Below are 72,089 nucleotides of genomic sequence, written 5' to 3'. Positions count from 1 at the left end.
CCTTTGGTTCTGATTAGAAATCCAGAAACAGGACAAATAGAAGGTCCGTTCCCATTAATAACCTGGGGCAAAGGGTTTGCTTGTGTTTCTACAGGTACGGGACCTAGGTGGCTTCCTGCGAAGAATGTGAAACCATATCACACGCAGAAAGAAGCTGACAACTCTACGAGTACAGAAGAGAGTACGCAGACGCGAACTTCGCAGAGACTACAGCCCATACCTGCAATCTTTTGTTTTATTGTTAAAGCTGTAAATTTTAGGTTTTAGATTGATGTAAGCGTGTATAAGCAAATGTGTTGTAAAGATCTTTTGGCAAATAATCCTCATCATTAAATAAAGTGAAAGTAAAATTGGGAAATACAAAAATATTCTTACAAATTAGTTTAGAGATTGAGATTTGAGAAGGAGTCTTTTGCCAAGAGAACTTTCAAGAAACATGAAATCTAATCAAATGTTAAGTTTGTTTTTTGCTTTGTTTGTCTTGTTTACTTTCGGTGGAGTAGCTTTGCCGGTCGATCAACCTAAGACCAATGTTTGGGTGACTTTAGCTAATGCTTCAGGATTGGATACTCTATGTCTGTCTACCACAACTCCAGAAAATCCATTTTCAACTTGTCTAGTCAATGTTCCAATAGAGAATTGACCAATCCCAGAGAAAATTGACAGGGCCTTACGAGGTATCTTTGCAGGATCAGAAGTTTGGGAACACTATACTCCAGTAAATACATGGGAATGGTGGACTCCCTATCTTCCTAAAATCTCTGATGAACCTGAAGAATTGGAAATCCTTGGTTCTGTAAAAGTGAAATTCTGTGTTGAGTTCTATTCTACAAACATGAATCAATCACTGATGAGAGATGTTTCTCCATATCACCCTGTGTATAAGAACCACTCCTTTTGGTGTAATAATACTTTTGTAGTTTCATCTGCACCTAGCTCTATTCCTCTGCAATTACCAAGAGGAATGTTTTTTGTATGTGGAGACAGAGCATGGCCAGCTATCCCTTCAAACATTAAGGGTGGTCCGTGTACTTTGGGAGAGCTTACGTTATTTACTCCTAATATGAAGACAATTGCCAATGTGCGACACAGACAAAAAAGATCTACTCCGCATCAATATGGACCAGAGTGCAAAGATGATTTCACCCCATGGGGCTATGGAAAAAGGCTTGTAACATCTCTTCTTATACCACCAGTTGCCTCAGTAGTTGCGTTAAAGCAGTTGGATCGGTTGGGATGTTGGCTGAGCAAACAATCTAACGCTACATCCCTTGCATTAAGTGGCCTTTTAGCAGATGTCAAAAATGTGAGGCATGCCACTTTGCAAAATAGAGCAGCCATTGATTTTCTTTTACTAGCCCATGGACATGGATGCAAAGACTTTGAGGGGATGTGCTGTATGAATCTGTCTGACCACTCAGAGTCTATTTACAAGAGCATACAACAACTTAAAGAGGGTGTGTCGAAAATAAGAATCGATGATGGAACGTGGCTGGATAATTTGTTTAGTGGATGGGGTTTAGCATCGTGGGTAAAAAAGTGTCTTACAACAGGCCTATATATTTTGGCAGTTATAGTAATAGTTCTCATAATGGTGCCGTGTCTGTTTCAATGTGTACAGCGAATGATTGATAAATCCATCAAAGGAATTTTTTTGGTGCAGAAAGGAGGGGGAGATGTGGGAGACAGAGGAGTAGAGACTCCTGCAATTGAAGGAGGCTTTGATTTACAACCTTGGAAGAGACTAGGTCTGGCTTAATTGACAAAGATTTGTGGACTTTAAGCAAAAGGATTACAAACTTGTGTTCCTATCATTATAAGTAAAATTGTACACTGGGTGTTTTGGTGAAGGGTTTTAAAATATAATAGTGTGATTTTATATAGTTTAAGTTAAGAATTTAGATGGTATAAGAGAGACATCTGTGTGTACGTGACATGAGAAGTTATTGGTCAAAACATAAGCTGCATTGCAGTGAGAAGTGCCACAGGTGATAGGTCATTAATCTAAAACAAAGTGTCGTTTTAAGTATCTATTGGATTAGGAAGTTATAAATTACGATGTAACCCTAAATCTTGTGACTAGTCGCCATTACTCGGAGGTGTTGTAAAAGCTCACGCCTCGACTGATGCGTTTGTTATTTTAAACAATAAATTCGTGTAGTTGCACAGTCCCATCCCTGAAAAGTTATTTTCCTCCGACACGTGAAGCGCGAGAAACGGACGGGGGGTGACCCGGCAAGGGCCCCGACATATTATATCAAAGAGTTTCACTTACTGAGTTCATTGAAACAAACTGATGCAAACCAAGAACCTTCAGGAGGAATAAACATTAAACCCAGCTAAACACTAGATGTTAGAACAGTCTATGTCTTAGTTACAAAATGCTTATCTTAGGAAATAGGCTGAGAGCACAAGGGGTCCACAAAAAGAAAATCACTTAATTGTTTATTCAACTAGAACAGTATGAGCCTGCCCACTAAGATTTAAGACTGCATTTAAAGACTTTGTTTAACCAAAAACTAGGCATATATTAGTAAAGAAGACACTGGGGGGAAAAGTCATGCTTATATAAAAAATAAACAAACCAGCAAAACCCCCCATTTTACGTAATATTTTTTCAACTGTTTAGATCAAACAAAGTAGAAAACAGTTCTTCAAAGTACTTCAAAGTACTTTAATTTCAAAATACCTTGAAAGACCATGCCAAATGAACCACATCAGGCTTATTGCTATTACTTATTGCTTATTGAAATAAAAAATTGTGCCGCTCTACCTCTGAGAGAACTTACCTTTTGAAACACTCTATCCAGATCAAGTTACAGTGTAATTTTGTTATGACTGCTACATTTACAGCAACAGATCATAATCATGAGAAAAGAAAGCACAAAATAAAGGGTACAGCAATGTCACTTTGATTACCCCTTTCCAGTAACATACTAAACATGCTGATGCCATGAAGATTTTCTGCCTTTTCTTTTATACCCCTGTTATACCTTTTTACAACTTCTGTATTCCTAGTGCTTTTCGCCTACATTCTTGGACTTGTTTGTCAAGCTAAGAGACTAAACATTTCAGAAGCTTCGTAGTTAGGGATCAGTGTGCCCCAGATCCCAAGGTCCTCTCCAGAACACATCCTGTAAACTGAGATAGAACCATCCAGGGGAAGGCTCCTTGGGGAGGGGGGCTCACTCGAGCCTCTCATTGGGGAATCTTTGGTAGGTATGCTAATTAGTAAAACCTATAATGTTATACCCGATCTTTTGGGGCATATTGGGCGGGGTGCATCTCGATGCATGTGACCTGGACGTGTGCACCTAAGGATCCTTAAATAAATACCAAAGTAAAATCCTTTTTCCCCTTCTAACCGTGTATGACTCTTGATTTTAAGACCAGGAAAAGGCATCATGCAAGTATCTTAAGAGCAATCAAAAAGCATGTAATGAAGACAATCTGGTTACTTTTAACCAAGGAAAATCAAAGGCAAGAAAGAAAATACTTTTTCTTTAAGCTGTGAATGTCTTTAAGGTCCCTTCCAACCCAAACCATTCTGTGATTCTATGATTCTATATTTGATCACATCTGTTTAATGACCAAAAACAAAAAAACCCAACAAAAAAACCAAAAAACAATAAAACGAAATATAATGTATAGTTTAATTTTACTTACTATTGTCAGGTTTAAATTTGATACTGCATAGCACCACTATGAACATTCATACCTCATCTTTAGGTGAGAAATTGCTTTGTAAGTATGGCACAAAAGAGCAGTGCCAGCTTATAGTCATTTTCATAAGCTACAGACTCAACTGATGGAGTTTTATTAGGGATAAAGAATCAGCTCACATTATTTCTACTTCTACTAATTTTGTGGGTGGTAGTAATTAGCAGACAATTTGGCAGACAGCTGAGGGCAGAACAGTAACCTCTTAAGTGGCCTTACATGATTCTCCAAAGCTCATTTGTCAGAGTCATTAAGCTTGTCTGTGTAAAGACATCCATTAGCAGAGTCATGCCCTACTGATGCATCTTTTGAAGCATCTTTGTTAGAGATTTGCTGTCGTAGTTCACACAGAGATGCACAAATGAAATCTATTATGGTATTGACTAGGTCTAAAATTAAGAGAAGTAAAACCACATTCAGTGTTACATGTTGCTTATTCTTGTGTAATACTTGTTCTTTGGATTTGAAATACAAGTGTTTTAGAGCAGGAAATGGTTCTTCAGACTGTATTTATGAAGTACATAGTACAGAAATCGTTGAGGATGGCGATGGTTACCATCACATAACAACTGCACTTAAAGTTACCAGTATTTTGTAATGCGCATTTGCAGCAGAGAGGACCAAAGAAGGCCATCACCAGCTCATAAATCCAATATTAAAACATTCAGATGCCATTTCAGTCTATTCCAATATCTGAATCATCTGTTAGTGAAGAAGTGATGAGGGTAAGAGGCAATGGACAGAAACTGTTGCACAGGAAGTGCTGCCTGAACATAAGGAAGAACTTCTTCATGTTAGGAAATAGGCTGAGCACTGGAACTGGTTGCCCAGACAGGTTGTGGACTCTTCGTTGCTGAACATATTCAAGAATCTTTTGGATACAATCTTGACCCATGTGCTCAAGGACGACCCTGCTTAGGCAGGGAGGTTATACCTGTGCTATGTTAATTGCAAGGTCTAAATTCCAGCTACTGGAGAATCAGTGATGTGCCACAATGCTCCCAGGTCTAGCTGCCAGAGGCTGGAGGGACAGGGTGTGTGTTTGTACAGGCACTAAAAAGTATAAGCAACAATGCATGGAGGAGAAACTCTGCACTGCAGATCCCATGGGAAGCAACAGGAGAAACCAGGGTGTATGGGAGTCTAAGTGCAAGCAATGGGAGAAGCATCTTTGGCAGTGTTATACCTGGGGACATTGCTCCATCGCAACCTGTGTGTTCGGCTGTGTTGGTGGCCTCTGTGAGTGTGTGTGCTGGGAAGACGGGAATCTCAAGGTCCTGCTGAACTTGGAAATTCTCACGACATTCTTAATTAGGGTTAAATTTAGCTTTCCTTTTTTTTTTTCCTCCTGGAATCTCTTTCTAGTGAGAATATCAGCATAACATCATGTCATATAAAAATATATCCATAACGGAAATTTTCCTAAAGCAAGATACAAATCCAAAATGAAATCAGAGGTTACTTAAAACAAAATTACTTATTGCAAGGCTTCTTAAAGCAATATTAAAGATAAAGACACAGGTGCCAAATCTCTCTAAGTACAATTTAGCTTTCTTGGAATGTCAAATATTTCTATTTAATCTATCAACTATTATCAATCATTTTTATTTATTTAATCTTTATTCTATCATCCCAGTAAGCAAATACAGAAGAAAGCTCAAGATAAAGTCACTAACAAATTACTTCTGGAAGTAAAACTAATATTTTTTAAACTATATGAAAGTTTTTGCTTCCCGTTTCAAAGGGGCAGACTGAGTACTTTAGAGGAAAATCTGGTTGCCACTGATAAATATTGAATTATTGGACACTACTAGAGTACTCAAGGATTCAGAACACTTAATTTATATCTTAATGAATATCTGCAATGTCTAGTTGTTGTGGTTTTGAACTTTTAAAAATGGAACTTAAAAGGATTAAGTCTCTCAGCTGCAGAGTACTACTTCATAAAACTCCAGTAAATGTATTGAAATTAGAGGAATTTATCAAGGAGAGTAATTTCTAACTGATATTTTGAACATCTCATATTAATTGCAGGGCACTAGTTCAGATATCAACTGACAATAGTTTGATTAACTTTTTGAGAAACACAGTCATTTTATACAGCATATTAAATCAACTGTTTCACTGTGAGGAGGGACAAAATGTCATAATGAAACTATTAGGTGGTAAGTGATGAAATAAACGGATCAAGAATGTATTTGATCATAAAACATCATCTTTCATAATATATTGAAGAAATATTACCAGTGGAACTACCATTCATTATGGGCATGGTATTATTTTTGTTTTGGGAAGGACCATGATGTATCTTATCCTTAAAATTTTACATTTTTTCTAGAAAGAGGAAATTGATTGCAATGATTAATACTCCTCTGGCATTGTGCCTAGCATATTTGGAGTAATATGATTTATTTATTTGATTAATTTAGTCAAACAAAGCAGCTCCAATTTTACAAAAGAGGTTGGGACTTAATACTCATTAGCCTCAAGCATCAATCAATTATTTCAGAAACAACATTTTAAATTATCACTCTCTGATCTCAGAAGGTACCAGCATCTAAGGGTATGCATTAGACTAGCGAGTCTGTGTGGAGGTTGGATTTGGTACTATGACTTTTATGAACTAGTTTGTGATGTGCAAGGTCAGGTTGGATGGGGCTTTGAACAACCTATCTAATGAAAGATGTCCCTGCCAATGGCAGGGAGGTTGGAGTTTAAATGATCTTTAAAAGTTCCTTCTAATTCCAACCATTCTATGAGTCTATGATAGTGCTGGAGCCCTGGCTACAAATGAGCCTCCGTCTCTGAACAGCAAGTCATAGAATCTTACCCTGTCCTGACAAATCAGTGTCACCATACAAATCTTGTCAGGATGTTGTAGATATGCTATGGCATGCATTAGATGCTTGAAAAAGAGTCTTGTCTTTCTTCGGTAGTTTCTGTCTAGCCTAGCCTCCCTAGACAGCATAAAGAAGTAGTAGCTTAAAAGTAGTAATAGCTTTTAAAAGAAACAAAGCTGTAAGGGAAAATGAGTTTTCATATTTTTCCTGAACAGTTATTAGTTATTTAATATTAATGCCACATTCATCTTACTAGAATTTAGTCTGTTGACTAAAGCAGAATCAAAACAAAGCCATTTATATACATTAACCAGCAATATCATATTACAGTTTTCTAAGACTTACTGCAATGACACTTTCAACTTGCAGTTTTAATCCAAATGTCTCAAATGTCATTATGAAAAGCTATGTTTAGATGCAATGTTACCTTTTTGTTTTCTAAACTTAGAACTTGCAAGAGGAAAATGGAATAAGTTAACCGTTACTTTCCAAAATTCCTCCATCAGATGTGATGCCAGTGCCTATGTGCAGTGCTTAGAGTACAAGGATTCCTACAGCTTAAGGAATTGAATATTCCTGGCACTGAGCTGATGGACTCACATTACCCCAGAAGAATGTGAAATAATGATAAATCCAAATAATATTAAGTTTATTTTGTATTCCAGAACACGGGAGAATACAGAGATTATAGAACCATAAGAAGAAATGTGAAACAAACTCTGAATTTTAATAGAGACACTGAATACCATCCAAACAAGAATTTAGGGGCTATCTTCAACCAGTATGTGGTATCAGTTCATTCAATAGGAGTCTGAACCTGCATGACTCTCATCTCAAAAACTGTCTTGAACAATCAAAAGGATAGAAGCACATGATTCCAAAACATGCATAACCCTGCATTTTTCTTGTTATTGTTATCAGACACTAATGAGTGACCAGAGACAAATCAAAGTGTCCTACTGAAACACATGTTCCCACAACTGTAGCAGAGGAACAGAGGGAAGAAACCTGTGGTGGCACACCATTTCATTTATGAAAGACTCAGGCCAGAATTAGCATAGAATTATAAAGGTTATCAAGGCTCATATCCTACTATTGTAGTAACAGTGACCATGTTATACAATAATTTTCATAAACCAAGTTCCATCTTCAAAATACCTTAGCTTTTTCTATCACATATTCCTTATGGAAAAGTCTTTCCCACACTGAACATCTTTTTGCCAAATAAAAGCAAATAGTTTTTTAAATAAACTGTTTTCTGGACAAATTAGCATCTCTTTTTTCACACTTTTCAAGATCCTCTCTAATTAACCAGATTTAAATTTCCTCAAAAAAGTTAAACACTCACATTTAAGTTCAAGATGTTTTAAGTACCTGCCTATTTGCATTTTGATGTTTTATCGCTATAAATACCATTTAGAAATGGGTATCTCACATATAGTGGCCATCACCTTCCACTGGAACCCACCACCTAAAACCACATCCCTTCTATCACACTTCCGTTTACCACACCAAGCATTGCAACGTGATTTGTAGATTTCTGTGCAATTGTATGGCATTAGAGTTGGCAACTCCCGAAGAGGCAAAGGTGGGGAATACCTTAAACACATCTATAAAAATAATTAATATTTCTAGCTGACTAGAACAGAAGTTGTTTTAAAATTGCCACAATTTTGGAAGATTTAGATTGTCCAGGGGTGCTGTAGTTGTTAGTAGAGAAATTGTTCACAATGAGAAATCAGTAAGTTTGTAACAGTTTGCAGAGGTGTTTCTGCTGAGCAAACAGCAACTTAATAAATGTACATAGTAATAACATTTCATGTACTGCTATTCAGTTTTGCATCTTCCCTTCTAAGAGCCATTCCACATTCTAAATTATATTTGTGAGCATGAAACTTTGCCTTCTATTGTTACAGAAAATTGTATCAATTATACCATCCACAAGGAACTTGTTCAAGTTCATTGAAGAAAAAAGTCTAAACTATTCCTATAGGTACACATCTATACTGCACCCTCTAATCTAATGTAGGTGGCAGTACTGTTAATTTACTTCAAGAATAGAGAGAGATCACGTTAGTTAAAGAAAAACAGCAATGGGGCTTCATGTTACTGCTAACAGCCTCAGATATATTAAGATACAAAGACAGGTAATACAAAATCCTAAAAGGAGAATAAACCAATTAATTTAATTACAGAAGCCTGTAATTAGGAGGAAAAGAAGATATTTGTAACATATAAATATGTTCCAAAACCAGCCAGAAGAGACCAAGTGCTGAAAATGAACCATCATCCGTTGAAACAGAGGCCCACTCTTCCCTCAAGAGGTGTGGCACCATATGATGTGGAGAACCTGTAGCTCATTGGTGGAAAATATTTCCACTTCTTGCATGAATAACACCAAATCTGTCTCAGAAATATGGGTTAGCACCAAGATATAAACATGCCCTTGGAAGATACTGCTGACACAGAAATCCCAAGAAGCCTTTGTCAACTGTGTGTCCAAACAAAAGTAATTGGTATTTTAAACTTGTGAAGTTATCAGAAGGCCTGCTCATATTCCCTTAAATTCTTTCATAGCCATCTCTGTTCCTCATTGACTATCATGGTTTTGTAGGCTTCGAAGTTACTTTTCTCAATCAGCTGCTCATCCTTACTTGCCATTGTCCCAGCTATAGCATTTAGGACAATTAGGGCTATTTCACAGAGCAGTTCTGGTGACAATGTGTTTCATTATCATGAAAGCAGTGATGATGTCATAAGCATTGAAGTTGAACATTACTGAAAGAATCAGACAAAACACAGAGATATTTAATCAGCAATGAGGAGAAAAGTATTTCAGAAAAGGACACAATATCTTCAAATGAGGCTTGAAAATTGCACTTTATTTTCTAAAAAGTATACTGGAGTACAGAATTGCCCATTAAATACAAATCCAGGGGACACATCCCCTGCAGTTGATCTGAACAGACAAGTAAAAGCAGCCCAATCTGACAATGAATTTCTAATCAGTGACCTGACTGTTTGTTTCTTACTTGTGGCAGCTGTTTTTTGTAGCATTTTCTGCATATTCAAGATCAGCTGTGTCTATGATTTTGCATATATCAACAAAACAACTTTTGTCGACTGCACTTCAGAATGGAATTTACGAAGGAGTGAAGAAATGCAGCAGGGAAACTGGACATGTTTGTCTTGCCAAAGGTCTTTTCCTACATTGCTGATTAGGAATAAACCAAATCTCTTTTACACAGCTATATTTTATTCTTCTGTTATAGGACAAACTTTCAGTCAGGAGAATAAAGCTAAAATTCTATCTGCAGCGAACCAGTCCTCATTCTTGGTTTGTCATGGAAGCCCCTATGGGTTTACCTAACCCAAATCCAGACCTTTGGTTCCTGTTAAGCCTAAAATATTAAAAATCCTTCCAGCACACTTTCTAAAAGATATACCTGTCCCTGTAAGACTACAGAACGCAATGTGAGTTAAGAATCACACAGAAATAATTAGGTGGCACCATGAAATGTCCATCCAAGTACAAGCTGCACTTCAGCAACAGTCTGAGGTAAATTTTCTTGTTTCAGATTCTAAAAAGAGGCTGTGTCCAAAAGTGGCACAGTTTTGTTAGGCTACTCTCATTGTGTGAAAAGAAAAATATGTTCAGTCTCCCTACAAACCATACTCTCTGAATTTTTTATACCTCTGTGGGTACAATGCTACCTCTATTATAATATAAACTTTCAAACACTGGATTAGATTTACAGCAATGATTAATTAAACAGGTACAAGACCCCACCTGCTGCATCCAGCTCTGACATCCCCACCAAAGAAAGGACATAGATTTGTCAGAACGAGTCCAGAGGAGGCTCACCAAGATGGTTACAAGGATGGAGCACCTCTCCCATGAGGAAAGGCTGAGACAATCGGGATTGTTCAGCCTGGAGAAGAGAATTGGAGCAACCTAACTGAGGCCTTCCTGAGGACATATTGAGAGAGACTTTTTATGAGAGCATGAAGAGAGAGGACAAGGAGGAATGGATTAAAACTTAAAGAGAGTAGGTTTAGATTGTATATAAGGAAGAAATTCTTTACTGTGAGGGTGATGAGACACTGGAGCTGATTGCCCAGAGAGGCTGTGGATGCTGCATCCCTGGCAATATTGAAGGCCAGGTTGGATGGAGCTCTGAGCACTCTGGTCTTGTGGAAGGTGTCCCTGCCCATGGCAGTGGGATTGGAAGTGGATGATTTTTAAGGTTGCTTCCAATCCAAACCATTCTATGATTCTTTAAGTGAATAAATGTAATCACCTGAACGTAGTGCAATCTGCAAAAATCCAGACTGATCCTCAAACTGTCTGATGTCTATCTTTGTTTCACCTGAGAGCATCCCTAAGCATTTTACTTCCTTCTAGTGAAAATAAACACAATAATATTTTCATATTCACAGCTAGTTCATGCTTGCATCCCATTAAAATTCATGGCAATTTTTTGCTCTATCATGTACGACAAAAGCAGGCAGTTGTGCTGAAGGCACTAGTCAACATTTTAGAGAGTGGCAAAACGAAGTTGATATATAGAAGAAACAGTTGTGCTTAAGTACCTTTTTCCAACTATGTGATACCTCCTGGGAGAGTGCATATTATTCAGCAGATTATTTTCTACTGGTGAAAAATTTTTCTTGTATTTTTTTTGAAGATCGCTAAACTTCAGGGTGGTATTTATCAGTCCCAGGGAGAAATGGGAATCCCAAACAGTCAAGATTTAAATGCTCTAGGTCCTGTAAAGACAAAGACAACTATTGACCTTGGATTTCCAGTTCTTACTGCTTGATACTAAGCAGTTCCCTGCCTTTTTATTAGTTTTTGTAAAACATATTCCCTAGCCATAAAAAAAGAAAGGCAAGGCAAGGCAAGGCAAGGCAAGGCAAGGCAAGGCAAGGCACAAGACAAGGAGAATCAGTAAGCATAAATTCAAACTAACAAGTCTGGTTGGAGGCTCTATCCTGCAAGGAGTAGTTTTAGCATATACTGCAATCATCATAGGCCATTTAATCTGAAAATGTATTTACTTTAAAGGTATTTGCATTTTATGCTCATCTGATCCAATGCATTCTAGGTTCCCTCTACTGTTCTATGAGAGTAAGCTGTAATAGTGACTTGCATAGTACAGTTTTACAGTTCTCAAGGTCTATATTTCCAAAATGGGACTACCTTCATGTGAGACATGTACAGTGGTCCTGTCCCCAGGAATGATCAAGGTACTTAAAAACACAAGATGGATTGTCAAAAAATTATTGTTCATTATTTTAAGTTATGCTGAAACTGTCATTAATTTACCTTCAAATGCCGTTATGGTATCCCAAGGAATTTATAGTTTTGAACTAGACTCTGAATTCTACCTTGTAAGCAATCATCTGTTGCTTTATTCTCAATGTGTGTATGGCTTGGACCACACCTTTACCATCTGTATCAGCTGTGTTAAGCAGCTCCCCATGGATCCTTGACCAAGTGGTGCAGAAAGTTGATGGCCTTTATGATAAAGTCCATGCCCTTCAAGCTAGATTCCATTCATACTCAATATTGCAAGAGTGCTCCATGGAGTGAGCGCTACTCTCTCATTCTTTTTATTTAGAAGTAAATTAGTTTTAGAGAATTGCCACAAGTAAAAGGAGTAAAAGGAAAAAAATTCAGCATAGATCACAGTCATGCTGTATTTTGCACTGACATCATTCAAAGAAAATACTCTGGCCTAGGCTGAGATTCTCTGCCTTGAAACTGTTTTGATTATACTTGCAACAAAGCTTGGGTATTAAATAACACATGATGGGAACAAGTGGATGACCAAGACCACAAACCAGCTTATGAACAGAAAGTAAATGAGCCTGATAAAATAGGTTTTCCCTGATGAAACTAAGAAAGTGGCCTGAACTTTTGAGGCATGATTTGTACTTCTCAAAGTAAAAGGTGTTACCCTGTGCAGTTCTTTATTTTTATGGTGTTTATTATTTCCTCAAATCTTCCTTAAATGCCTCTGTCACTTCCAATTATATATTCCTTTTCAGATATGACTCTTACTCTGAGGTTTTCTACTTAATTTGAGTAGACGTAACATCAACTCTTTAGAGGCCATACTTGCTTAAATAGGGTCAATTTAGCCTGTTAAAAGTTTTCTTCGCTAGAATAAAACTGAACTTTGTTTATAATAAAAGAGGGAGCGTAATGTGAATTTCCCAACTTGGAGCAACCCTTTTAGTATTCTAAAAGGGTGATCTCAAACTGTCACAATTATGTTAATGGCTCATTTCTCTCTCTCCTTCGTCACATGCAGATTCCCCAGAAGCAGCCTGTGGACAGTCTGTGTAAGCAGGTTTGGCAGCAGAGTGACCTGCCCGGCATGTGGTGTCCTGCAGAGTCTGGAGGCAGTGCCCTGGCAGTGCCTGTGTCCTGTCCTGCAGCTGCTAATAGCAAAGCAAAGCAAACCCACCTCCTCCTGAGGGTCTCCTTCCCAGGCAGTCCAGATATAGCCAGTGGTATCCAAAAGGCAGCCGGCTTCACCCACATTTTTGAAAAATAATTAAGGCAGAAGAATTTTGTGAGTGAATTACCAGACCTGATCATAGCAAACAGTCTTTCTGTGCATAAGTCCTTTAACAGTCCTGCCTCCTAATTTTTGCCATTGTTTTTGAAGTTAATATGTGTATTTAAGTGTACCTTTGTAGATTTATTTAAGTCTGTTTTCTGTTACTGTGCATCGTTCAGAATGGTTCTCATATCCAAACCATACACTTCCACATTTTAGTCCTCTCAATGAATGGACAGAAATACACTTTAAGCTATAAATAAGGAGGTGATGCAGTGGTTAAATTAATTACTAGAGTAATGCTGCTAGTTCTCCCAGTTTCCTAAGATGACTGAATCTACTTATCTATGAGAAAATGAACTTTTTCCAGTGGCAACGGTATATGCAAATTAAATTACTACCTTACAGCAGTATGTGTCAAGTATCCATAAATTATATAGAAGTATCCAATATACCCTTGCATATGTCAAAGTACCCGACAGTATTTGAAGGTAGGACTCTTTGGTGATGCACAGGACTGGCAGTGTGACCAGCAAGAATAGATATTCTTTCAAATTAAATTACTGCTTAAATAGAATCAAACAGAGGAACTTGAGAGTTACTCAGTTGAGGCCCTTGATCTATAAGCAACAGTATTTCTTTCAGAACCTCATAAAGCAACACCTTAAAAAGTTAAAAAATGGGGGGTTTTTTTAGGTTATTACAGGACCTCACTACCCAGATAATTCTTAAAATCCAGATTAAAACTACTTTTCCAGCTACTTTTCTCAGGTAAACCTTAGTTAAAGGCTTGAAAAATAAGCCTATGTAAAACTTATTACTAAAACATATTGAATGTTAGAACGTGCTGTATTAAATTGTGTACTGCCATAGAAATACTGTTGATATACCATATGATGTTAGTGCACTATACTAATAACATTTCTACTTTAAATGTTATACTTATTTTGATATAAAAGCCTTTAAATATAATTAAAATGGAAAAATTAAAACATAACATTTCTGAAGTAAAAATTATATCTGGATAGGAAATCTGCAAGGCATTCTAGTCTCAAATTATTTTCTGTAAGAAATTCCAAATGTGTAATTCTGTTCTGACTTGGTATAAAAGTAAGTTCCGAACTGCTGAGCGGAAAATGTAAATATGAGTTTCAAATAGTTCTGAAGAAGAATAATTAATCTTTTTTTTCCCTCTTTTTCTCACAAAGCAAGACTCAAGAATCTGCTATGTCAAGGTTGCAGTGTAAGCAGCGATATAACTCAGTTACTGTTTTTCATGGGCAAGAAAGAACATAGATTTTGAGTAAGAAAAAAGACTGAATGTCCTTAGCCAAATTATTTTTTGCTATTCCATAAAACAAATGGATGCTAAGCTGAAATAGAATGGCTGATTCTAGACCTTGTCAATATAGATTTCATCATGGATTATTTTAAAATGATTTGGACAAAATACAAAGCATTTTTTTAAGTTGGTATTCTTGCTTTTGAAATAACCCTTACAGATCAGTAGCTCAGAAACTCCATATTTTAACACAGTGCACTGTAAAATCGTAATGTTCCTAAATCTCATCAGTGGAAAGTGTCACTGAAATCTCTGAATGCCTCAGGTCAAAGGAAAAAGTGATAAAAGCAGTAGAATGGAACAAGAAATAAACTTCATGCCTACATATAGCCAAGGTAATGGAACAAAATACTCAACAATAGAGAAAATCCCTGTGAGATAGCAGAAAAAAGCACAGCACCTTCACACTAACCAATGCATCTGGACAGAGATACGCTGGATAAAATTCTTGTCAATCTGTTGCAAAATATGAAGTCCTAATAAATAGCCATAAAATTGAACTATTTAGAAAGTTTTCTTATTGTGTACACCTTTTTCTATGTTAGCAGATTCTTTTAGTGTTAAAATACAACTATAGTTTTTATGGTACTTCAGAAAATCCTAATTTGATCTTTGCCAGCAAACTGCTGTTTAAAGAATCTTACCAAAAATCAGTAACAGATTTTGCTGTTAGTAGATTATGATCTAACTCTTGAAGGCATTCCTGGATTTTCAATCACATGAGTGATTCAAAAATTTTTAAACACAAGTATTTTAAACACAAATATATTTAATCACAAGTATATTTAAAAAGAGATTTAGGAATGTACTTTTCACTGGAACAGTACTATCCAATTTGTTCTAAAGGCCTGGGCTCAGTAGGGGTTTTAAGCACATGCCAGTCAGACCAGCTTAAAATAAGTAAATTCTTAAACATCTTGCTTAACTAACATTTCTACTACCACACATCAGGAAGCATTAGTGAACCAGCTGCTATATTTCGTTATAAAGCCAATCCCTTTCACTTTTAGGACAAAGAGATTTTTTTGGGAGGGTCCCATTGGGGTGTTGTACTGGGTCCAGCTAAGTAACCTCACCATGAGTCTAAGGCCTGAGCAGGCAAAGAAGGAAGAGCCATCTTTCAAGGCACACCAGCCTGGTACCTCCATTAATGGGATGGGAGTGGTCATTCACAATGTGTGCTTTAGTAGTGCAACTCTTTCTTCATCCCAATGCACCTTTTCCTCAAGACAGTATTGTAAGGGTGTGTGGAAAGAGAGAATCTGTTCATTTAAGGGTGTTTGGTCAAGGACTTTCTTCAGAGCAAGGAAGGACAATAATAAAGGGAAGAAGCCACAAGCATGAACATGCAGGGACACAGACCTGACAGGTGAATGGTAAAGGAGGAAGTGGCGAGACCCAAACCTGATGAGTTGTATTAAATTGATTACAGCTTGTGTGAGCAAGAGATGGCTTATTCTAGTGAGGCTGTATAATCAGATAACATGTCAATTGGGAAAAAGTGTAAAAGGGGGAGATCAGAACCAAAATACACAGAGACACAGACATCACAAAACAAACATGGAGACAATGACAAGAAACATACCTCACCAGTCCCTCTAATTGACCAGCTGTCAAGGAAGGCACCACTTCTAGGAAGATCAACCTGGACTTTGCGACTGATAAGACAAAAGATCCAGACTGGGAGCGGTGGGGGAATGGGATACGCAGGAGGAGTGAGTTTAGGGAGAAACAAAGCAAGGGGAAGGCAGAAAAGCATCAGTACAGCTGTCTGAGCCTTGCACCTGATCACCATGGTCTGTCCTATAATTTTACTAATTCTTTTCTCAATGGTCTCCCTGAATAACCTCCCTCTCTGTGTATGAGCACCACAGGGACTAAGGGCCAGCTACTGGTGTGACCTCTTTGTGTGTAAGTGAAAATTGGTGACAGCTATTGGAGTCAGAGCAAGGGATACAGGTGTCCCTGGACCAATATCCAGCAATGGGGGGGACTATCAGGAGTCAGGTGGGTGAGAGTCTTAGTGACAATGGCTGGAGCATGGCCACAGGTATGCCCGTATGCCAGATGTTGGATGGTGACTGTATCTTCTGCAATCCTGGGGTGTGCATCTGAACATGTTGGCAAACTTGAAGCTGGACCAGTCAGCAAGTAGCTGGGCATCAGGTCCAGGACAGAGTATCAGGAGGGTAGAAGGTTTGTGCCAGTATATCCAGGGGACTTGTAAATGTGCAGTGCAAGAGGGATGAGTGTCTGTGTGTGTGTTTGTGTGTGTGTCTGTTTCTGTGTCTGTGTGTGCACACTTGTGAGTGTTAAGCTGGACCAGCTGGCAACTGGGGACCTGTGGGAAGAGCTGGCAGCTAGGCAGGAGAGCCAGGCAAGCAGATGGATCATGCCAGTGATTTTGGGATCTGCAAATATGTGTGGGCGCTTGAGAACATGGAAAGTGTCCTGTGTGTACCTGCATTAGTGACCCACCTCTGACAGCTGAAGAGCAGGAGGACATGGCTGGCTGTGCTCGTGTTTTGTGAGAACCCTGTACATAGGCAGGATGAGGTGGCTTCTAACATTCCTCAACAAGAATCACCTTCTGTTGTCAGATCTATGCAAGCATGAGAGTATGGTGAGCTGAGATCCACCAGAGGAACCTGACCCACAGGCTGCTTTAATCCATGAAGGCAGATTTCGAGCTCTTCCATTATTCATGATGAACTCACAGACTTACGTCCCCCTAAGTCTTCTCACTCAGGCAAAAAAATGAGACATCAGATAATTATGTTTTCAAAGGTCCTGCAGAGAAAAAACAGACACCTAATATGAAATGAGGAATGGGTTCCCAGCTCTTAGGTGTTAAACACACAATATCTTAATGTTATCCATTAAACTAAGCTCCTCATACTTCTCTTGATGATCACACCTGTATCAATCTTCATAAGTGAGCATTCTAATGATTATTTACCATTTTTGGGGTCTGCTCTTTTTCTGCTAGTAACTTTGTATCATGAGAACATTGCTTGAATTTTACCATAATTAAGGTGACTAACAACTGAATAACATGGCAAACCATGACATTATTAAACAAGTGGTAACTTATAGAACAATATATTAAAAATGTGTCAAATTACGAATAATTATGCAGTTATTCACTTTGCTTTTTAAAAACTGTGTGAATAATTATTTGGTGAAAATGTCACATCACATAAATGATATTATTGTTCTGCTATAAATTCTCTTCTGCTCTTTCAGAAGGTGTGCACCATGTATTTGCACAGTGTTATTTCTAAAGGCTTTAGGAATAATAAAAAGCACAAAAAGGCAGACTTCTTAAAGTGAGGTTCAACTTGCTAGTGTACCCAGCTCCAAGGTTTCCTTGACAGCAAAGGAAACATTCTTGCTTGCAAAGAGGTTGTAACAGATTTCTACTATTTGACCTTACTGGAACAATAGCAAAATTGACAGACAGTAAAATGAATAATCCTTTTAAAGTGATCTCTCACTGCAACAGAAATGATATTAAGAATATTATATGTGAAATTTGCAGATGAGAATAGTATGGGGGTTTTTTTTGCACTAACAAAAATTGTCTGGCCTTTCTCAAAGTATTTGGATTCTACTTCTGCATAATGTGAGGTGTTCATCTTTAACACCCAATGGATGTTAAATATTTATATGAGGTATGAAAAGAGAGGTTGAAAAGTAAATACACTTTAAAAATTCTTTTTTAATCCAAGACAAAGAACTGGGCATAAAAAGCTCAGAATAAAGGATACTTTTACACTAGTACTGTGCAGAGTATATATCCCAATATCTAAGTATACATTCCTTGGACTTGATCTACCCTCTATTGTATTAAAGAACTTTAAGCAAAAGCTGCTGGGGAAAGGGAACCTCAATCCATCCCACTCCTACAACTTTGATACCAGAGACATCAAGAGATGTCCAGAGCCTGAAGAGGGATTGCAGGTCATCAGGAGAACATGTGAAGAGCAGCACAGAGGAATTCCGGTCACTCCAGACAGTAAAACAGATTCATCAGGGGCCCAAACCAAATGTTGTTATGGAAACACACTCAGCCTGTGGAGTAAACAAGAGGACTTAGAGATACATGCATGCCTGCAGGGCTGTCATCTTATTGACATTACGGAGCCATGATGGGATGGCTCCTATGACTAGAATGGATGCATACAAGCCTTTTAGGAAGGACAAGGCAGGGAAGATGAGGAAGCAGTGTTGCCCTCTGTATCAGTGCACATATGGAGAGCATGGAGCTCTACCTGGGGATGGATGAGGAGCTGACTGAGAGTTCAGGATTAAATGGATGTTCAGGATGTGTCAGGATTAAGTGGAGAACAGGGACAGGTGGCAACATTGAGGGTCTGCTGTGTGTTACCTAACCAGGAAGACTGAGCAGATGAGGCCCTCTGTATATGGATAGGAATGGCCTCATGTTCACAAGCCCTGGTCCTCAAGGGGGAATTCAACCACCCTGATATTTGTTGGAGGGACGATACAGTGGGGCACAAGCACTCCAGAAGGTGCTGAAATACTGAAATGTGTTGATGTTAACTTCCTTCCTGGTAGAGGAACCAATGAGAAGAGCTGCTATGCTGGAACTTTTTCCTATCAGCAAAAAGAGGCTGTGGGGAATGTGAAGCTCAAGGGAAGCCTGGGCTACAGTGTCCATGAAACGGTGGAGTTCAAGTTCCTCAGGGCAGCCAGGAAGATGCACAGCAAGCTTTCTGGCCTAGACTTCAGGAGAGCAGACTTTGGCTTCTTCAGGGATCTGCTTAGTAAACTACTGTGGAATAAAACCTTGTCAGGTAGAGGGGCCAAAGAAGGCAGATTAACATTCAAAGATCACCTCCAAGCTCAGGACCCATTCATCCCAACAAAGAAGAAGCTGAGCAAAAGTGCCAGCAGGCCTGCATGGATAAACTAGGAGCTTCTGGAAAAACTCAGATTAGGAATCCTACAGAGGTTGAACCAAACACAGGTAGGCTGGGAGGAATACAGAGAAATTTTCCAAGCAGACAGGGATAAATTTAGAAAAGTCAAAACCCTGGTAGAATTAAATCTACTCAGGGAAGTCAAGGGCAACAAGAAAGACTTCTATAGGTACATCAGTGATAAAAGGAAGACTAGGGAAAATATGGATCCTCTTTGGAAGGAATGGAAGACCTGGTTGCCCAGGATGTGGAGAAAGCTGAGGTACACAACCACTTTTGTGCCTTTGTCATACTGCCCAAAGCATTCAGTGGTTCTATGAAAGAAGAGACAATTAATTTCAATGAAATTTATACACATTCATATAATGTCAGATTATGTTTCAACTTGATATAAACCTACGATGATACAAGGCTAATAGTCATCACTAGCATTTTTTTTTTTGTCACGGAAATGTCAGAGGAAAGCTGGAGTTACTGATGTCTAAATAAGAAAAAGATGCAGATTCTGATGTTAGAGAAGAATGGGAAGCAGCTGAAATAATTGTCATTGATATATGTTTTTGCTAAAACAGTCATTAGTGCAATGAGAAGTGCCACTGGCAGTTTGTCATCATTATGTTTTCAACAACAGCTTAATAAAATAAATTTGGACAAACTTCTTTATTCCCAATTGTAATCATGTTTTCATACTTGCCTTCACAGCCTTTTCCTTTTATATCAAAGTTTAGATGTTACAATATTCAATTCTAGAAAAAATAAGATAGAATTCTGTGGCTAGAAATATTCTGAATTCTGAGCATAGGATTTCCACTTTCCAGTTCCTTCCTACATAATTATTTTAGTGATGACAGTAATTTAATTATTTATACCCTGTTGATGTCAAGAAAAAAACATCAGTAATTTCACAGTCATGGCTGTTAAGGTCAAGGTGTAACTTTACAGTAATGTTAAAAAAAAAAAAAAAAAATCCTAGGAGAACAAAAAAGTAAAAATTTTAAAGAAAAATAAAGAAAAATTGCGTGTAAAATTTTCTCATCAACGTGGTACCTGATCAGCTACAGGAGGAACACAAACTCAATCAAACAGTGCTGGATTTGACTCAGGGTCAGTGCAGGAGTTCCATCACTGCTCTGGGAACAGCACTGGGAGTATAAAGAAGGATCTGAGGACAGAGATCAGAAATTGCAGCTGAGAAAGATATATTCTTCACCTGAGGACAATGACACTGCAGGGTCCAACATAACAGATATCCTCACAGAAATGGTAAAGAGTGGTCAAGAATATCTGACAAGCTAATGCCTGGACAGAGGCTTCTGCAATCTCTTTTCCCAACTCCTCTTGCAACTGACTTTCTCTGCCTTCTCATGCCAGCACTTGATGTTCCCACCACTTCCCACCTTCCAGGCTGTAGCTTGTTACAGAGGATGACACCACAGGTGTACCTAAATAAGCTTTTTTTTGCCTAAATAGGCATCTAACAGATTAGTTCCCAATAGATATTTAATTTTTTACAACAAAGAAACTAGCTAGGCTGCATCTATTCTTGAGCCATTTGAAGAAGTTTCATACCCATGCCTTCACTGCTTGTACTGGCATATGTTTCCATCTTTCAGCATATAAATGGCAAATAAGAGCTTAGATATTTCCTATATTATGAATCTAATCATGTCACAAAATAATTCATATTCTTCTTCCCCCCTCTTCTTTCAAGACTCAAAGGTAGCAACAGGAAACCTTCATGGAGTTTTGCTATTATTTCTAATTTTCTTCCTACATTAAATTTCTTCCCACCTTAACTTTCCTTCTTTTTTACTCCTTCACACAAGTACATTATGATATCTGTGAATGCTCACAACTCACAATGACAGCAGTGACATATTTGTTGAAGTCCTAACTCCACTTGCAATTATGTGGCAGATTTTATCATTGCATCTGATTCAAAGCTCACTGAAAACAATACAGACTGCAAATTCTTGTTGTAGAATTGTGTTTCAGTTTATTTTTGCTTGCATACATTCAGAGCACTTTTCTATAATGAAAATTTATTGTGCTTTCCACTCAGAAGTGGATGCGCCTCATAAGAGAACTGTAGATGTTCCAATTAATTCCCTTAATAATATAAAAAAGTCAGAATAAGTTCATGACAGCTATAAAGCATAGCATGGAATAGGACACACTCTTAAGAATAGCTGAAAAGGAAGGTAGAGCAGGAATGGAACTGACTATTCAGTAATACTGATGGCATTGCAATTTACTATCCGCTCACAAAAAAGAAAGAATATCTTATGCATATAAAAATGTATAAGTTTTATATATCCATGTGTAAGTCTACAAGCAAATAAAAGTCTGTATACTACAAGAATAAAAAATTTCATTCTGAAGAACCTAGACACGTTTCTGGTACTTGTAGGATCTTAGGAAACTGAGAATGATAGTCCCTGGCTACTGTGACTTGAAACAGAGAATGCTTTCCACCTACGTGGCAGAGGAAACCACAACAAATATCTGAACTCAGGCTAGCAATATTCCCTTGAAATCTAGGGAGCCATTGTCATATACCCACAATCTTCATTGACTTTGGGTTAAAAATATTCAGCTTGTAGGCTTGAATGTTATTGGTAGGTTTAAGTTTTTTTCATCATATTAAATGGTGCTCTGGTATCTTCTCAGTGATGTTTTTTAATTTTGGTTTGGGATTTTTGTTAGGATTTTTTCCCTTTTTGTTTTTATAAATCAGCTCTTGAATCTGAAAAAAATATAAAGAAAAAATACTTTTAAAAATGTCTCAAATCACTTCCGTTTATAACAAATGATCAGCTTATTAAATAATTTCAAAGGAGACAACTGTCTTTCCTCAAAGCATTTTTACCACTTACAGCTTATAGAAGCAAGATTTGGAATCCCACTTCTGGGATTTATTCCTTTTTTAATGTTTCCCGAAGTATTTTATTTTCTATTTTCAGCAACTCAACATCACTGTCACTAAAATAACCTGGCTGTTATTTTAGAAGGGTTTTTTACACAAATAACTGTAATGTAAACACATATTCAGGGCCTTGCAAGGTTGCATGCTATCTGAATATTTTACAATAACATTTTTATTGGCCTAAATGGGTGAAAGCAAGTAAACTGAAAAACAGAGAAATTAAAACTACTATGTAAAATAGGTCTCAAACCAGATCTTTGTCTATTCTTTAGTTTTCCCGGTTCCAAGAGGTACTGTGACTTGCATGGTTGCTCTTTCTATGTGTACATTTATATTGTGAGCTTTTAACTTTATGGTCTCTGCTTGTTTCTCTAATGCAGAAATGAGAAGACAGCTCTTAGAGTATACTTAAAATATAAGAAAGGAGAAAAAGACTCACTATATGCAGATTAATTTCTTTCTATATTCCCAACACTTTTTCTCCATCAGACATTTTTTCTCCTGTGGGAGTGTGTTTGGTTTGGTTCGGTCCGGGTCTCCCCTGTAAGTTTTGTATGTTGGTATATCCCAATTGGCGCCCTCCCTGTTTTATGGAAATTTCCTTATGTATCAGTTTTGTCTCCTCCCAGGGCCCTGTCAGTCGCTCTGGCACCCCTCCCAGGCTTCTGGAAAGTTCTGGCCAGGGGGCCAGGTGACTGGTCCTGGGAAAGGAGTACCTCCCTTCCTCTCTTCCAGTTGGTCCCCCTGTGTGTCCTTCGTTTTGTTTGCCACACCCTTCCCTTCCCTGATTGGTTACTCTGTAATCCCTCCCTTGTCACCACCCCTCCATAAAACCCCTTGCACAGAGCCTCCAGGCTGCTCAGTGTTGGGCACCCCTGGTAGGCGAGGTCTTCTGTTTGGAGGTCCAATAAACCCACTGGATTTTACCTGATGCTAAGCCTGCCTCCTTTCTTCCACCACCTGCCTCAATCGCTACGGTCCTGTGGAAGGACCCACAAGCCAGACCTCTGGTCCCTTCGATACCGGAGGCTGGCCCCTGCAGCCTACTGCGTCCAGGGCTGACCGGGCTAAGTGGGAACTGCTCTGAGGGGACACAGAGGCATTCTCCTACTTCAGACATGCCTATTTAAACAGCAATTCCAGTTTTGACCAAAATAAGCACTTCAACTTCTTTTTTCTGTTGTGGCAGAGAAAAATAAAAATATCCCCAAGCTTGTCAATGCATGTCAAAACATGGGCTTCAAGCCAAGGGCTTGTACAAAAGCCTTCAAAGCAATAAGCATAGATAGAAAACAATGGTGACAGTTTCTAAACCTGTTCTTCCCATGCAGACTACTACTTATGTCAGCTGCACTGCTTCTGGCAGAACATACAGCTGTTAAAATGTGCACATCATTCTGCAAATAAAAAGCACCCACTATGAAAGCTGAAACAGGAAGTTTTAAGACTACCTACTTTTGAAAATGACCAGAATAAGACTTGATTTTTCATTTCCCTTATTAGATCACTACATGCATATGTATCTATATCTCTCTATCTATTTATCTACCTATTTAATTGTCCACATTTTGAAGGATGCAGGTTGTATAAGTTCATTCTTATTCAAAAGTTTACCAGAAATTTTAGTGGAAAGCTACTTTATGGTCAGGTGCTGATATGATTATAAATTTCAGCTGATGACAGTGTTGAATGTCTTAGACAAAAGAGGGACTGTGAGCCCATTATCAGAATTAAGATCAAGAGAGGAGTTCAGATAGACCTCAATTACATTGGAATAGCTTGGTTTTCTCAGATTCATCCAAAGCTAAACAAAATATGTTGTTCCTAGCAAAAGTAACATTTTTACAAATACTACAAAAATAAATTTGATTATCTGTCTTTTATCTCCTTTTCTAAATGATGTGTCTTTCCAGTAAATCACATCTGGGCATTGCATTGATGACCAAAAATAGGTAGGTCTTTATCATGTAGCAGACATCTTTTTTAGACTATGACCACCTTAGGAAGGTCTTTTGAAATTGGATTTAGAATGTTACACGAGTTTTTGATTGTACTGAATGCTGTTTTTTCTATTAATTTCAGGAGAAACTGGAATTGTTCAGCTGCACCAGTTACTAATAGGAGTTTAAGAAAGAAACTGGGATTCAGTGCTTAAAGAGAAGAATCCTAAACTTGAAATTGTTAGTCTGGACAGTGAATAAAGAATAAGTGTATTTTCTGTGCTTAGAACATCTGAAAGAGAGTTTAGGAAAACACATTTTGATTTCTGATTTCTGCACTGACATTTCTGACCTTAGCTATATCAAGGAAATAGTATTTCAATTCCATGTTGCAACATGAGAATTCCAATGCTTTCTATTCCTGATACTTATCCTCTTGAGATGACAAACTCTCCAGGGCAGAATAAAGCGGAAACACCAGGCTTGTGCATTGCCTATGTTTTTGCAAGGCAAATAATTAATTGGATTTGTACTAGGAGAAAGGGTGTAATCAGTTTATTGAGTACTTGAATTGCTGTCTTTTGGAAATATCAGATTTTGATGATCAGAATGGTTATTACAGTCTTCTCCCACACAGTCCTTATTGGTGTCCCAAACCACCTTGGTTTAAATAATTCTCAAATCTTTTACTCTCTTAACTTTAAGCATGTTTATTTCATTATAAAAGACTCCGTGCATATTAAACTTTTATCTCTAATATCGCAAATATGGTATCTAGATATAGCAATAGATTTATATTTATAGAAAAAATATATCACAAAGGAAGTATTTATCCATTCAGCAAACACAATGCTTTCAATAACATGTAAATTAAGCATCTTGCGTGGTGTCAAGAGTTTCACACTGATGAAATAGAAAATATATGTGTAACTGTGTAGAAAACCAGACCTTAGAATGTTTTGTCTCGAACATTCTGAGTATTGCTGCAGGAAAGGTGGTTGGCGGAGAGGATCCTGTGGAGGTGGGGCAGCGCTGTGCTGAGCCAGAGTCCTGCTCTGCCTTGAGCCTCATGCTCAGTCAGCAGCTTTGATTGTGTGTGATTGTAGATGCTAGCAAGGGCTAGCAGAGGAATTTTCCTGTGAAACTTTCCTTTCTCATAAGCAAGCAGTTAGAGAAATCCAGCTTCTCACAGCTTCTCTGTGAAAGCTTTCGTTCTCATGAGAACTGGATGGACAACAGTTTGTAAGAATGTAAACCATTTCTGCACCTGCAGGTTGTTGTGAGAACACTAGAACTGTTTTCAGTTTTGTGAGAATAATATTTGGAAATGGGTGTCTTACTGCTCAACCTATGACCTCTGGAGGTGGTGGGCCAATAGGCCAATCATGTAATTTCTCTTTTGCAAACCGTGCTATAAAGGTTATGGGTGATTAAACGAGGTCGCTTTGGCCATACCTTGCAACCTGGACTTGTGTTGTGATTTGCCATCCTCTGGGGAATAAAAGCGACATGTGATGGCTTGTGAGCCAGCACCTTTGAGGAGTTTGTTTTGGGAGTTGAGAACTTACTGAAATGTACTGAACAAAATTAAAGGCTTCTTAGCCAACACCTTTTGTGGAAGAGTTTTGTGAGATTTTTAGGGCTTGTTAATCAACACCTCTTGAGTCCAGGCAGTGGGCTGGTTCCTAGAGTTATAGAATACTGTATAATAAAACATAAAGAGCTCCCTGATACAGGTCCAGTGTCTTTTTTCAGCCTGACAAGAATTTACAATGAACATCACACCCCCTATTGATGGGTCGTGATAAACTGTAATAGAAGCTACCCCAGTAAACTGATAAACCTTCATGTGGAATAAACACAAATCATGCATGAGCGAAAAATATCTGCTGTTAGAAATAAGACTGTATTGAATACCTCACCTGGAGTTGGTTTATATACAAATCCAGTTAGATTGCACAGTTCACTTAAGTTATTCACACGACTAACCAGCTCAGATATGAAAATTATAAAATTACTTCCATTACATATGGAGGTCATTTTAAGAAGGCCTATGCCTGTCTTCTAATTATTTTCCCACATTCCCTCCCACTAGAAGAAGATTATAAAGCAAGATACAAAGATTTTAAAAAGCAAAAAGTATAAAATCTAGTCTGTTTTCCGTTGGCACTTGGGATATTCTCCTTCCATACTCCTGAAGAGAGCTTAGCCTCTGCTGCTGACCCTCTACTGACTCACACAAATCCTCTAACCACGGTAATCTATATATTGAAGTATTATGTCCGCTTGCCTGGCATCATTAATAAATGTCAGCCTTGCAAACCTAGACCTCTGACTGTGTCTCTGTATTCTATCACCTTCAAAAATTATTTCAAGCAAAAAACTATGCTCAGTAACTTCCAAATATGGGAAAATAAGGAGAATCAATAAATAATAATATTTTTTATCACAACAAAAGTCAATACTTCACATCTGAATAATTGAATTTTTTCATAAAATTCTTTTCAGCTGGTAGCAGCTGCTAAGTTTAAAGCTCTCTGTCCTCCAAAATGCTTCACTGATCTGAAGATCTCACAGACTACAGGTGACCACCAAAGGACAAATGTACAAAACACCTGCATGCTTTATTTCTAGTCTTAAAAGTATGGAGAAGTAAACTAAATTTTGCAGTGTATAATATACATATTTTCTTCGAATATAATAATATAAAAACTAAGGTTGTCTGTAAACTGATGTTACCAATATTAAAACCATGTCTTATGTACCAGCATATATAGACTGCACTATTAAAACTGCAAGCAGTAAGGTAATTAAAAAAATAGCGTTCTAGAACTTCATTAACAAAATTATGTAGTTTGTGTGAAGAAATTTCTGTTTTCCTTTTATTTAATGGAATGTGTAGATCTACTTTCCCCCCCACTGTCCATGGTGCATATAACAAGGTTTCATATACATTGCATTGTCTGTAAATTTGCCAACTCAGTGTGGGTTTTGATGCTTGCTCTTCCTACATTTCTTCAGTTTTTTCACGAAAGATTATTACATAAATATAGTTTCTATTAAGTACAAATCAAGAGGAATTACTCCTTGTAATACCATTTTAAGTGGATATAAACTTGTTATAGAGATAATAAAATAATACAAAATTAGTATAAGTAGGTTGGTACAGTTTTAATGGAACAGAACCAGAACTGCTCTTTCTCTTACTTGTAGCTTATTTTATTTAGAAATACATATGTGACCCACAGATATACAATTCTGTGTCCTATCAGTATTTATATTAAATTATCAGTTCCATAAAAATAACAACATAGCAACTCAATATAAATTGGTTGACAGTTTAAGCAAAATTCAGACATTAGTGCTTCATCAGCAATCCCTTTTTGGAATTCTGATTCCCACTGGATAAATCATTTGCAACGTGTATTGCTATGCAGAGTAAATATGTCCATATTCATAGTAAGAGTGAGGAAAACCAGACAACCATGTGCTCAAAAACAATTTTTAAGCAGTTAGTTCAGTCTCATAAATAGCTCCAGAGAACTACATCAAACACTTATTTTTCATAAAAAAGACCAATGTAATATCATATCAAAAAAATAGCTGAATAGCATTTATTTGTCTGAACAGTGAAAGATTCAATTGATGTTATTCATGAGTAATTAGTTTTTGAGTTCAACATTATGTAGAGCCAAATTCTGTGAAATACGGAAAGCAGCATATACCCCACAGGGGACAAAGTCTCCCATTTAATACTTGCCTGTATTTCTTGAAGGACTTTAAGCCTCCCCTGAAGTCATGCATTTTGCACAGCTGTGGAAGCTGAATAGCCCAGCTCTTTCAGGGACTGCAATGTGTATATGTTGTGTGTAACACCAACATACAGGCCTAGGAAGTGACACTATTCCAAACAGTAGCTGTATTTCTCTTGTTCTGGATGCTCTGCAATTTTTTGGAAGAAATCTTTCTATTGGCCCCAAGCAGTATATTAACGCAGTTCTTGGTGCTCGAGGCATGAGCTCTGGCGTGCCCCAGGTCAGAGCGAGTCCAGCTGCGATCTTCTGTGCGTTGCTGAAGCGACTTCGGCATCAGGAAAAGAGGTGCTGGCTGGGCTCGCTAGCTGGCTTCTCAGAAGAGGAAACACGGCAGGAGCCAATGGCATTGGCTCATGTTAGCTTGGAGACGAAGAGAGAGGCTGTTCTGGTCTGGCTTCTAACACGTTTATTGTTAGAAGCCTCGCAACCCGAACAAGCTCGGAAGGGATGGAATGTGAGGCTGGGAGGCTTCCCCGAGGCTGGTCCTCAGCTTTATAGGGAATTTGAAAACCGCGGTGAAAGAGGAAAACAACCAATGAGTTACAAGCCAGGGGGAGGATACAATGTAACAAGAGCCACTGGGGGGGGGGGGGAGGGGGGGAACCCAGAGGCAGGAGTTACAACAAAGAACCCAGGAACAACTGAGTAACCGGGAATTTTCCCGAACTGGGGGAGGCGGCTTCTACCCAGGCACTGCCGAGGGGGTGTGGCTTAGGCTTCTGAGCTGCCCACCAACCCACCCTCTGAGTCTGCCTCTTCTGGGAACTCGATCCAGGGGAGGGGCTGGGATTGATTGGCATCACACTGCCCCAGCCCCGCAGTGGGCTGGGTCACACCAACAGTGTAAGTGCCACCTCCATCCATCAGTGGAGAAAACCGCTGACCGTACTCTCTGTGCTTTGCAAACTATGTATACTGAACAGTCAGGGTAGGAGTTCCTCAGGTATGTTAATGTAAGATTAATAGTAAGTTCCTCAGCTTTATTTTTGTATGTGTTTGGGATTTCACCATTCTGTTAAATGTTCAGTATTACATAGTGACTGAGAGGATAAGGTAAAGATGACACTAGATTTATGAGGCTATGGTTTTGACCTATTTAGTCAGCTTGTCTGTAGTGTATATTTACATTTTTAGATAAATGAAATTCATAAACTCCCTTCTACAAACAGGCAAAATAAAATTATAGGTAAGCTACAGGTTTTTTCTATCCAACCAGTAAGTCCAATGTCTCTCGTGGTTTCAAATATTTTGTCTGTAAAAACTATGTTAACATCACCTTGTTGAGTCCTTAAAGCTATGTCAGAGGGTTTAATTTGCAATAAAGAAATATAATTGCTCTGTACTTAGCAAAGGTGAGATTTTTTTTCAAGCTAGTTATTGCTGTTGCTTTATTCGCCAGAGATTTCTTTACGCTTCTGTGGAAGCAAATGACAGGACCAATATTAAACTGCAACTCTGTGACAAAGAGAAGTAAACTGCTTCACCAGGAGCTCCTGACTTTTCCTTCCCCAGTCAAATTCTAGTCGCTTCAGCAGGGATCACCTATAATAAATCAGCTTTGTGCTCATTTCAGCAATGGCAAACAATAAATCACAATAATTCTCTTACTGTTCAGAGAGATTTCAATTCTTAGGAGATTTTTAATCACAGCAGAGAGGGAAGAGTGTTAATGAGGTCTATAAATTACCTCTAAGGAGGGTAATTATGTCCAGTGTTGTAATAAAGGCTGAGACAGCTAATATCATTAAGCAATTAAACACTTTTTTAGATTGTGAAGATAAATTTGAATTAAAATATTACTGTAAACAGGGGGCCCATTTATTATGGCGCAATTGATTAGATAGTGGACTCAGCTGATATTGCTCTGGCTTAAACAGGTTCTGTGAACTTCATTCAGATTTTGTAAGGTAACAAGGCTACATATCACAAGTAGATTGTTACTGCATTATCATCACATAAATCCATGAACAGCATCTTTACTTGCACTCTTAATTAGATTTTGTTGAATGCAATTATGATAATTTCTTCTTAACTAGCTTCTGCTCATCTTTTTTCTTGTCTAGATTTGTCCTTACCTTTCAGCTTTCTTTTTCTTTTCTGTGGTCTGCATTCCTAAAAAAAAAAAAAAAAAGAACCTCATCATGAAAATTAAATAACTGCTGAGTACCTAACCACCCCTGATTTTGTGCCCAAAACTGAAATAAAATACCTTTTACTTATCCTCTGCTTTTTCGGAATGATGCAGTGTGTTGCTTCCTTCAGCATAGTGGCAAAGTTCATTAGCAGAAGAGAGAAATATTCCTGTACTGATTTATCCTGTAGGTTTGTGATTAGGATGTTTTTAGAAGGGAAACAAAGACTTTGATTTTTATCAGACCAAAGATTATATAAAATATAATTTTCTGGGTGGCTGATTTAGTAACTTTAAGCTAATTATAAATTGCTTGATGGTGGGAAGAAAATACCTAGAAGATGCAAGAGACTGACAGCCCAGAGGAATGGCCGAGCCAGCAGACTGTGGGCTACTTAGGAAAAAAAATCAGGAGAAAAAATAAATCAAGGGGATCGGTGTGGTAGTGTTACAATATTTTATGGAAGATTTAAATATTAACACGGGGAGAGCAAACAAACACAGGTCCATTGGACTAGCCCAAGAACCAAGACATTCACTTATTAATGACAGACCAATGATTTATGAAATCCTTGTCTCTAGGAGCTGTTCCCCTCCTAAGGCAGTGCCCAGACCCAGTCCACAGCAGACTCTTGCTTTTCCAGGATCAATGAATATTTAACTAGAACAATGCACAAGGGTTCATTGCTGGAAGGAATGCACTGAAAGTCCTTCAGGCTGGGCAGAGGATTCATACTGTGTTCCTGCATAAAATGGAGAGGAAAGCAACATAATCTGCCAGTAGTGCTTTATTCCATATTTCTTCATTTTATTTACCTATATGTTTTGAAATGGTTTGGTAAATTAGTTCCGAAGAGTGTTTGTGGACATGAACACTGAGAGGCCCCTAAATCTGGAAAAAAATTTGGCATTTAATGCATATCTCTATTTCCAGTACTTTTTTTTTCTTTTAATCATATAGTGGTTTCCTGCTCTGACTTACTTTTTGAGGCCTTTAACTTCTCCTCTGTACTGTTTAGTGATCATAGGAACATACCCTTAGGCCTGACTATAAGGACCAAGAAGAGGATACACAAACTATGGAAGAATCTAGTGAATCTTAGAAAATACCTGTGATCCTGGTAAAATACTGGATATATTCTTTTGTCTCTTGTTTTTTGTCAGGTTACATCCAGCCATTGTCAACATACTGGAAGATTTAATATTTTTGCTCTTCTCAGCTCTTTTTTTATATGCCCAGGAAGCTGCTGGACTGTGGATTACTTTTCTGTCTTTTGTTTTCAAAATGTGCATTTTACTTGTACCATAAAACTAAATAAATTCCTTTTCAATATGAGATGAACATTTCAGTCCACATCAGGGTTTAATAGCTCTCGTACATTCTGCAACAGCAGGATTATAGAAACAACACTGTAGGTGTTTTCAAGTCAATTTATCCATGCATGTGTGTTATGTATGAACACAGCTTTAGCTTTTAGTTTTAAATGGTTGCCAGAGGATATAATTAAGGGAGAAGTGGCAGATATATCTCAAATATATAATCTTAATAGCTGTAACTGTTAATCAAAGCACAGGTTGAATACAAAGGTCTACCCATATCTCACCTAATGTTAGGCATATCAGTGAAGTACCTAAGGGAGAAATCTGGGATCTGGCTACAGACAATGTAAAGAAAGGCACATATGAGCAGAAAAGGTCCTAACAGAGTAAACTGCTTGCTCTATTTATTATCTACAAAACTGCATAATGCCATGGGCATAGAATTTCAGTTAAACAGGAAACAAGTTTTTTCTCAGGAAAAAAATTGAAAGGATACTAAATTCAACATTGAATTATCCTCTTAATAGCAAAGAAAAACAGGTGAGAGGAAATTAGTGGGGAAATATAATTAAATTTGTTTAAAAAAAGTGTGCATTTTATGCAAATTTCCAAAATTGCAATTAAAAATAGATAAATTGTGTGAAGGCTGAATTTTTTAAAAGCATTTATTCCTTCTTATGTGTAACAGAAACATACATTCTTTTTTCTCTGTAGCAAAGGAAAAATACTTCTCTGATATTACATGATTAGCAAGGCAGACTAGCAACTACTACAATATTTCTTTGTTACACAGAGAAATATTCACAATTTTGAAACTGATGTTTATTTTTAGTTCCATTACGTGTGTAGTCAAAGGGTGTCAAGCACTCTTACCCAAATCTCCATGAATATTTTTTTTCCATTTCACATAGCTCAACAGGCATTTGAGCATGTCTCCTCTCAGAGTGAAGTTGTGGGAGGCTGCTCAACATATCTAATAATTCAGGAGTAGTTGCCCATACTTTTTAAACTTTCTCCACCTCTTGGCCAGCAGTTTCAATCCTGTTTTTTGTATATGTTCAGGCATCCCCATTCATTACACCCACCTGCAGGCTCATAAAGCCTTAACAACTCATTGGAACTTTAAAACATTAGTTTGTACAGGTTTTTTTTATAGACTAGCGAGTTATGTGTTCAAGTGGTGGAGGATAAAGCTGGGAGTAGAGAGAAAATGTTGGGATGCTCAGGTGTAGCACCAAACTATTACACAGTCTAAAACTGACTCACTTAACTTTACCCACAGCATAGCCATTACTGGAAGAAACCCAGGCATTCACCTTCAATTTACTTGTGAAAAATCCAGAAAATAGACCAGTAATTGAAACATAGAGTATGGGCAATCAAATATTTAAATTTGTTGATGTAATACATGCAAACCAATGTAAGACATAATTTTTATTCTTCTTCAGTCTCATCAGGTTGATGAGTAAAGGGAAATCTTTAGTCAAGGAATGAACGATGATGTCTCACAACAAGAAACTGTGCTATGCTTGAGTGCTGTTTAGTTAGAAATTTGTGAAAAATAAATACTGTGTGAAACAGAATGTAACTGTAGGGCTTTTTTTCTGGTAGTAGCTATCAGACAATTGACTTTCTCAGGGTTATAAAAAATATAGCTCCAGCTGACTTACCATGTAACCCTCCATGGTCCTGCTCTTACTGGTACATATATTTATCTCACTTAAATGTCAAGAGATTTCAAGATTTCACTGCAAGAGTAAATGAAAGTTTACTTACTCAAATTAGTAAAGTTATGAAGGAAATCATATACACAGGTTGTCAACAAATCAAGAAGTCTGGACTCAGTATGTATATCCCATATATGTATTTTTTAGACCAAAGTTATTGATGTTCATTTCTATACAGGAACTGGACATGAAAATGAACACTGGCTATTTCAGAAGAAGCAATCTGGAATATGTCAGCACACATTCTTCCTAGTCACTAAAGTCAGAATGATCCATGCTCTGAAACTTGAAGCTTCAGGTGGTGTTGAAAAGGAAGAGGGACTGATTGCTATGCAGGATTTTCCAAACTAAATCTGGCAATTCATTAATCTTGTTCTGTAACCTGCCTGAAGTAGTTACTAGTATCCTGTTGAATACCCCTAGGGAAAGAAAGAAAGAAAAAAAACCCGAGGGCACAATCCATCAGCCAGTGATGTACATTCAGTCACACCCAGGGTTATGTTTTGCAAGCTTCATTTGCTATTAAGGTGCATCTCATTTTTAGTTTACCTAAAACGTGCAAATAAATTTAAAGTAATTTATAGACTGTAAAATTTAGGTTAATCAAACAATGAAGACTATTTCCATTTAAGATAAATTTTTAAAGGCAGTCTTGCTTGGGTTTCATTTCAGTAGATGCCTGCTATCAGTCATGGATCTAGTTTAACACTCACCCTGCCCAACCTAATGTTCAGCAGTAGGTTTCTGGTTATTAATTACAACTCCACAATATAACAGGTGCCCCATGCATCTCACCCCATTTATATTCTGGCAGGCTGGTACACCTCATTCTTATAAGCACACAGCACCAAAGCAATTACTGCTAAAAGCAGGTGTATTATTCATTGTGCTATGAAAAGTTCTCTTTCTGGTAGAAAGGTAATGAGTGCTTGAAAAGACTAATGTTTAATAATATTCTGTTAACAGATCATCTGTTAGAAATACTGATTAAAGGAAGGAGTCGATGCCAGATTCACATTTGGTGTTCATTTGCACAGCTCTGCTGAAATCAATAGCTCTCCATAAGTGTCTAAATATCCAAGTAAAAAGTGCTGACCTTAACATTGATCTCTGATCATTGAGACATTTGTGTGAGTTTTTAGCTATCTCTGAAAATACATTTGAATTTCCCCAAATGATAGTTAAGGACATTTTTGAAAAGCATTAATTCTGAGAATGTGCCTGAATTACAGAGCTGAGATTTGGATACAGATACAAAACTTCTAGAATAATCACCAATCTTTGTATACCACACTTTGAATGAACAAGTCTTACAGGAAAAAAATGGATGACTAATATATAGATTATCTTATCCTAGATGAGACTTCAAAGTGCAGGTAAAGTTACATAGACAGCTTGATTTTCATCTATTTCTGTATCTGTAATGTAACACTGAAAACCTAGACAGATTTAATTCATATCCTTATTTAGACCACAAGTTTCAGTAAGGTCCTCTGAGATGCAAGGATCTGACATTGCTCTATCAGTGCTCTGACTTTCATTTAAACAGTGTGGAGCAGGATGTACAGGTCAAAACTGGACTACAGTTCAGGAGCATCATTGCCTGTACTCCAAAAGACCTATTTTCAGACTATTAAAATAGAGCACATATTTTGTGAGAGGCCTCCCTTCTGATAGCTGAGAGGTTAGAGCCTCTTGCTAATATCCCTCTGGAAACTGGAAAAAAAAGTGAAAGAAGTAAAACCAATAATAGAATAACACATAAAAAGAAAATTATGGAAAATTTGTTACCAGCAAGCAGAAAGATAATTCAAAGAATTCCAGGAATCATCACAAGATCATAAACCAGCTAAAAATGGATAATTTGAAATACTGTTTCAATTCCTAATGGACTGTATTTAAATAATTAGCTACATTCATAGCTTTACTTTTTACTAGTGTATTCTAATGTGGCTCTAGATTAAAACAAAACAAAACACTGGACAGGTTCCCAGATTTACTATACTCAATTCCAAATTGTGAGTTCCTTGGAGACAATTTCAGAAATTTAAGACTGCACAAATATTTCACGAAGGAAGTTTTTTTCTGTGTTTTAGATTAAGGTGAGGAGGAAATTATAAGTCTGTAAAAGGTTGATATATGGTTACTTTTCTTTACCTCCAAACTTGCACTGATGTATATGATAGCTATGGAGATGAGTAAAATTTGATTACCAGAAGTAACTGAAATCCTTATAATTAAAGCAGGTGTCCATAGGAAAGTGAAATTCATTCTCTAATTTAAACCAGAAGCATTTTCAAAGGTGACCATGTTCCTTCCTGCCCTAGTGGAAATTTACACTCAAGGGGAAGTGCCTCAATTTTCCATTTTTCCTTCTTACTCTCTTACCAGGGGAATTTAAGAGACATAAATAATTTTTGTGTGCCTTTATGCAGCCTATTGGTCAATGCCATGAGACCTTAAGATGGCATAAATCGTTTTGTGGGTATTTATTCTGTTTATTGTTGAAAGTCCAGAATTTTGTACTAGTTCTACTAGTGACCTTCAAATAGAATAGATTTTCTTGTCAGATTTTAAGGGAAATACGAAGTAGCTGACAATGTTTCTTCATGCAGGAAATAAAAACAGATACCCAGTGAAATCCAGAGGATGCAAATGTTTTATAACACTGAATGGAATTATATGTTTGAGCGAAGTTATGGACATGCTGAAATGGCTTAGGATGGCTAATTTCTCAAGCCCTTATTTTTGCTGCAGTTGTGCCAACATAAGAGCAATTCAGTTATTTCCTCATCCATCTGTGGAAAGGAAGCTCCCCACCTTGTTCAGTGGGAGAAAGACAATTCCTAAGAATAGTCTTTTGGCATAACTGAAAGTATACTGTTTTCATTAACAGACATGAAAAAGAGTTTATACAGGAAATACTTCCAACAATTTTAGCATATTCATCTGTGGACTTACACATTTTCTTCTAACATAAAGCTTCTCATTTGCTTCAAACATACCAACAAGGTAACATGGCCTCTAGGAATAGGAAGATAGAGAAAAAAACATTTATAAGTGCATTTCTCCGAATTATCTTCAGTTTTAAGTTGCCATTATTGAGGGTTAGAGCATGGTGCTAATAACACCAAGGTTGTGGTTTTGAGCCCGTAGGGGCCACTCACTCAAGAGTTGGTCTCAAGGATCCTTGTGGGTCCCTTCCAACTCAAAATGTTCTTTGATAACATATGGTGAAAATGTACATCTCACTTTGCCAAATGATCAGTATTTTAAGGGGTTTCACCATGTTAAAATTTTTTTAAACACCAGGAAATTTTGTCAAAAAGTAATTCAAAAGTTTTCAAAAGTTTTTTGGGATGGTCACCCCTTAAATATACCATGGGCAACATCTGAGTTTGTATCAATGATGGAAATTTGGAAACAATTTAAACAACTATTTTTAAATCAATATAAACTCATTTCATAAATTTTTGTGGCTCTCATAATTTTTCACAAGTATTGTTAATGGTTCATAATACTTTACAAAAATTTGGAAGAGGAACATCTGCCAACAACAATCAGATGTGCATTATTTGATGATTATAATTGAATTTCCTTCCATCAAATCCACATAAAATTAGCCTTCAGATGAGTATGTACACCTAGGCATTTTTTGCCTGGGAAGCTGATTTTACTGCATTCATTACTACTGGATTCAGTCTGTCATCTATTAAAAGTTCCTCAGTTCTTCATTGATAAACAAAGGCTCAGATGTCCAGTATTTCTACAAAGAAGGATCTTCCCTACCTTGTTTCCAGCCTGTGGGACCAATGTGAAAAAATATCAGAAGTGTTTTAAAAAGAGAGAAAGCTGTCATAAGTGACAGAGGAGAGAAAACTGCAATGTTTTGAAGGGAAAGGAAGAAAGCATAATAAATAGTTTATAAGAAAATGTGATGGAGAACAGAAAATAGTAACACAGGAGAAAAAACGAAGCAAGCTATAACACAGGAATAGTTCATCTTCTTAGTTGTCCTTTATATTTAAACTAAAAAATCCAATTGTAAGAACCTGAGTCAAGATTGAGCCCCAAGGTGTGGATACCTCTGAGTCACATGTAATAATAGTTTGATACTGCATCGAAAAAAAAGTTCAGGTGGTTTAGCAAGGTCATTGTGGTTTTCAGTTCGTTGCAACTCAGAACACTGAGGAAGTGAGATTATTAATTTGCACATCAACAAATGACGCTATTACTGTTCTTATGAATCTTGGACAATTATTTTTCTTCATTGCAAACAAATCTTCATACTTAAGGATGGCTGACACTACTAACCTTCTTGCATTTCTGTCTATTCTTTACCAAACTTTGATTATGCTTTAGTGAGTCCCATGTGCAGTCCTTAAGGAGACCTCTTCTGCATTCAGCAGGCAATTTTGCCAAAAACCTTATTTAACTTTCTAGCAACTGAGAGCAGCCTTCATCTGTGGAAAACAGCAGATGGCAAGTAAGTTGGCTGCCAGTAGCCAGGGAGAGTTAAAGAGATATATAGATCCTAAGTGTAATTTACTGAGGACAGCTCTTAATGGTTTACACTAAAATTCTTTGTTTAAGCACAATTAATGCCAGTACCACTGCTTTCACATTACTGGGTTCTGCAGCAGCTATTAACATTATTATTCCAAAACACCAAGGGAGTAACACAGTGCTCTGTGAGGAATGATGCATCTTTCTTATAGTCTGTAATTCTAGCATTTCAAGATATTAAAGATCCCTTTCAAGTACCTTAATGGTGTGAGCAGATTTTCAACAGCTCTCGGTGGCAGTTGCAGGTTGCTGACAGAGCCACTGAAAATCCAGCAAACTTTGTGTAGGTACTCAGCAGAAAATTAGCTGTTCTGAAAAGTGGTCATCAATTTTGAAATCCTGAATTTGTCCAAAAATTTGGACTCATTTTACAAGGAATGAAATTGAAAATTCAAGGCAGAGTACAATCATAAGTTTTGCCTGCCCTGAATCTGAGATGGTTTAAGAGTATCCAAGCTTGACCTTTCTCTGTCATGATTCAAATACCAGGTTCAGACACACAGTGGCTGGAGGATTGCTAGAAAGAAGGGATGCCGAGAACTTTGCTCAAGGCTACAGAGGAAAACTCAGTGCAAGAATCTGAAACAAGAAGTGTTTATCTAAAAAATCCCAAAAATAACTCTCCCTTAGCCTGTCCATTTCTGTGTCAGCAGAGGTCATCTGCAACATAAAACAGATGCTTTTAAACCCATTTAGAAGGCCAAATGCAGAAAGATAATGAATGTTACATTGTTTTATAAAGATTCATACTTGACCAAAGCATTTAGAAAGACTTTTTGACTCATGTAAATAAGAGCCCTGTAGACAACAATGTAGTACCATGATCATTACTTGACATGTGCTCTGTGCCACAGTGGAAAAGACTGTATAGAATTAGGGGTAAAAAACTGTGTCTTCTCCACTTTTTCTAGTCTTCTATTCAGCTCAGTAGGTGAAGCAATGCTAAATTTTCATGTGCTTAAACTTTGTAAACATCAGACAACAGAACTAATCCAAATCTATCCTGAGTACTCAAACAGAAATGAACATTAAAAGCAAAGAATCCTTGCAATGACTTGTAAAGACTCTGGATTGAGCTCTTTCAGAGGACTGTTCACCACAGCAGCTAAGATTATGACCACATAGTGTAGCCTAACAAGCAACACAAACCAGTAAGCGCAAGACAGCTGCAGATAAAGGGAAGGGATTTCTCCTTTGTACACTCCCTTTGCAGGGCACTTTCTTTCCAACATCAGAAATTTCTTAAAGATCTCAGACAGGGATTTTTTTTCTTTTTTTTTTCCTTTACCACAGATGATGACTTCTAATACCACTGCAATAAAACGTTCTTCTTTTACAATTTGTCTTTCAAAGCTTTGTCTTCTCTAGCCCCCTTGGTGTATGTTTCATTACACCTTTTTGTACCAAAATCAAGCAATGATGGGTCACAGAAAGTTAATAAAATGCTCTATTCCCTGCTTTTTACGAGGTGTGATGTGAGGCATATCCAGGAGCAACACAAGTATTAAATGTCAGCATTGACTGTTGTAAGAAATAGGTTTCAATGGTGGTGAAGATTTTTTTTCAGAGGAGGATTGCTTTTTCCTCTTTTCCATACCAGTTCATGGCACTGTTTCCTTTACAATGACCGACTTTTTGACTGTCTTCAGGAACTGGGAGCAGTTCACATTTGAAGCATTTATATTAGAGAGAGTTGAAACAATGTAGCTAAAATAGCAAGGACTGCCCAGGTACCTAATTTCTCACCTTTTGTGCTTTTATTATTTTTCATTTCTGAAATGTTGGTGCACATACAAGGTCAGACTGCTGGCATTATTATAAGAAAAAACTGTGCATGCAGCCTGGAAACTAACATTATTTCTAGTGCTATTTTCCAGTTGCTCTGGAAAGACAAAATTTTCACAGCAAGACTTATTCCTGTAATATGCCCAGCTCAATACTGGACACCTATGTTGCTCCCAAAGGTCATATAAACATTCTTGCTGTTGATACATCTTCATAAAAATACTAATTTTTAATAAACACAATGATATTGTGAGGTGTAAAGGAAAATTTAATCAAGTAATATTAGTAAATCATATTAGTGGCTAAAAACGTAAAAACAAATTATTCACATTACTAGCAACCATACCATAAAACATTCCCTAAAATGTCATCAAAAGTCCAGTCAGGTCATAGCTACGGGCATTAAAAGGCACCAATTGAGCAATAGAGTTTAAAATTCAAGATGTATAATTTCAAAATGTGAAGTGAAAAGGGGATGGAGATTTGACCTCTTTGATGTTTCCATGAGTGTCCCTGCACAGTATAGTGTAGCAATGCTTGCACTATCTCCAAATGAACAAACTAGTTGACTGGGTTACAATCAATAGATTTTATTTCCCCAAACTTGAGCTAAAAGGATGAGAATACTTTCTTCACATTAGGACATTATACAGAAAGGAACTTATGCACAGCCTTTAACTGCAAATCACAAATCTTCTCTTTAGAGGTTCTTTGTCCCTACAAAACTCAATCACGTCTTCAAGAGCGCATGTCAGCAAGCATACAGATCCAGTATAAGAAGATCCCTTTGCAACAGTTCCCAAACTTAAATCACAGGGGAAAGCTACTAGCAAGGAGAAACTAATGAAAAGCCTTTCTCAGCTTTCATTTCTTTCTGAGCTCTTGAATCTCTTCAGATTAGGTTAGAGTCCACTGGAGAAGGATAGTTGTGTCAGATCAATCTGTACTTCAGTGAGAAACAATTAGCACCTCATCACAGCACAAACTCACAGCCTAAATGGTGCTTTGTGCCCAATCTGGGGATGTGTGCACACGTTGCTGTCAGCCTGTACTTCACCATCAGAAACTCTGCTCTGAAAATGTCAAGACATTCTGTTACAAGATACGGCTTTATGTCTGAAGTGTAATATCCATTAGTCCTAACTCATTCTGCCTCTATGCTACAGGAGGAAAAAAAGAGTTTTATCTCTTCAAGCCATCTGGATCTGCAAGCCAAAATTATAGTTCCCTTTCCTTAGTCCATATAGATCTGCATGCATTAATGGAAAATGTTTCTGTGCTTCTGTAGGGATGCTTCTGTACTTGGAGTTCCCAGGTGAATGATTCTAAAGCTAAGATTCCAGAGAGGAATATCTCAACTGTTACTCAAATTTTGGTCACAATTTGAGAGCTATGGAAGGGCTTAGAGGAAGTAAAGAGTTTTTATGTTAAGCAATGTCAGGAGCAAATAAATATTTCAGCTGGAAATTAGTTGTTCACTGGTTCTAAACAAACACATGCATCCAGCAATTATATGTTTAAGAGTTCAGGATCAATAATGAGCTGCAGTGAACTCTTTCCTGATTGCCACACACTGCTGTAGCAATGAAAGGAGTAGTTATGGACCCCCAAAGAGGTTATGTTATGACTATAGCAACAAAAAAAAGGAAAAGAAGGAAGAAGAGGAAGAAGAGGAAGAAGAAAAAAGGAAGAAATAATAAAGACAATTTTTTTCTTGTACTTGTTGCTATGCAAAGAAGAAATTATATTACATTACCTGCTGGTATTTAAACAAGTAGTAATTAAAGAACAATATCAAATATAAACAAGCCTTGGGCACCATCATATCCACATACACAAGTCAGTTCTGTGAGAACTCATCAGACATTCAGATTTCTGTATAAAAGAAATAGAAAATAGAACTAAGAAGCAGAAGGAAACCACTTAATATTCAACACTGAGATCCTTTGTGGAGCAAATCCCTGCAACCTGTATGTATTTGTGCATCAAACTGGTAAACTTGCCACCCATTCTGTGATACATTAATTCATTCCTCGTTGCCATATGAGATGCAAAATTATGATAAATGTCTTCATCGGATATATTAAGTGTATAATTCTATTTCTGCAATTCTTTTGTATTTCCATTTTTATTCCTCCATTCTGTTTGGACAACTTTTTTTTTTTTTTTTTTTTCAGAGGTGGAGAAAGTTGGACAGGTTTAAAAGAATGGAACTTAAACAATACTATCTCTGTCATATTTGTTTCCTGCTTAAGTGAAAGGGTGTGGATTCAAGAACACTCATTGTTTTTATCTCTCTGTTTAACACATATAGAAAACCAAGAAATCTTCACCATGTTTTTTACAAGTAAGTTTCTAGGACTGATATAAATTTGAAACTTTATGACAACATGAATTTTCCTGCTTCAACTCACACTTTCGTAGATACAATAAGGGCAATTTTACTCAAACTCAGGAATTATTTTGATCATGATTTCTAGGAAGGTTCACACAAAGAATCATGAATAAGAAGGGGGAAAAAATATTGTGAAATTGGGTTATAAACCCTAGGATAAAGCCACATATGGACAAAAAGGATTCTTTGTCCTCACTGTTTTCTGAGATCTGTAAGCGTGCGGACTTTACTGTAACAATGAAAAATAGAAATTCTTTAAAGAAGAATGAAATTTTCCTTTTATCATAGAAGTTCTACAACCTGCATAATCAGGCAAAGCAAACAAGACTTTCACAGTACACCTGGATTAGTCAATACTTTAATTCTAAATACATCATCAGATGAGAAAGAAATTAAAAATCTATAGTTTCAGTTATTTTTTAAAAATTTCTGACACATTTTTATTCTCTCTTACCTCATCCCACATCAAAACCTTTCAGTATTTGACCATTTCAATGAGTGTCATAGAGAGAATTGAATATCCTGACTGTCAGAGACTGAAATATTCTATTTTATGACTTAAACATTTTCTTAAAGGACTTTTAAAACTGTATTACAAAAGCTGCAGTGTAGACTACCACACCCTGAATGGGGCCCTGACTGAGGCCTTACACTGCTCCCTGATGAAGATAAAGTAAAAAAAAAGTAACAGGGCTGCGGACATTCACTGAACACAGACTTAACACCTCCAAGATGAGGACCACAGCCCCAGGGCTATCAGCTGCCAGGCTCGAACAGACCCTCCACCAAAGGGCGGGGGGAGGAGAGGCTTTGAGTATCTTGAAAAAGCCTCTGATCAGAAGCGCAGTGACTGCCCATCCTCCACTGTGCAGAGGAGCCCAGTTGAGGGGTCCTCACTGGGGGGGGGCGGGAAGCTTATCCACAGCAGAAGGGGGTGACATGGCCCATCACAGGGGCCCCCCAAAGGGGTCACCAGACCCTGCACCAGAGCACCAGAGATGATGCAAGAGACCCTCAGTGTTGCAAGGGACAGTGTGTCAAGCTAGCCCCTGCAAGAGAGACGTGGGCATTCCCACCTGGCCCACAGCGTATATTAATCCATGGAATTCTGCACTCTTTGGCGTGTGGCGGTGCGTGGTCTGGCAGCATGTAGCGGCATGGCCACAGCGGCGATGGGGGACCCTCACCACCAGCAGACCAGATGGAGGGGAGCAACGAGACGTTGTTGGGACCATCGGATGGGTGATATGCTTCCACCTAACCCCTGTCACCTCTCCCTGTTCCCCCACCCCCCAAGCACACTTCTTTTTCTTTCTCTCTTTCTTTTCTTTTCCCTTCTCTTTGCCTCTTTTACTATTAAATAAAATACATCCATTTTTTGGCAACAACATCTAACCTCATTTGGTTTTAATCTCATTTCTGGGAATATTTTGAACCTTCTAAGTTCTTTCCGGTTTATGCTGAGAGACTTAGCTTGCTTTGCTTTCCTGGGTCTAAACCAGATTGTAACATTGACTCATAGAAGTATACATTGCTTATGAAAATTACTTCATTATAAACATTTAATTTCTCAGGGATTGTGTCTTTTCAAGATGTATTTGCACATCATTTTGGGAAAAAACGTTCACTATTTTTACTTGTGTTACAATGAATGATTTATATTTCATAATCTTGGAGAACTACACAGCAACAATATATTAGACACTGGCTTTGACCTAAAAGTCAGATCTTTGATCTAAAAGTAAAAGTTTCAGGAATCTGTCAGCATCTATATTAATCTTTGCCTTGAAATGTCTGTATATGTAAATATATACCTTTACAGTACTGTTATTGATGGGAAAAAGAATCAAATGTTATGAAATTGTTCTTCCCAGAACTGAAACCTTCTAATTCATTCCCAATTCTACCTAACTCTCTCAGATAAACTATTTTCAAAAAGAATATTCTTTTCTCTCCAAAAGGGAAATAAATATACCAGGGATTTGATAACTGCCTTTAAAAACAATGTTCTAGCTATACATTATATAACATATATATTATCTAACATATATATATTGTGATAGAGAGATAAGAATTAATTATATGTCATTTCATATAAACGGGGGAAATCTGCTTCTGTAGCATAATGAAGTGTCAAATTTCTAACATCAAAAATAAAAACCAAAACATCACTTTTGCTGTCACAGAACCATCATAATGAGTTCACCTGACTCCAAAATATTTTGCAATTTTTTTTTTTTTTAAAAATAAACATTTACCAGACAAAGCAGTATTTGGTAATAGTTACAAAAGCAGCCTCCACTTTCCCAAAACAAACCAACTGAAATATCAAATAACTCTTAACAACATCTTTAAAGTAAGTGTTGCAGTTCACCCACTAAGTAATAACTATCACTGTGATTTTATTCTGGTCTTCTGGAAAGAGAAACGTGACAAAACCAGTGTGACACCAAGATGGAGGCAGAGCCATACAACAGTCCCAATAGCCAGTGGTGAATAATGACACAATATCCAGTTGGTGGCTGGCCACTAGTGGGGTTCCCCAGGGTTCAGTACTGGGGCAGGTCCAGTTCAAGATTTTTATTGATGATCTGGATGAGGGGATCGAGTGTACCCTCAGTAAATTTGTGGATAACACTAGGTTGGAGTGTTGTTCTGCTGGAGGTAAGAAAGGCTCTGCAGAGAGATTGGGACAGGCTGAATCAATGGGGCTGAGGCCAATTGTATGAGGTTAAACAAGATCGAGTGCCATGTCCTGCCCTTGGGTCACAACAACTCCATTCAGCACTACAAATCGGCAGCAGAGTGGCTGGAAAGCGGCCCAGCAGAAAAGGACCTGGGAGTGTTGATCAACAGTGGCTGAGCAGAAGTGAGAGTGTGCCCACTCAAGGTCCATCTTGCTTGTATCAGGAATAGCGTGGCCAGCAGGATCAGGGCAGCATTTGTACTCAGCACTGGTAAAGTTGCCCCTCAAATCCTGTGTCCAGTTCTGGGCCCGTCACTGCCAGAAAGACATTAATGTGCTGGACCGTGTCCAGAGAAGGGCAATGGAGGTGATGAAAGGTCTGGAGAGTGAGTCATATGAGACTGAGGGAGCTGGAGTTATTTAGCCTGGAGAGAAGGAAGCTCACGGGTGACCTTATCACTCACTACAACTGCCTGAAAGGAGGTTGTAGCCAGGGAGGGTCAGCCTCTTCTCCCAGGCAGCTGCTGAGAGGACAAGAAGAAATGGCCTCAAGCTGTGGCAATGGAGGTAGATGTTGGACATCAGGAAGAATTTCTTCAATGAAAGAATTGCCAAGCATTGGAAAGGACTGCCCAGGGAAGTAGTGGAGTCACCACCCTAGGTGTGTTCAAGAAATGAATGGACACAGCACGTAATGGTCTGGTTGACAAGGTAGTGGTCAGTCGAAGGCTGAACATTATGATCTTGGAGGACTTTTCCAGTCTAAATAATTCTGTGATTCTGTAATTTCTTTTTTCATGTCAAAAGAAAAGCTTCCTAATAGAGAAAATGATAACCATAAAGGAAATCATTACTGAAAAATAATATCTGGTGAAGAAATTCAACTCAATTGTGAAGGCAGAAGTTTGAAAAAAATTCTTTCCAAGTAGAATTAAATTATTCAAAGTTAAAGGTTGCTATTTCTTCTATTATACAGTTTAAAATCAGTAATAAACTCAAATTAATCAGTACAGCTACCTTATTTGACTTTGGAAGATCATGAAATTAAATTTACCATGATATATTTATGGAAATTAATATGAAAGTAGCTACCAATTTTGAACTGTTATAGTTGTTTGAAAACCTTAGATGACAACTGGTACTATGAGTGTTAAAAATAGTTAATCCACAGATTAGCAGTTTCTTGCCTCGACCTTTCCCCCTCTTCGTCTCTTACCTTTTTTTGCCTCCTTGCATACTCCTCTCCCAAAAACCTGTGTATTTCCCACCTTTAAATTTTCCTGAGTCCCACTGAGTGCAAGAAAAACCAAAAATAATATTTTTTTCCTTTTAAGATTTCCCTTTTCTAATTTTCCTGTACAGGGGGATGCGTTTTAGCTCTTAGTTTTGTGAAAGATCACGTAAAGTACTTTTCATTAAAATAAATTATTCTCTTTTACTGAAAATTTAGTTCCCATGAAATCACACTGCTTCTGTGGCTTAAAAATATTCAAGAATGAGCATCAATAAACTGCACATGAAACTTTATGAAAATGATGTTAAGACTAAGCCTTTTTTTGCATATTTAATTTGTACTAGCTGAATAAAATAAATGTGTTTAAGTTTTGATATCTTCATTTTCTTCTGGTGGAACAACTGGGATCTACACGAAAGCAGGTTCCAAAGTGCAGATATCTATAAATCAAGTATTTTCTGGTGTTTTAAATCTGGTTCATGATTTCCTCTTAGTTTTTACTTGCCTCTCATTAAACAATTATGTTTCCTGACTCATACATTCTCTTATACATGGCAGGATTTTATAAGTAATCTCTGTAGTGAACTACTTTTGCTAAAAAGCTCTGGAGTGATTAGCAGGGAACAGACTCTTCCTATTCAACACAGAACATATTCAAGGTGTGAGACACAAGCCCAAATCAAGCTTTTAAAACCAATCCAGTGATACCAACCCCTCCTGTGTCTAATTTAGTGTCACTCCACCATGGTTCCTTAGTGACAGCCATCTCACTATTTATCACCACAGCCAAATCCAGATCCAGGGGTAGATAACATGAGTGTTCTTTGTGCAGTGCATGTAGTCACGGTTAAGATTGATCCACATCACCTTTTGAAATATCCTAGATAAAACAGCCAAGGCAAAATGACAGAATATCCCAGGCCATGTGTCCAAGAATTTGCTAACACCACCCTTCCAATACATCTGCTACAGGACTCTATTATACGCATTTCCATTAACTTTCCACACTTTTCCCCTACTCTTATTTTTGAATGATAAAAACAGAAAGAAAGAGAACTCGTTTGGCCTGAGCGCCCTGAAAAAATTAATTTGAAAAAATAATTATAAATACCTGCCTACTCTTTCAAATAAATGAATTGTCAAATGTAAGACAATTGGATGTGTTCACAGTATGCACATCTTTAACTCCCTTACCTTTTATTCCTATTTTCAGAATTTTTTCTCTCAAAAAAAAAATCAGCTAGCCAGGAAAGCAAATTCTTCTCTGCTGCCATCAAAGAATCCTGCATAATTTCACTCAGAAATCCACAATCTTCTTTTTTTTCCCCTCACCAAGGTCTTTTGAGATTCCAGATGAACAGCTTTTCCTTCAAGCTCCCTGAAATAAATGGATTATTGAAATAAAATGTTCAGTCAGCCAGAAAAAGAAATATTTCTGTTTGGAAACAAAAATTTGTGCAGTCTGTCTTTGTGTGTTTCTTTTAGTTTTGTTAAACGTAACTCTGAAAAACACTTTCAGCAGGCATAAAGTACAGAATACAATAAATCAAGAGTGTAACAGTGGTCTCACATCTTGAACATGGAAAATTATGTCTTCTACATAATGTAAATAGATTCAAAATAGCACCAGACACAAGGAAGATTGCTGTGGAATGGTAGTTATAATTTTGGAAGGACAGAGATGTATCATTTCTGCTAGAGGCAAGAACCTGAAAGTGATTTATCAATACCAAAGGACTCGTATGAAAGATTGTTATTTCTTCCCTCCATCAAAAAGCTAGTTAAAACAATTTTCAGTGAACTGGTAATGACTTGCCTTGCAGAGACATGTCACAGTGGGGTTTGGTCTTCATATCTCTCCTCCAAAATATATCAGATTTTAATTGCTGATGATAAAAATTCTGTGGGTAAAACTGAAGAGGCCCTTGCTACATTTTCCTTCTTTCTTACCCAATCTTTCTTACTCTTACAGGAGTATGTAGCATCTAAACCTATACTTAAACTTTTCTAATACCAAGAAATTAGCATTTTAATAGTACCAAAATGAAACTTTTTTTCCTGATAAAAATCTGTTAAAATCACTCAAATTATTATATTCTCATCAGTTCCCCCAGGACACACACACATGGAAAACTTCTTCAAACATCTCTTTGGTGGAGCAGCTATTCACAATAAAAAGGTTTCCTCAGAATGAATGGGACTATTTGCATTTATTAAATAGTCTAGAATCTTCCAGCTGCTAATCTATAACAGGTAAGAGAAATCAGTGATTTTAAATAGAGCAATAAGACAGGTTTTTATAAGGAATATGTGACATATTGACATGGTTTAACCCCGGCCAACAACTGAGTACCACACAGCCACTTGCTCACTCCCCCACCAGTGTGACTGGGGAGAGAATCAGAAGAGTAAAAGCCAGAAAACTCGTGGGTTGAAATAAAGACAGTTTAGTAGAGAAATCAGAAGCCATGCTCCCAAGCAAAGCAAAACAAGGAATTAAGTCACTGCATGCAGGTGTTCAGCCTTTTCCAGGAGAGCACAGTCCCATCAGGTGTAACAGCTGCTTGGGAAGACCAAACCATCACTCCAAACATTTCCACTTCTTCTTTCTTTCCCCCATCTTTGTATAGTGAGCCTGATGTCATACGGTCTGGAATACCCCTTTGGTCCTGGCTGTGTCTCCTTCCAACCTCCCATGGATCCCCAGCCCTCTCAGCAGTGTAGAAGTACAAAAAGCAGAAAAGGCCTTGGCTCTGTATAATCCGTGCTCAGCAATAACAAAAACATCTCTACATTTTCAACCCTGTGTTCAGCACAAATCCTTATGGGATTACTTCAAAAATGAAAGTGAGATCTGCACTATAATTAGAAAACAAAAGTATAATTGAAAATGGGAAAGTAAAGAAGGAAAAGTATAATTGGACACTTCTGTCTGTGTGGTCACAGTAGGACAATAGGTTTCCTTTGTGCATGAAAAGATGTTTCTTTTAAGACAAATAATAATTGTATACTATGCTCAGTCAGAGAAATCTTGTGCCACATATGCTAGGTATCCCAGATAATTTAGACCACTGTTTCAAAGGATGTTAAATTTTTCTTCTTAAGGTGATATGACATGTGGTGAGTCATTCCAGCATCTATAGAGACAATCACACATGTAAAATGTTTCTCACATGGACATCTCTTTTAAAATCAAAAACTACATTTGGATGCATTGAATTTAAGTCCATGTAATTCTGTTAACATATTCTGCTCACTCATTTAAAAACAGGTACTTAGGAAAAAAAAAAGGAAAATGGCTGTTTTGGTCTGGATTGGGGTTTTTTTATTACAGGTGTTTGGGAAGCACGATTTGTAACTAATAGATCAAACACTTTAAAAAATCCTATAAATGCAAGCAGCAACATATAGCTCTGAGCAAAAGAACTGGGAGGAGAAGAGTCTGAATAAAAGAAGGAACTAAAACCTAATGACTTGTGGAAAAGCCCTCTGCTCTGGCCTCTACTTTTTCAGCCAATATTAAGAAGTATTGACAATATAGTCTTTTTATATGTGGTTATCAGAGACCTGCCCTAATGTCCATTGAATTTTTCCTCCATTAATTCTGATCATCTAAAATGTGACCTAGCTGTCCAAAAACTGTTTGTTTGCCATGGATAAACAGCAAAACATATACAAAATCCTTTTAAAAACAAAAAATAATGCTTCAAAAAAGACAAAGCTTAAAACACCCAGGAAAGGTAACAAACAAAAAATGCAGATAATGTAGTTAATATTTATGTGAGCAGCTGCAGTGTTCATCCTAGCATACCACAGAAATTATTTAACTCCTAAATTATATTTCTGTCTAAAACCACATTTGGGAGTATTTATATATAAAAATAAAATATAAAAAGTCAGTTTATTAAAACTACTGGGTGATTTATGATAAAATATTCATAAATTGATTAAGCACAATTAGCATTAAAATATAGACATCATTTAGATGTTAATTAATTTTGTTTCTCTTATCTTACAAGAGCACATGTGGCATGTCTTGCAGCAAAAAGATGTTATACCAAAATGTTCTCTGGAAAGCAATATATTTTAAAAACCACAGAGATGCTCAGAAATGCTTTCTAAATACATTTGCCATACTAAGAGCTCCACAAGCATGTAATTGTCATTATATTTGAAACAAAGATGTGTATACAGAAAAGGATATGAACCTCTGACTCCAAGTGATCAAAGAAAACTTGTCTATTAATCTATCTATTCAGTCCCCAGACACCAGTTACCCAGATGTATCCTGACATTGCTTTTGTCTTAAATCTTTTTCAAAAGCTATTTCTATTGCTGCCCTTTGTGCTGTCAGTTGCTGGAATTGTAAAAGGGAGAAAGGCCCGGCGGGGGGAGAAAGTTGCAGTCCAAAACCAATTTGGTTGATAAGCGCAAAACTCCGTTTATTAGCAATCCAAAGGCACTTATATAGTATACCAGCTTGTTAACTCCTAAGTGGCTTAAAGCTTATCAAAGCGCATTTCTACTTCTACCTAATTGGACTTACCTTGGCAAGTTTCTATTAGTTATGTTATGATTAAAAGAATTCAATGTTTACCTCCCTTCTCTGGGTCTTATCTGGACAGCTGCAAGTCTTCAACCTCCCTCTTTGTTCCCCAGGCCTTTTCTCACACAAGAATTTTCTCATGGAGAGTTTTTCTCACACAGGCCTTTTGCTTGCAGGCTCTTGCTACAGTTCTTTTATTTATCCCAATAATTCTATTTCCCAACAGTCAGTCATGATGGAATAATGCTCACTAGAAAGTCAGGTGTTCTGAAGTGTTTATATATTCTCCACTAAGAAATTTGAAATAAACATTTCTCAGACTGGAGCTTAGAAAGACATTTCAAGAATTAATTGAAACTGGGATCTGTAAATAAACCAAATAATTTTGAAACTCCTTAGTCTTTCAATATTTAATTTAAAATAACAAGCTAAGGCCAACAATATTTTCAATTATCAGCCCTTTTCTTCTCCAGCAAAAAAGCTTTCCTGAAGGTATCTAATGGGCCTAAACTTCCTGAAAGTAATTGGAACATATTCTGACAGTTCTCAATTCAGATTACCTGTTAATAGACAAAAATAGTATTGCAGATTTATATGTACAGGAGAGATGGTCAGAAAATAGACAATTTTTCCATTTCATGTACTCCAAACTGTCAGGTTGAAGAAAGGAAGGTTTAAATAAGTTCAAAAGGAAAAAATCCATTATATGTAGGTAAATTTTACTTATGCATTTTCTCTAAGAGTCATCAGGGCTTTGACTACTCCTTGATCACATCCTTAGTTCAGACAAGATTCTTTTGAGAAATTCACTTTTGTTTGATGTCAATGGTTCCATTATTATTCTTATGGCTCATTATGTGCTCAAATACTTTATTTCCATAAGAATAAGAAGCATTTATTTCATGGACATTTTTAATTCAATATCTAACCAGAATTATGCACAGGAGAAAACACTTAAATAAAATAATCTTTAAAAGTAGCATAATCCAGGGTATTTTTATACGAGTTCTAAGAAGTGAGCTATCCACCAGGAGTAGAGTAACATTAAATGCAGAATGTATCACTGTCCATAAAAATAATTAAACTTTAGAAATGGCAAAGTCATGGATGTATGCAGTAGCACTGTAATGTATTTTATACTCATGCAGATTCAAAACATGAAATATGGTCAGAGGAAATATTTCTTTTTAACCTTGAGGTCTGACAAATGATAATTCAACTTGATAACCATTTCACTGCACACCGTATTAGGCTACAAGCCAGATATTTTATATTAAATAAGGCCATATTTGCATTAAGTTATCAGGATTGGGGTTTTTTTTTAGGGGGGGGTTGGAGGAACATGCTCTTAGGAAATATTGTGTGTACAGAAAGAAAGAAACATACTTAACATTTTTAAAGTTGATTTGTGTTTACAATATGTAAAGTACCCCAAAAAATGTCCTTTCTTAACTTCAGTTTTCATACCTGAAAAATTTGAAAGCGCATTTTTTGGTGACCATTCTGGTGGAACAAAAAAACTCAGTGTTAAATGACACTTCTTCATTTCCAGCTATTCCATAATGATTTTTTCTTATCAATCAGTGTTTCCAAAAAATTGCAATTTGATAGCAAGGAGAGCTCAGAAAGTCATTTTAGATAAACTACCAAAGACAGAGAGTTATAAAGCACCACAGAATGAGCAGAACATCTGAACACAAAGGTGGTCTTTCTGATATAATTTATTACAGAGCACTTAGGAAAGTTAGCATGAGGGAACATAAAGATTACTGCAATTGAACAAACTAGTGAACCAGTAAATATAACATTTTGTCTCTGATAGTAATGAGAAACAAAGCCTTTTAACTATTTTCTTTCTATTTCCTTCTCCTTCTTCTCCTCCTTCCTTTTCCCTTTCCCACCCCTCTCTTCTCACTGGGGAAAGTATAAGAACAACTCAAGGGGATTTAAGTCTCGTTTATTTACAAAATAAAAAAACTTACAAGACTTGTTTATACAGATTATGAGTGGCTAAAATTGAAAAAAAAAACCCCTATATTTAAAATCACCGGGTTTAACTGACCAGAAATATATTTAATTTTTCTTTTCCATTTTATTAAAAAAAAAATTTAATTGAATATTCTGAAGTATCAGGAAAAAATTGTTTTTGAAATTGCCAAATATTTGAGAAAAGTTGAAAAATTGGTCCCTTTTGAAGTGTTGTTAAAATTCAAACTGAGTACTTAAAATGGTTAAGAATTTGCAACTTAATTTATAGTTGATAAATATTTCTTTACTATGTGAAAATTTAACAATTTCTAGCACAATTATGAATTTATAGCAAATATGTACTTGATAAGATGCATCATTAAAATAATAAATTGCTTGATGTACTGACATTGTTAGATCATGGAAGATAGGGATGAACTAATTCTAAAAAACAGATTTGAAAATTACAGCTGAAAGGGGAAAAGTCCTGACTACTTAAGGCTACAGAAAACATCTTGAAGAGATTTTATTTTTTATTAGAAAATGATGAAAATTCAGTTAGCCAGAATGAGCTGTTTTTTCAAGTACTACTTGTGACTCTTTTGACTGAGCTTTAATCTTAATACTCTCAGGTCTGAAAAGAGAACTGTGTTCCAGATTCTCCTGCTTTCTGCATTTAGATCTGTCTTTCCTGTAAGTTTACTTAGTGGGACACCTGGATCATTGTCAAAATATACTATTCTTTCTTTAAGTCTGTACTCCGCAATTTTTTTTTTTTTTTGTGAGGGGCGAACTAAACTATTCAGTACCCATATTTTGAATACTATTGTTTTTTTCTTGAGCAGAATGTAGCATCAGATCCCTACCAATTTATCCTGTATTTCGGATACCTAAAAATGTATTTTAAAGTTTTGTCTTTATGCTTCTCAATCTGTTTTGTTCTGTGATGACTTTCTCTTCCGATTCTGAGTTGTTAGTGACTTCCAACAGCAGTAGGCAGTTCTATGTTCTTTCCCTACCCAACTTGGTATAATTCGTGTTGTTTCAGACATAAAACTTTCATTTTCCCTTTGCTTATGACCATCTTTAAAGATTTTGCATGTCTTTACCATTTTAGGAAGTGGTATTTCTCTTAGGAAAATTTACAGATAAGGTTAAAAAAAGAGATGAGGTTGCAGCCCTCTGGAAGACACTGTACACAAACAAAGAGTGGGCTGAGACCAGGTACCAAGATAACTTAAAGCAGATATACCACCTTAAAACTTACCTCCCATCACTGTGTACAGCTGACTGTCCTGTCTTTCCAAATTGTCTTTTTGCAGATTATCTACAAATGTATTTAGTTGCATCTTTATTGCTTCTAAATCTTGCTGCCTTTTCTTAAATCAATTTTTGTGCTGCTCTTCTCCTTTGCCAAAAGAAAATGCCAATTGTTTAGATATTTTTCACTTTGCCCCTTCATTGCTGTTTTGCACCTATTTGTTAAAAAAAAATATTGCCATGATTTATGGGAATCACCTTAGAAAATAGTATTTCATCTATCACCAGACGATCCTATAAGATAATGAATAGTACGGAAGAAATAAAAAGGAACTGCTGTTTCTTTGGGTTTTCCCAGAAGCCCAGAAAAAGACTTAAATCAATAAGCTGCGCTGAAAATATTTATGCCTTCCAGGGTAGAATTATGATATTATAGCAAGTACAGAACTACTACCATGGATAAACACAGAGATTAATAAACTTCCCAAGTCAGTAACTCTTTCTGCTGTGGAAAAATTTGGCATAGCACTAGCGGTGATTAAAGCTAAAAGGACTAAACCCTTGATTTCTGAACATCTGATGCAGGAACGCTGAAGATAACCTGATTTTCACAGGGTGAGATAATCACTTCCTGAATATCATTTCCAAGAGTGCCCAGCTATTGCCACACCCCAAAGATCACTTGAGGGAGAAAATCTTATGCTTTTCTGTGAGAGAGCTAAGCATACAGCAGAGCACACACCAGGCTCTTCACAACAACCCATACAACCATCAAGGTCTGTCAAAACCAAAATGTTGCAGGGAGTTCTCTGTGCCTAGAGTCTTGTTCCCTCCTGAAAACACATCATTCCATGTGAGACTGCAAAGTTAGAAACAACTAATGAAAACCAGGCATTTGATTGAAATATTAATATTGTTGTCTGAGAAAAGAAAATCAGTTTTGGACTCCTAGGTTTGACACTCTGAGTGAAAGAAGATGTACCATATACAAAACAAAGACTGCATAAATAGTACCTACACAGACATGAATGAAGCTGCTTATGAGATTCCTACTGATTAGGCCAGGCTGGGATATCTCAAAACCAGGATAGTATCCTTTGAATTCATATTTCACTAATTCATTTTTTTACAGTGAAAACTAAGACTTAGTACAGTGAGTTCTAAATATAACATACACAACACCATAGAAAAAGTCCACAGTATGGCTAAGGTTTAATGTTCCCCACTTAGCTCAACAGCAATTAATTTTTAAGTCACCATATGGAACATCTGCCCAGAAAGACTATTTCCCCACTTGAAGAAGTAAATACAGTATTTTAGAAACTATGTTTTAGATAAGTACATGCCATAAGCTTATATTTTATGCAAGACGAAGATCTGTGCTTAGCACATATTACCTGATTTTATAGCAATTTAACACTGCATATGAGTACAGGCTTGTGTTGTAAATTTGTACCCAATTTATGAAAGATTTGTTTAACAGATAATGGTAGGAGGACCAACATTCCATTATAGAAAATGAGTCTGCAAAATTATGCTATCCTTCAGAAACTTCGCCTGGCAGAACATCCAAATCCTATAATTTTCTCTTTATTTATTCAGAGAAACATAAGAATTAGAAAAGCTTGACAGAAAGTGCTGAAATGAAATGCATTAAATGTATTATCTTGCTTTAACCCTGAAAAAACAAACCCTGAACGGCAGCAGAGCCTTTCTCATGGTTGGACACAGTTGAAGTCACTGACAGCAGCATGCCAGATGAAACCAGACACAATCTTTAACATCTGATGCTGATTTGAGAAAGTCCACTCCAGCTGACAAAGCCACAGCTCTGTTTCACTATTAGCCACAATTTTAGTATGGCCCCCAGAAGAAAATCACTTAATTTAATTTACCCTTCTCTTCAGTACATCTGTAACAAATCTTACTGAGATTCTCTCCTAGAGCTCTCATCCTCTACCTACCAGTATACAACAGCTTCAGGGATGGGAAGGCACCAATATAGAGACAGATATGTAAAAAAAGTTCTGAAATCATCTAGCCATGCTCAGTATTGGGGCCAGTCCTGTTTAAAATCGTTATTGATAATCTGGATGAGTGGACAGAGTGCACACTCAGTAAGTTCACAGACAACAAACAGTAAGTTGTGTGGTAGTGCTGATCTGCTGGAGTATAGGAGGGATCTGGACAGACTGGGTCAATGGGCCAAGGCCAAAGGCATGAGGTTCAACAAGGCCAAGTGCTGGTCCTACACTTCTGTCAAAACAATCCCATGCTGGGTGAAGAGTGGCTAGAAAACAGCCCTGCAGAAAGGTCTGAACATGAGTCAGCATGTGCCCAGGAGGCCAAGAGGGCACATGGCATCCTGGCTTGTAAAAGAAATAGTGTGGCCAGCAGAGTTTGTGATCATCCCCCTGTACTTGTTACTGGTGAGGCTGCATCTCAAATCCTGTGTTCTGGCTCGCTCATTAAAGAAGGACATTGAGGTGCAGGACTGAGGCACTGAAGTTGCTGAAGTGTCTGGAGCCCAAGTCTTTTGAGGAGCAGCAGAGGGAGCTGCTTACTTGCTTAGCCTGGAGAAAAGGAGGTTCAGGGAGGACCTTATTTTTTTGTCTACAGCAATATAAAAGGAAGTAGGGGGTCAGGTTTTTTTCCCAGGTAACAAGTGACAGGACAAAAGGAAATGGTCTCAGATTGCATTAGGGGAGTTTCAGGTTGGATATTAGGAAAAAATTCTTCACTGAAAGGGTGCTCAGGCATTAGAACTGCCTCTCCAGGGAAATGGTGGTATAACTCTCCCTGGAAGCATTCAAAACTTGTGTGGGTATGGCACTTAGGGATAGGGTTTACTGACAAACAGTGCAGTCCTGGGTTAAAGTTGAGCTTGGTGAAGTTGGAGGTCTTTTCCAACCTTAACAATTCTATATTTGAATGATTATGAGCAGCAATAGAACTGCCAGAAAGAAAGTATTATTAAAGGTATTATTAAAGGTATTATTAAAAGTATTATTAAAGGAGCCAATCATGTTGATTTGAAGGATATTTCCTATCCCATTTGGTTCAGATTGTTTCCCTTTTGCTACCATTTTTTTGTTTGAATTTATTGGACTTGCAGACATAGCAAATGTTGAGAGTATTATAAAGAACAGCCACAGATGTTAAATTTGAATTTGCAAATATGAACCTTTGGACTTTTATGCCCCTTCAGTCAGAGAACAATAATATACCACATGACTTCTAGTTCTAGCTAAAATTGTGACTGCTTAGCACCACAATGGGGGTAAAAATGTTCAATTTCCTCTTAGAGAAAAGTAATTATTGGCAGAATTATTTGTGTGGAATCTGAATTTCCTCCCCCACAGTATAAAAAATGGATGTGTACCAAGAGACTCGCTGAGTTAAGAATATACAGAGATAGTTATACTGACAATTGCATTATATTCAAGACATACTAAAATAATGGAATTATTTTTATGAACTACAGAAGGCTTTGGACAAGACCTTAATTGTTTAATTTTTTGGTGTGTTTAGCAAGCACTTGAGTATTTTTCTTAAAAATGATCTCAGGGAATTAGGATATTAACAAACAAAAGGAGGTAGAATTTTTAGATAAATTACCTGCTATGAGCTGTTTTCAACAATTAGCAAAATCCCTGAATCTCTGTGGTTTCCCACAAGTAAACATCAGCTGTCAACTGTGTGTCAGGTTTTATTTTCAACTTTCAAAAGTAAAGACCACATTTTTAACACCACCTGCTGCCTACTACTAAATGTATTGCCACACCTTCCAAATGATACACTGTATGCTGCAATTCAGGTTAAAAGAGTTTCAAGACTCAAAACTCAATTTAGGATCTGTTCTGCACTATATGCAGGACTGAAAAATTAAAGTCAAGGAACAGATTCTGAAAGACTCCACTGAAATCCTACATAAATAGTAACTCTCTCTGCAATTCTAATATCATCGAACTGAAATTAATACTACAAGAAAGTAAGGGGAGAAAATGCTCCTCACTTAATATACCTTCCATAGTCTTCAACATGTAAATTATTATGTATAATCTATTCTGTATAGAGCAATTTTCAACCTTTCCGTGATTCATGGTTCTGAAGGAATTTTTTAATGTAGGAGAGCTAGGTTTTGAAAGCTCATCTTATGCAGACTGCTGTGTAGCACACAGCAAATTATTCCTCTCAGTCAGCTCTGCCAGTCATTTAAAAGAATGGGTAATTCCCTGGAGTCTGTGGATCACAGGCTGAAATCCACTGAATCTGTAGGACAGTTGTCAATGATCAGTGAGTTTTTCAAGCTTGCTTCTTGTCATGTCTCCTACTCAAATGGTTTGACAGTGTGTGCTTCTACTTCTGCTAGCTGTGCACTGGTACCATTATGAGCCTGATTTTCTTTAAAGGACTAGGGAAAGAGGTGCTTTAGTTTAATCAGTCAGACAGCCAAATACCACACAGCCATTTGCTCACTCTAACCCAGTGGGGTGGAGGAGAGGATTGGCAAAAAAAGCAAAATCTGTGGGTTGAGATAAATATATTTTAATAGAAGAGACAAGAAAGAGAAAATAATAATGATTAAAAAATATACAAAACAAATAATGCACTGTGCAGTTCCTTACCAATTGCTGACTGATGCCCAGGTGGTTCCCAAGCAGTGGGCCATCACTCCTCACCCCCTACCCCATATTTTTAATTCAGCATGATACCATAGGATAAAGAATGTCCCTTTGGTCAGTTTGGTTCAGCTGTCCTGGCTTCTTGTGCACTCACAGCCTCCTCACCAGCAGGACAGCATGGGAAGGGAGAAGGTCCTTGACTTAGTGCTACTCAGCAATAGGTAAAAACTCATTGTGTTATCAACACAGCACCCAACCAGGTGCTAGAAAGAAAATTAACTCTATTCAAGATGAAACCAGGGCAATGGCGTCAATTCTAAATTAAGAGGTTTAGTTGTTTGCTGGGCTTTTTTTCTGTGAATCTCAGTAATTCTGTAAGTAAAAGTTACTTCATTATGTAAGGGACCTGGCAGACTATTACAGTATGGTCTGTAATGGAGGTCACCCTGGGGTGAGGAGGTGGGGAAAAGGCAAAGGAAAAACTATTGAACTTTTGTTTGGGAGAGAACTGTGGAATTTTTACTGTTTCAAACCATAGATCAGCCCTCAAAATCCTAGCCTGAATATATTTTGAATGGAGTTATCAAAATTTACAGGAAACATTATTAAAATGATGGTACACATTATTGTGGACAAAATTAATCCATAATTATTTTAAAGCAATAATAAAATATATGACTCATGAACAGAGCAACAGAGTGTATTTTGATAACAGGTCAAAATCAGTCTAATTTTTCCTCACTGAAAAATATGACGAAATCCAAGACATGCAAATTATTTTCATTATAGTTCACTCAAAGTTCACAGAGATCCCTGTTCAGCAATGCAGATAAGACTCCACTTAGTTCCAATGAGAATGGAAGAGCTACATTTCTCTGTTATCTATTATAGAATAAGAGGATGCGCTATCAGATCTGATAGCATCAGCAAACCTGCAGGAAAATTCCAGAAAATAGACCGTTGATCTAATTACCTTTGAATTATTTCCATTCATTTCAACAGAAACTGGATCAAATAATTTGTGAAGAGAATTACACAGATTAAGGAAGCAGTCTGTTCCTCCTGCACGGCATTTCACCAAACTGAAAATTATTGTGCAAGACAGGGATCAGAAAGAGAATCAGTTCTTCAGAACAGCTCAGAGTCCAGCCTGTGCGTCAGAAACCCAAATGTCATTGTACTCAACAAAATATCTGTGTGAACCCAGACTACAGGAAAAAGTCCCAGCTAGTGCTACCCCTCATGGAGTTGCTGCTTCTTCTAAATCTTTTGAAAACTATGAGAGAAAAAACAAAACAAACACATAAAATTACACTTCAATACTCTCCTTACAAAGGATACAAAAACCATGCAAAAAATCATTTAGAAATTAAACTCCTGAGCTGTATATAAGGACATAATATTATTCTTCTTATTTCTTTTTTTTTTCCTGTGACCAATTGATAGAGACAACCTGATTTGCAACAATACAAGAGTCATCTGCATTTTCATGAAATACGATGCTTAAAGACTATAACTGCTCTTTTCACTGCCACAATGGATTACTGTAAAATACAATTAAATGCCTTTTTCAAAGCCATTTCATAAAAGGAGGACAATTGCAACAATAATGTACAAACACCCTATTCTTACTATGGCAAATATATTTATCTACAATACATTGCCCAAGAGTCTCTTTCATTGTCCTCTGAGTTTCTTATATGCTGGTGCTGTGTTCAAAGTGGTTCAGCTTTATTTAATTGCTAAAATTTTAAAACCCAGGGTCAAGGACAGGTCTTACCAGTTCCCTTCCTGCTATATGAGGTTCTGTACCCCACCACACCTGTCCCTGCCACAAGCATTGTATGGCAATTCTAATATTTTGAGATCCAAAATACTTCACTTCTTGAAAGTGCAAGGTGAATATCAGTCAGAATCAACTGAGAAAATGTGAGGTTACTTCAGCAGATTGTTTGAATTCTGGACAATTTAATATTGCTGTTCAGGATGTTACTGTGACATATAATAATGTAACATGATATTACCGTGAGGTAATATGCAATATAAAGTTAGCACAATATGATGTTACCATGAAAATAATATGTGGTCTTTTCCATTGAAAAATAAAGGCTGAAGAGGAAATGAGGATAAATGAGAGCAGTAGGTAGCATAAGCCTGGCTCTTACTGTATCTAATCAGTTGGACTGGATTTGCCAATGTGTCTGTAGGCCCATCGTAACCACTCAGGGTGCTCAAAGTTATACTATCTATAGACAAATAAGCAGACATCTCTACTGATAATTTACTTGCTTTTTGTTCTCTTTCTCCTGTAATTTCCATCCATCCTAGGCTCCTCTCCTCCAGCCCTAAAAGCTGATGCCATTAGCATCAAACTGGGCAGTGTGACTACGATGTTTCCCTCCCTGCTTGGGCAGTATGAGTACGTTCTCTTTTCCTTCACTGGGGAAGCAACCCTTCAGACACATCAAGCAACTAACACTGAAGCAGTGAAATCAGACTGGCAGAAAGGGAAGAAAAACTGTTCACAAACTAAGGTTCTTATAGGTTATGAAGAAGAAAATCTCATTTGATTTTGCTCAGTAGTTGGTAGTAAACCCCAAAATTTAAATGGTCTCTTAGAGGTACAGTAGAGTTGAGACCAAATGCACGGCTCAGGGCAGCCACCATCCTGCCGTTAATGCTGATCAGACAGAACATAAAGACATTGGTAGGTAGCACAACGGTCAGAAAAGTGGTTTTTTGTGTTATTATTAACACCTACGTTCTTAAAAATATCCTTCATTACCAATATAAAGGCAAAGTGTGTCTGGTGCCATAATCACTGTTGTGACCAAGTGGGTCAGGTCTGTGCCCCAGAACGTTACACAGACAGTCACTGTGTCACATTTCTTCAGAACTGTATATGGAATTTTGTTAAACAATAAGGGAATACGACTGTCGGTAAAGATAGCTTATCTCAATTCCTCTTTCTGAAGAATTTAACTCTGTGCCTTCTTGAAGTAATATAAGTTTTTTCCTCCCTGAATCCAAAGGTAGACATTTAAAGTCTGCCCAAAGAATCTGTTGGACTTTTATTGGCTGGGAAAGACACTTAAATGGGAATACCATCAAAAAACACAGCCAGGTCTTTTCTATAAAGGATGCCACCTACTTCTTTTCTAGTGGATTCTTGTTCTTTCAAGGATGCACTGTACTTTTCAACTGGCAGAAGCTGTTGCAGGTGATGAGGAGCAGCCTGTTTGGATATTTTGCAATGGCAGCAGTCATCAGCAGTAACATATATAATACTTTCCTCTTGGCACTTAAGCAACATTTCCCTAGGCATATTCTGTCAGCTAATTTTGAACCTTGTTATTCTGCCATGTATGTAGTCACAGAGAAAAAAAGCCAGAGCACTAGTCAGGGTAATCTTAGTTTGTTTTCGCTGTGCTCACAGATGTAAATAGTAGGGAGACAGAGAACTGTCATGTTTTCTCCTAAGAGCTTCTCCAAGAAAAAATTCTGATAAGTTTACACAGAAATCCATATTAACTCTCTGTGATCCAAATAAATAAGTACATGTTTTGGATCCTTCCTCCTTCTCCATAAGCAGTTCTGCATCTGCCCCTTTTAATGGCCACTGTATTTGCTTGTTACACCTGAAACTAACTTTAGGATCTGGGAGAATGAATTCAGGATGATTATTTAGAAAATTCAGCTTTAACTCAAATAAATTCTGTATTGGCCATCCTTTATGCTCCTTAGGGCCACTCACCATGTCACCTCATTGTTATTTATTTTTCTCACATTATTCAGTGCTGTTGCCCTTCTTATTCTGCACTTAATCAAAACCAAACAAGCCCTCTCTGTGGGACTGGCAGAGTTATCCTATTTTCTTTATAGTTCCAAGAATTTAGGGTGACATAAGTATATGCAGCTGCAGGATCTGCATGAGAGTTTGTCAGTCACTGGATTAGATTGAACATGGATCCTGGAGAGACATCTGAGCAACACTGACATCAGACAACCATTACAGAAAAGCATGGCAGAGGAGGCAGCATTCTTTGCCTGAAAAAAGATAGAGGAGCCCCAGATTGGAAAAAAAGTGCAAATAAGGTGGATAAAATGTCAGACATGCTTGGATATATCAGTTACTTGCTGGTTCACAACTGGAATAGTGAAAGATCAAAAAATAAGTTGCAAAACAAAATGCAGTCAAATAAGAAATAAAATTATAAAAACACACAGAGAGTTCTAGGCCATTTTCTTCTTTCTGTTTGCTTTTTCAATTTCTTTCCATTTCAGTGGTAATTCGTAAATCTGCCCATTGGGGCAGGTGCTTTATTAATATCATTATGTCAGCTTGTCCTTCAAATGTATTCATATTACAACTGACAGTATTCTAGGAATTTATTTCATACCTTTGTAAATGACCATACATCAGCTTTTACTTCCAAACTGCTTCTTGATATCTCACTTTTATCATGAAGCTGCTATAAAGGTCTACTTCACTGAGTCACAAGGCAGCATAGCTATTTCTTAAAAAGATACATAAATCATAATTTACTTCTTCATCTAGGTCTATTCCTTCCAAAGAAATAAAATTAAAAAGAATCCGTCACTGGGAATGCAAGTAAGCAATACAAAGAAGCCCTAAAATTGTTATAATTAGTATAATAAATGATGGTGGCAAAAGGTATTTTCAATAGCAGGTAACAATATTGATGAGATTAAATTGACTTAACCTGGAAAATATTGTTGGTATCTAACCATCTGTCAACACAAAGCCCACCAATATTGTTAAGGAAATTCATGTTGGCTGGATCTAGACAGCTGCTTGAAGCCTGATCAGTGTTAAACATCAGTTAACCAGCTCAAACAACATTTCTGACAAACCCCATAAAAATGCTCTGAGTGTCTTCAAAAACAACTGTAAGCAATTAGTTAGGATAGAAATTCTATTAAATGAAAAAGACAATTCTGAAATAAAGTTTCATATGAAGCAGAAAAATTAAATGAACTTTGATGACTATGCAACATCTTTAAAAAAACTTTGAAGTGGAAAAAAGCTCTTGGATAGTTGAAATATGATATGTGGGAATGCTTTTCTATTCTTAAGAAATCTCCACCTTATTTTACAAAGTAGTTCAATTTTCACCAACTTATATAGTCCACAATATGATGACACTTAATTTCCCTATATTATGTCTTAAGCAGTTGCAACCAAGTCCATCTGATTGTGTATTTTACCATTACTGACATCCTGTAGACATCTCATTTGCCAGTTAATTCATTACCACAGTAGTTTAAGAGAAATTTCTTCTTTTTTTTTTTGCCACAAAATGTAGTCAAAAAGAAACAATTGCATAGTAAAATGGTTCAAAATGTAAGCAAAGACAGTTGGAAGACAACTCATGACATCAAGTCTGTGTTTTCAGAGATCTATATGAGTTTCCCAGAATTTTTGACTAATCTCCTCGGATGTTGAAACTTACGTGGATAAGTATGGATCTGATATTTTTACCTGTATACACTAGACATGTACTTAATTTGTAGTTCCAATATTTAGTGCAAGGAAATGACCCAGTGGATATTTATAGCAGAAACTGAAGCAGAATCTTGATTTAGGGAGCTGAATCAAGAGGGAGGAGTGGGAAAAGATCTGCAAAAGCATGGCAAAATAGAGACATGGAGAAAAAGAATAAATATGAATACATGGTTGAAGTTACAAAGCATACTACTGACCTGCAAGTTTGTGTTAGATTTTCCGTAAGTTCCATTTCAAAATAGATAGCTTTTAAAAATAGAGAAATTAAGCAAACAATAAATCCAAGAGGGTTATTTGATGGTAATTTGTCTTGGCCTAGTGTTCTTGCTAACCTGAAAAAAACAGAAAAGCAAAAAATTTTAATGATAAAAGAGTATCCTTTTCCTCAGACACATATTTCAAAAGCAATAGGAATTTATCATGCAGTCAGTATGCTTTCTATGAATAAGAAAATACACTTCTTTTGTTGGGCACGTCCAATAGCCCATATCCATTTCTGGAAGTAACAGATGACACTATATCCATACCTTTGCCATTTTCTCGATGCTGCTTACAAATTCTACGCTGCTTACCTGTCCTAACTTTAGTATCTGTGCCAAGGGCTTGTGTTGAGCTTCAGTGTGTTAAACGAATCCAGTCCCCCATCCCAGCAAACAAAAATAACCCTAGAAACACTAGCAGCTTGACTTAAACATATTTCAATTGCATTCAAAATTCTAGTATTTTTAGTGAATACATTTCTGCGCACTGTTGGAAGTTTCACTCTTCCTGGAATTTCAACTTCACTATGTTTATCAGCAAAAAACCAAAACAACAAACCAGCCTATGAGACTGCATGTGTTGTTTCATTATAGATTTCTGGTGTACCGTTTGAATGGAATAAATAAGTGGAAAACAAAATTATTGCAGTGGCAATAAATTTTCATATGACTTATTAAAATTATCTAGATAGCTCCTATGAACAACATTAACCATAATATATTTAAACAATATTTTCTTTTGTCCAAAAAATACCTTGTTATCAAAGTTATTATTGCAACATTTAAAACCAGTTACTATGATTTTCTTGAGATGCTTCACCTACCGCAGAAAAAACAGACTGTGAGCTCATTAATTGTTGATCAAGATTTAGCAATTCTACTTTACTGTTTCAAAAACACAGAAAAGTATTCCATGGCCCATCCTTGAAGAGGCTAAATGTGAAGACAGAAGGAAACTGACTTAGAATTACACAGTGCAGATGTTCCTTTGGAAAGCTTGACAGAAGATTTGTGATGCTCTTTAACCAAGTTTCCATAAGGTAGCTGAGGAAACAATTCAAAATGATAAGCATTGACTGCAGGATATTTAGATTTATTCATTTTACTTGAAACAAAAGCAAGGAAGACAGACCCTGCATTCTCAAAGGTACTTAAAGATTTAATACTCCCATGCTGCCTAATCCTTCTGTCACCAGGATATGAAAATGAACCTTGCCTTGATTAATATTCTATTAATCCATGACAAAGTACCCATCTCACTCACACACAGCTTCTCGGCAAGTTCCTGAGATATGCCTCATTAACTGGATTACACGTTTGATCTGATTGCTGTCATATCATTCTGTTGACAGACAGGGTGCCTCATTCTGGACTGTCCAGTGAAGAGCTTTTATCAAAGCCAACCCTTTCCTGTAATGTCTTTCTGAACCTTCTCCTCTGATGTATGGAAGGTTGACCAAGGTCAAACCATTTCTGATTAAATGTGAAAGTAAGTGTCGGTGTCTTGCCTGAATTATAAAACTAATTTGACTAACCTTTGATAGATCTTTGAGATAAACATGAAAAAGTCTATGCTGAATGATTGGTTTTTTTCATGGAGTAAAAAAACTATTTTCATCTCTGTTGACTTTTTTTTCTTTATAACTTCTGAAGGAATTTAGGGCTGCTTAAAGGTAGCATTTTATCAGCCCTGAGATGAAAGTTCTCAGCTAGTTACAGATCAGAAAAAACATGGTCAACAGCTGCCCTCTTTTTTTCTCATAGAGAACAGCTCTTCCAAATGGAGTCGTATTTCCCACTCCCCGGGGCTGCCTGCTCTTTTTTTCATCTTACCAAGAACTCAGTCAACTTTAAAAGTACAATGAGTTTTTTAACTTGTCTATAGGGCAACTGGATCAAGACCTGGAACAAAAGTATTTTCTTTATTTTTTTAGCCTTCTTCTGATTGTCCTTTAAACTTTAATTGCTTAATGAGATATTGATTTTTATATACGCAGAGCTGTATTTTTAAAGGAAGTCTGACTCTAGAAGAGGGATAGAAATGGTTTTTTCCTTTTGTCTAAAATGGAAGAAAAACCTTCATTATTGAGATATTCCCTTTCCCCACCATCTGGATATTAGACAGTTCTTTCTGGGTGCAGTTCTAAATGTTGATATTTTCAGAGGAGGGATGGTTTAGGTTCAGTCTTACCCAGCCAGTTCTGTCAGGCTGAAAATCTGTCTAGTCTTTCCTCAAAGATCTCCTGTGGTGGTGGACTCAAGCAGTCTTCTCTATTGTTTCAGTATCTTTATAATAAGAAAGTGCTTTTCAATATTTAATCTGAATACATCTCACATAATTTAAGTCCATTAAAACTGGTCTTGACTACTGTGGGCATGGGGAAGACATTGCATCTTTCCTCTTTTTAAAGGTTTCTGTATTATATGTTTTAACACAGCTTTAAGTTATCCTTGGGGAAAAAAGTAGAAATATAATTGATATTTACTACATTATAATTCTGCTTAGTTTAGATGAAGTATTTTAGGCTACAAGTAAATATCAACTTACTGATATTTTATAAGTAGTGACATGTTAATTGAGAAAACTCATATCCAAGCATAGTAGTCTCAGCTTCAATTAACATAGTGTGCAAAAATCAGTCTCATTAATTCTGAGTCTATTTACTTACAGCTGTTTGTCATTCAACATATGAAAGATAAAACCCTCTACTGCTTGTATCCAAAATTCTCTTAACTTTTGCTTTCATAAAAAATAAGAAGAATTATTTCTTTTATTAGATGGGATAATACTGATAGATAAATAAATACTGATAATACTGATTTCCTGACTCAAGGTCTGTAAAGTTTTCAGAGACCATCCCATGTAAACAGGTGAGATGGTGGCTGTAAGCAAATCCAAGATTTAATGTTGCATTGTGTAAGCATCATTGAGAGCCTGACAATGCATCTGCTTCTTCTATCATCCATTCAATGCTATTGGATGAAAGTTTTAAGCAAATAAAGCACCTACTTATCTCTATAAGAAAGGTCCATTTTTTATTCCATACTTCAAAGTAATGGTTGAAAACCACTAGCTGAATAAAATCTTTTCTGTAGTGAAGTGAAACCACAGTGAAACTGCTCTAATAGTAAATAACACACTTTTAGTCAGCAGCTTGAAAACAACCCTTACTGCATAACGTAAAATGTAATTTTTACATGGCAAAGTTATGACAGCTTCTTTAAAAGCTGAATAAATATAATCTTTTATGTACCCAAAATAAAAATTAACTGAGTGTCCAAGGTAACAGAAACTACTGTTTGAGACCAGGACCAACAGGGCTCCTGGCTATATTGAGGTCAACAGTAACAGTCTTGGTGTCTTGACTAAGCCAAATTGTCTTGATGTGGTTAAACATTTGATTAGAGGTGAGATCTGATGGATCAGTAAAGCACGAACTATGTGAAATACGTATGTACTGAGACAGATGGTCAGTCACCAACTTGACTTTGATCCTAACAAAGTGTTGTTGACAGCATGAGGATTTGCTTTTCATTAATACCCAGCTGGATACAGAGACATTTTCTTATTTCTACCACATATCATACAGGGTAATCAGCCCTGGAATACATATAGACACTTTCCTCTGCCAGAAAGAAAATTATCTTGGCCAGAGATTGTAACCAGAGAGATCAGAAATTAATTGGACTTCCTTACAGTATCTAAGGGAACATTGGTGATTGCATAAGTATAAAAATGTTGACATGCAAGCCCATGACTAGGTATTATTATTAATAGACTGTAAATCAAAATCCTGAGCAATTCTTTGTATTGAAAAAGACTGAATCCAGCAGAACAAAAACGTTTGTTTTAGTGTATGCATGAAGAACAAAAATTCTCCAATTTCAGTATGTCAGGTAAGATTTTTCCATATTCTTGCAGCATAAAAAAAAATTGTAATATGTGTAGGTTGATTTAATTGATGGTTCTAGAGAACATTCATGGAAAGTAAACTTTTCAAAGTAAAGTTTACCATTGTCTGTGAAACTGAAAAAACATCCATAAAAAACTTTCTGAAGAAGTCTTTATAATCAATTATAGGGAAATTCTAAATGTGATTCAGCTTACGTGTTACCTTATATCTCAACCATGACAACATTTATATATTACATATTAGGTATTGGACAGATGATAAATGCGAGAAAGAAAGGAAAAGATCCTAAATTTTATATGTTTTTGAGTCAAGTGGTTTAGATTGCCAGCCTAGCAAGTCCACTGTGAAGGTTTACTTCATTCCCAACTAGATCTGGATCTAACACGCTTCTCTATCTAATTTTTAATTAGATGGGGTTGTTATTATTTTTAAAAATAATCAGTGTGTTACATTTTATAATCCAGAGTGACTGTTCTTTAGGAAAGAAAAAAAATTGTTGAAAGGCAATTCTCATGATGTGGATAGTTTAGTGCAAACATTTTATTCGTAGCACATTTTCCTAATTATACAGTGGCAAGTAATTTGGTTTACTATGAATAAATGAAAACCAGTTTGAATACTTATTATTTGCTTGGGTTTATACATAAGAAAAGAAATCCTTTTCTTCTGCTTGAACAAGTCATTAATATTAGAGACAAATTTAATAACAGTGTGGATACTTGTATTCTTTCTACTCCCAAATCTCTTAGGCTGAAAACCCATTAGCTATTTCTTCCATCATTGATGTTCTAACTTTTACATGGTAATCACATCTGTGACAGCTCGAAATTATTGTTGTGAGGACAGAAGCTGGCCATTGCCTCTAGAGCTTGCCTATTCAGTATTCGAATTTGTGGTGCTTTCTTCTAAAACTCTGCAATGCTAAAGAGATGCTCACAGGGCATGGGTTAACAACATTCTGGGAAGCATCTTGTCTGCCCCATTAGTCTGCATCCAGTCAAGGCTATCCAGGCATGTTCAAGATCATCTGAGAAGAAGAGTAAGTCAAGTGTGGCATAACTAATAACAATTTGGAATAGATAAGTTCCATTTGATGTTCAATAAAAGGAAATTTTCTTAAAGTTCATTTTTTTTCTTGAAGAATTAAACATAGCCCTAAATATAAATATTTGCAAAGTGTCAACCCAAGTGAAACCAACTGGAATTTCCACCCAAAAGCTGAAGCAAAATGCCAAAGACCCCATATCCAGAACACAAGCAAACACTGTCAAGCAGGGGATCATTTGCCATTACAGAATTATGTTCTATTTATGAACAGAAAGGGCTGTACAGTCTCAAGGCTCTCTCTATAAACTTGTGTGAAATCACCATAAAGACTGTCACTGTGAAAAAAGGATGTTTTAGTACCTATAGAGACGTAACTGAACTGTACCATTGGGATGTTATGCTGTGAGTATTCCAGGAGATACTGTGCAGTCGAGCACTACTTTATTTAGGCACCATTGTTTGCAAACAAAATATGGTATTTTTGTGCCAGAATCAGATTATAATAGAAAAATAGTGAAGATTCATTCTTTTAAAATTTCCAGCCTGGATAGTTCTGCCAAGGTTTTAAACTGGTGAGTAACCCATCCCACCTCAAGAGACCTGAATTATTCTTCTCTCTGTACTTCTGAAAATAATTCCTCCTTGCTGTAAACATCTTCAGAAATCAACACTTAATACTGCAACAAAAGCAATTGAAATTAAATTTAAGAGATTGTTTTGTTGGAGTTTTTTTTGTGCTTTCTCTTTTGTAGCTGAAGGAAGCTTTATAATACTGTATTTCTTTATTCTTGTTTATTGCTTTTCGGGAAAGAAAGGGCTTTTCTTATGTATCTTTAAAACACAACATGCCAATGAACTTTACAAAACACTCATTTTATGTAAGTTTGCTTACATGGCTAAAATTAGTTCCTCTATTCCTAAATGAATATTTTAATAGTCTAAATACTACTGTGGGGTTAATTTTTAATAATTTCTTCTATTTTCTCTTTATGTTTTGCTACAATTGTTATAATTAAAATGTGAGTAATAAAATAAATTAAATTTTTTAGTCTGAACATATGCATTTAAAATATATATATTTTTCAGCCTCATAACATGAAGTTCATTTATTAAATGAATTTCAGTTCAATACCACTGATACTTCCAGTTGTGTATGCATGCAGACATTATTGAGCAGTATTCATAAACCATCTTGTCTCACAGTAGTCTCCTGCTTTCTCTCAGTAACCTCTTCTTTATCTTTGCATTCTTCTTCTTTCTTTTAGAAGCTGTGGGCATATGAGGGATTGCTGTTGTCCTGGGGTGACTGTATGATACTGTATTCCCTATCGTCTGCCCTATGCCAGACACGAATCCTGTGCCTTCCTGTGTCTTTAAGCCATTTCTCAGAAGAGGGGGGAGAGAAGCCAGGCGAATTTTTTTAGAGTGGTATTTTCAAGGACATATACACTCCCCTGTGTTCTCTCACTGCTGTGGCAGAGTGGAGAAAAGAACCTTACATGCTTTTCCCAACTCTCGGTTCCTTTTCTCAAGAGAGAGATGGAGAGTTAAAATTGTTTGCTTTTTTTTTCGCTGGCCTGGTGAACACCAGAACATCAGAACATCACTGGGACACCCTACACCGGGGCCTGGAGGGGCCCACACTGAACCCCAGCTCCAGAGAGAGAGAGCAGAACCACGCCTACAAAGGACTTTGAATTTTACCAGGTTCTCTCCACAGTGAGAGGTTTTATTATTCAGCATTATTCTTTCTCTGTGCCTGCGTGCACTCTGCTTGTTAAATATATAACTTTTTTTTCACTTTCGTCCAAGGAATTTCTTCCCAAACCTGTGGGGGAGGAGCAGCTGAAACCTGCCTTCTTTGGAGGAGACATTCCTTCCAGAGTGTTTCCCATAATTTGTCTCAAACTGCAACAGCTGTTTTTTCTGAAGTGTAGGTACTGACAAGGCCTTTTTATTTTGAAGAATTATCTCTGCTGAATCTCCCTTCCCAACTGAAAAAGCCCATGTGTATCCTGTGTTCACTTACTGGAATTCCTGCCTAGCCTGGACTGCAGTCTTTTGCAGTATCATGTTCCTGAATCAAAACTAATTCCTCTAAAATATCTGCCTCTATAAGAAGGAGATTTTTTTGCAACTTATGCTTATACTTCTAAAATAACTGCTAAGGGTTTTTCCAACTTTTTGGTTTGTTGAAATTTCTTCCTGAGGTTCCTCCCAGTTTTGAAAACATTTTAAAAAGGTTATTCATCAAAGGTTACAAACAAACCTTTCTGTCCAATTTTCTCCTAATTTCTGAAAACAGAAGAAAAATATGTTTTCTTTAAATACTTCCAAACCATCAATAAATTAGTTATGCAGTGTTTTGAATGCTGTAGCCTCTATATAATATTACTATATCATCACACTCATACACTTACACCTTCCACTTAAACCAAAGGCTATTTTTATATTTCAGATGTCACCTTTTAGATGGCAGACATTCAGGATAACAAGGAAATTGCAAAGAGCTGAAAGTAATGAGGGAAGTACATCTCCATCCTGGATGATTGTTCACACCCTGAAGGTGCTCTACTAAATAACATAAAATTAGTACCTTCTCATATATAGGGACATGTCTTCCAAGACACCCAATTATTGAAGGAACAGCATGATTTCAAATTGTGGATGGAAATGTACTACTCTCTTGAAGACTCAGTTATTTGCTTTTGGAAGAATAGATCTATTTATCCTTTTGGCAGTTTTCAGAGGCTGATTTGGTAAAGGGAGTTTCTGAAATTCTACTATCCATTTAAAAACCCCCAATTCTTCTATATTCCTTTTACCCATACATGTACAAACAGATTTGCATACACACACAAGGAGTTTGAGTGCCTACAGTAGGGCAACAGGTACCACTAACTGAGATGTTGCTCAAGTTTTTTGTGCGCTTTTGCAAACTGGCTTAATCCATATGAGAGTAATATGCTCAACAAGTTTACACGGAGGATAAATAAT

The 72,089-nt window shown here is 36.9% G+C and overlaps 2 long non-coding RNA genes across 3 annotated transcripts; both read right to left on the bottom strand.

Moving 5' to 3' along the window:
- Nucleotides 1-11,250: 11,250 nt before the first annotated feature.
- Nucleotides 11,251-17,236, bottom strand: LOC138105827 (uncharacterized). The gene is made up of 4 exons (XR_011148713.1): nucleotides 16,953-17,236; nucleotides 16,060-16,154; nucleotides 13,037-13,101; nucleotides 11,251-11,330 (listed from the first exon to the last, which is right to left on the bottom strand). It is a non-coding gene; the product is annotated as an uncharacterized lncRNA (long non-coding RNA).
- Nucleotides 17,237-29,492: 12,256 nt separating this feature from the next.
- Nucleotides 29,493-30,618, bottom strand: LOC138105826 (uncharacterized). Of its 2 annotated transcripts, XR_011148712.1 has the most exons (4): nucleotides 30,567-30,618; nucleotides 30,311-30,417; nucleotides 30,177-30,213; nucleotides 29,493-29,643 (listed from the first exon to the last, which is right to left on the bottom strand). It is a non-coding gene; the product is annotated as an uncharacterized lncRNA (long non-coding RNA). The 2 variants fall into 2 exon arrangements; XR_011148711.1 differs by having other exon boundaries at nucleotides 30,311-30,582.
- Between the last annotated feature and the right edge of the window lie 41,471 nt (nucleotides 30,619-72,089).

This window comes from Aphelocoma coerulescens, chromosome 2 (genome assembly GCF_041296385.1).
Source record: "Aphelocoma coerulescens isolate FSJ_1873_10779 chromosome 2, UR_Acoe_1.0, whole genome shotgun sequence".
Lineage (NCBI taxonomy): Eukaryota > Metazoa > Chordata > Aves > Passeriformes > Corvidae > Aphelocoma > Aphelocoma coerulescens.
This window is presented reverse-complemented; position numbering and strand designations above follow the sequence as displayed.